Raw genomic sequence first — 72,089 nt, forward strand, 5'->3', positions numbered from 1 at the left:
GAAAGAGAGAAAACCAGTCAAGAAATCAATTCACAAGTGCTCTCTTATGAAATTCGTACGCAATTTCTGGCTCGGTTTAAGTCTATAAAATGGCAATATTTTTATTTCACCCCGGGCTAGTTTTCAAGTTTGATGTTAGTACGACTTGCTACATTCATTCATGATGATAAAAATCATCATCATATATGTCAGAAAAGCGAGATAGAAAATTGGGTCGAAAACAAGGCTGGAAAAAAGGTATCGGGGCGAAATGAACACTTGCATGAAATTTAGTAATTCCAATATATTGACGACTGTCAATTGTTCCGATATATAGAAGGGCTCTTCCTCAATCATAATAGCTAAAAAGAACCTTTCTGGGTTCGCTACTTTGCTCAAAAATAAGATTCTTCCACGACCTTGCTTATATGCCAATTTGAAACTGAGTAAAACTTTAGGTCTAATTTGTGAAGGACAATTGAAGCAAAAAATAAATTTTTATACCGTCTAACATTTCAAATGGAACACAGATTTCATGCAGTGTATTAACTTTTGATGAAGTTTGCATATTCTCAGATATTGAGGGGGTGTCCATTTCGCCCCGTATGTTCATTATGCCCCTAATCCCCCTTTATCTCGTCTTTGGTAAACTTTTTTTTACATTTGAGGTGAAATGTGTGCTCCATAACCTCGACGATGACTGAATCTGACTGTTGAGGATCCATTCAAGATCCCCAACTCTGGAAATCCAAATTGATTCCGATGTGAGGAAACAACAAAATTCGCATCATCGTGTCAAATGGGAAGAAAGCGGACGAAGAGATTCGAGTTTAGGGCTACTAGTTGACACAAATGGAAGCCGAAGGGTTATGACATTTAGAAGAATTACCATTAAATAAGGTCTTAAGATATTTGAACTTTTTTTCAATAACACGACACAGCGTGTTATTGTATCTGTTTTGGTAATTATTCCAGCTCACATAACGGTCTATCGACACCAGTGGCGCGGGGAGTGGGTAGAACAGGTAGGTGTACTACGCATAAAAACACCTGGGTAGCACAGTCAAAGGATTGTCCTACCCACGATTCCACAAGAAAAGCTTAAAAAATAAATTAAACTATTTATCATCTGTTCAATATACATGCAAACTTGATCAAAGTCGTACTTATTCTTATGGAGAATGAACTGCCGTGAATCGCAAGTCAGTCCCATCTGTAAAAAGTAAGCATTGAGAAAATGGGCTGTGAAGTTTCCAAACTCGTTTTCCATACGAATATTCCAAAAATTCCAGAGGATTGGAACATCTGTATTGGTTTAATCTGTATGAAACTTTCACAATCTGGTTATCACTATGATATATTTCCGGGAAAAATATGAAGTTGATCGAAACACGGTTCGTTTTTGTGTTTCACGGTGCGAAAATCTGTAGTGGGACTGATATGCGGTTACTTTTCATTATGGGACAATTGAACTTCCTGTTTTTTTTTTTCCTAATTTTTTCTCATCAGTGCAGCTGAAACAGCATTGGAAAACGTGTTGAAAACTGAACTCAACTCATTTTTGTCGAAAATGCAGATGGGACTGACTTGCGATTCACGGCAGTGAAAGTCACGACAATTTTCAAGGGAATCCCTAGAGAACTCCCAAAGCATACTCTCTAAAAGTTCTTGGCTGATTCAGAATTGCCGTAGAAAGTTGTGGAAGTAGCTTTTAGTAAGTAAACTTATTATGATATTTAGTGCAGATCAGTACAGTTTACTGAAAGATTTCTGTTTTCAAGAATTGTTGAAGGAATTCCACTGATATATTTGATGGAATTTCTGTGCGATGAAACTTTTTTTAAGAATCGAATGTTGGTGTTAGCTGAGTCACTTCTGTGTAAGAAAAAAAAGTACACAAACTCACAGAATTTTTTGTTGTTTATCAATTTATTATTTAGGACATTGGAAAAATCTCACTGGTTGTAAAGACAAGACGTTTGGTCTATTTTTGTCAAAATTGTTAAGTAAAAATTTATTTGAAAGGGGATATTAGTATAAGGGATATTCTTTTTTCATATGATTGATAACACAAGTTGATCCAATGAATGATCCAGGCAACTGGTTGGGAAATGTGCCTTTGCTTTCTAATAAAGACAGGGCTGGTAGCAGGTTTCTTTTAAGAGACTCACTATTTTAATGCATGTCTCTAAAAAGTCTCTATTTTTAATGGGAAACCTCTAAAGCCTCCATTTTAACCAAAATGGTCTCAAAAGTTTCTTTTTTCCTTATTCTGCTTGCATTCAATCCAGATGCAACATTTTACAGGCTCCAGAGAAACCTTCAGAGACTATAACAGGTCCAACAGGCTCTTCAAGAATTTCATATAAGATTTTCAAAGGATGTTTAGAAGGATTTCTACAGAATTTCTGCTCTAGAAAATCCTTGAGAACTTCAAAGCTACTTCCTTCAGTATAACTTTGATTTTTTTGTCCTCCAGATATATTTTCACTAATTTTTCAATGAACTCTCCAGTTGTTACTCTAGATTTTTACAGAGTTTTTCCCGAGGAAATCCACAAAGGTTTATTCCAAAGTTTAAAAAAAAACATAGCAGAGGGATTTTTCATGTGGATTTCTTCAAGAATTCATCCACGATTCCTCCCAGAAATCCAAAATTCCTGGAGGGGTTTTTCGAACACATCTACTTTTTTCTAGGAATTTCTCCAGCATTCCATCCAAGTATTTCAGTTTTCCCAAACATTTTTTTTTGTTTCACGAAAAATTCCCATGCAATATTAAAAAGCATATTTAAGTATTCACACCAGTTCATACCACAATCATGTTTTCAATAATTCCTCCGATCATTCCTACACAAACTTCTATTAAAATTTTGTCCTATGCTTTTCGATAAATTCATTTAGGAGTTATTTCAGAGATCCTTATTCATTGAGAATGACTTCAAAACTTACACAAGTTTTATCAGAGGTTACTTTAGGATTTTCTTTGAAAGAACCTCACGGATTTATTTTTCAGGAATAAATCCTTGGTATTTCCCTGGAGATATTCTAAAAAAAATCTTAAAGAAATTCCCTAGGAAAATTTGTTGAATTCCTTTAGAAAGTTCCGGAGTAAAATCTAATCATTATCTGATGAAATCTCTAGAGAAATTCCTAAAAAACATACAGTTACACGTAATTACAAAAAAGTCTTAGATCTTAGCGAAATGTCTGATCTGATGCTATGAAGAATCATATTCTTATCTTCTGGCTCCTATTAGGCTTCGTTTCGTTCTCTTGGTTCCTGTGTGTTTCATTTTAAGTCCCTTTTTCTAATTTTTAAAGCACTCAGTCGCTAGCAGCTCTGTAAAGACGGAATGCTTTCTTACGGTAACGACTGGCATGAAAATGAGGAGATAAGAAGCAAACGAGTGTCAGTGAATATAACTAGTTTTGAGAATATGTACTGTTTTTCAGCAGTTTTCCATTCTATACAAATTACATGGGAGTCAAAAAGCAACAAGCCGGTCTTTTACGAATTATGTTATTTTTTGTGTTGAACGGAAAAATCACCTGAAAATATCATTAGAACGCTTAGAAATAGTAGAAATTCCTCATCTCAAAACCGACCAAAATTCAACTTTGCGTTTGAGCCCCTCAAATATAGTAACTTTCAATTTCCAGTCTAGGGTTCCCAGTGGTTAAAATTTTTCTTAGCTTCACTGTGCAAAAAAATGACAAAATAATTTGTCCTACCCATGGTTTCGAACGTGGACGCGCCTTCGATCGACACCAAGGTGGGTCCAATTCTCTAAGGTGTCCTATTATGCTCACTTTGTGGAGACAGGGTAGGTGAGGAAGGGCTGGCCGTTTTGTTTACAAACATCTGGGACAGGTAGTCGAGAGATTGACTCCTGATTGGTTGGAGAAACAGTGTTGTCAAGAATTATTCTAATCTGGTCGCCCCTGCTCCTCGTGCGCTCTACTCCTTTCTTTCTTTTTTGACAGTTTCGTCCGCAATGATGGCAGCACAGTTAGTTTCAGTTTCAGCATCATCCAGTAATGTTGTCCCCAGGCAAAATTTGAGCTCAATCGGCCTTTGTTAAGTGGACCGCCAAAAAAAAAAAAACGTCGAGATCTGGTGTTATTTAGTTTTTTTTTTTTTTTTTGAAAAATCGACTTTTTGGGACTATTAGTAAATACAAGAGTAATGAAACATCTCCTATGTCATCGTAGGTCACTGTTAACATATAATATGTGATATTTCATTAGGGCTATTGTCCTCAGTTTTGCATAAGGGTGATCATTTAATTTGTAAATTAAAAAAAATATTCTCAACAGATCTAACAAATCAACTTTGTTTGTATAGTTTTGAATCATGATTCTTTATTGGCATGCAACTCTTCGTTAAGATATTTTCATTAAGGTTTTCTTTTGAACAGTTAAAATAAAACGTTCCAATAACAATAATCAGTGAATTCATTGAAGCCCAGACAACCAGAAATCGCATGAAAGTTCACGTTACAACTCGTTTATTCATACTAATTACATCAAACTCGCTAAACACCGTGGATAAACTCGTCAGATTGATGAGTTTCCTCGCATAAAACACTTCTTTTCTGAGTTCATTTGTACATTTTGTTTCGTCCCGTACACACGTACAGAGTAAGTCGGATCAATCCGTACCAGCTGTCAAATCATCATTTGTTATCATAAGTTAAGTCGCATAATATTGCAGGTTAGTTCGGTAGAATATTTATACACTCGCATTATATGTTATTATTCATCACATAATATATGCACGCATATCGCCTCCACTTTAGTACGTAGAAGGCCGATTCGCAACATCTTATGAGTGAAATTTTGCACATATAGAGCCTCCAGGTGATTTCGTTATACGTACATTTTGGTTGTCTGGGAGCACAACTCTATCTGCCATAATCAAAATACAGATAAAAAAAATGGAAAAGCTTGCAGAAAGAAACTGAAAAGAAAAATGAATTCTCTCATTCATTGCGGAACCTTTTCGACATCGCGAAGAAGTATAAACCAAAAACTAAAGAGGAGAAAAAAGCATCTCAGTATTTGCAAGAACAACGAGAACAATCCACTTTTACAACAACAACTGAGACTGGTCCAACGGAAACTATCTCATGTAGTGATTTTGAGGAGGAAGCTAATTTACAGGTAACAGAAGAGACTAATCCGCCAACTAGTGAGCAGAAAGAAGCAAGTCTACAGCAAAAGATAACATTGACTGGTAGTGATTTTGAGTCCTCATCTCAAATCCAGAGTGAGTCCTTTACTTCGATCGGTACTATCGGCGAAGATTTACAGATACCAGGTAAGTGTGAATTGAATACATTGCAAATATGTTTTAAAATGTTCTTCATGGATTCTAATATTTTTGATTTTTATATTTTTTTCTAGGTCCTCCAAAATCATCTTCAACTCCTAAACCACAATTAAAAAACGTTATTACTGTCGATGTGGCTGCTGCTTTGGACCGCTGCAAAGTGAGTGATCGAAATGCGGTATTTCTAATTTCATCTATAGCGAAATCTTTGGGGCACGACGTTTCAACATTATTGTTGAACAAGGAGTCCATTGGATATTCAAAAAAAAAAATCGTAAGTAAAAGCACCATGAGCTGAAAACAACATTTAAGCCACAGGTTAACTTAACAGTTCACTGGGATTCAAAGCTGCTTCCTAGTATATTGTCGTCTAAAGCCATCCCCAAAACTGAACGATTGGCTATAGTTGTATCTGGTGATGGCATCCGTAAGTTGTTAGCTGTTCCCCCCATCCAAAATTCAACAGGAATAGAACAAGCAGTAGCAGTTTATAATGCAGTTGTCGATTGGGGTCTTGAAGGCAGGTAAGTGTGTTTTAGCTTCAATTTTATTATTTTTTTTTTGTGTATTAACGATACTTTACACCAGGGTGCATTCGTGTCGAACTGAAGTGGTTTTAAATTTACAATTCATAAAACAATTCTTGTTTCATTACAATTTTATTATTGATAATTTCTAAAATATAACGTTCGTTTTTTGGGGTTATGTTTACATCATTTGATACCACTGCATCAAACACTGGTCGAAAGAAAGGAGCGTGTCAACATCTAAACAATATGTTTAAAAGACAGCTTATTGGACTTCCCTGTAGACATCACATACACGAGCTGTTAGTTGGCAAGGCATTCAAGGTACTGCAATTTGAAACAGCACAATCTCCAAATGTTGAGATCTTTAAGCGGTTTCAGATGGAATGGCACCGCATAGAAAAGAGTTCATACCATTCTAGTTTAAATGATGCGTTCGTTAAATCATCAATAACAGACAACGAGAGGGTAATTCTATCAGAATTTTTTGAGTGACAACTAATAGAACATCATCACCACGAAGATTATCGTGAAGTTATTCAGCTTACGATTATATTTTTGGGTGGAAAAATTAATGAAAATTTTAAAATAAGAACTCCTGGTGCTTTCCATTATGCAAGATGGATGGCTAAAATTATTTATTCTTTAAAAATGTTCCTTTACCGATACACTTTTGCGTTACCTAAGGCAACTAAAGATGAATTAGCACGATTTAATGTATTCATTGGGAAAGTATATCTAAGAAACTGGTTTCTTTCTCAATTTGTTAAAATCGCTTAAAATTTACGAGGCTGTTGACAAAGAAGTTGCCGAAGCAGTACATAAAGGGTTCTCGAATCATCTGCAGTATTTGGATAGCAATCTCATCGGATTGTGTTTGTTTGACGAAAAGTTGGATGTAGCAGATAAAAAAAGAATTATGGAAGCCTTACATACATCAGGTAAATACTTCGTTTAATTTGTTGTACCGAGATTATTATTTTTCTAACATTGATTTTCAGATACCCAAAAAATTGTACCTGCTAAATCCATAACCGAATCAAACGACGCTTCAACACTCGAGCTACACTCGTTTGTACAAGGATGTCAAGATACTAAAAAAATGTTCCATGCTCTAGAGATTCCGGAATCCTTGTTGGAAACTGATATTACGCAGTGGAATTGCAAAAAAGAATATGAAGATGCCAAAAGACGTATTCAAAGTTTGGAAGTAGTAAATGACAAAGCGGAACGAGGTATTGCATTAATTAAAACATATAATTCGAAATTGTCAACCGATGAAAATCAGAAACAGTTCATTTTGCAATTAGTCGAAGAACATCGAAAAATGTATAAAAGTCCAAACAAATCAGATGTAATTTAGGAAATATATGCGATGTAATGTACCAAAAACAACCAACATGATATTGTTTTAATATCACAATTCCTTTTCTCTCCCTTTCGTTGCTTACCTCATTGCTACTACAACCATTGCAAAATCTAACAGTTCCCCATCTTAAGGGCCCCGGGGTTACAGTTCAGAGGCTTCTCACCAATCACTCTGATTTTTTTTATCTGAGCTTGCACAGATGGTGCAAAACTGAATTAGAAAGGTCACTGAGGCTCAATGCTTGATCTCTGAGATGAGTGCATCTGAAACCACGAAGTAGCAAGCGGATTTTGTATGAGACGAGGACTCCAAACTGGTTCAGCTTAGTGAAGTGTTGCATTCCGAATGAAAATCACGCAAAACTTTTCAAAAGGACCTTTCTAACAATGAGAGGCTTTCTAGAAAACTCTTTTGTTGTTAACTAAGTTACCTTTACATTTTTCGTCGAACATTACGCAAATATTATGTAGTAGTCCACACCATAATCTTTCGGTCTGAAAATATTAAGGTTGAAATTTTTACAATGACACCATAATTAAGGAAAGTGAACGAGACTTTTGCGAGAAATCATGGTTTCAAACTATACGAAAAATGATGCACCCTAATGGAAAATGAGAGAAACTCCCTAATGAAATATGTAAACAGTGTCCTACGATGATGTCGCATATCAAATGGAACTGGAGGCGCATGAATTCAGAGGATTTCAAAGCCTCTCTAAACAAAAATGAAGACAATGGCCTACGATTATAAAAGAGATATTGCAATTTTAGGGAAAACTTTCCGTTTTACGGTGCAACGAAAAGCTACCGCAGCTGTCACATCACTGATTTGCACTGGTGAATCATCAGTAGGCTTCAATGATACCTTGGATACCTTGATGATCGTTGTTTGTTGCTATTTTTCATAGCGTTTTCTCTTTCAAGCATACTATGATTGAATTGTTTGCTTCAATGATGGAATGATTTCGAAGCCTGCGGTAGAACTTTGACAGCTGCGGTAACACTCTGCGGCTACCGCAAACCGGAAAATTTTCTTAACAACCGTAATATTAAAATACTATTGTGCTAAAAAAAGGATCAAATTCAAAATTTCTTGATTTTTTTTTTTAGTTTTCGGCAAACACCAATGGAAAATAAGTGAGCCACCCAAATGAAATATCACGAATCTAATGAAGGAAATGGCCTGCGATGATGAAAGAGGTGATAAAATACTATTGTTTTTAATATCTTATTAAAATTATGATTTATCGACAGAAAGGCCCACCCTAATGGAAAATAAGTGAACCACCCTAATAAAATACCACATATTAAATGTAGAAAATGGCTTACGATAATGTGAGAGATGTTCCAATACTATTGTCTTCAATATTCAATTAAAATTCTATTTTTTTTATTTTTTAACAAAAAGGACCACCTTAATGGAAAGTAAATGAACCACCCTAATGAAATATCACATATAATATGCTTTCAGTGGCCAACAATTATAAAGGATACGTTTCAATACTATTGTTTTGAATTTCTCAGCAATTGAATTCAAATCGTTCATTTCAAATTCAATTCACTCCCCCAACTCAAAGTCCCAAAAGGTCGATTTTTATTTTTTTTTTTCAAATAACACCAGATCTCGACGCATTTCTAAGACATCTGGCATCAAAAAAAATTTAATTTCGGAAATTTCATGAGATTGACTCCTGATTGGTTGGAGAAACTGTGTTGTCAAGAATTATTCTAATCTGGTCGCCCCTGCTCCATTTGTGCTCTACTGCTTTCTTTCTTTTTTGACAATTTCGTCCGCAATGATGGCAGCACAGTTAGTTTCAGTTTCAGCATCATCCAGGCAAGGCGGTAATGTTGGTAAACAGAACGGCCATCAAGTTAAAGATGGCCTCCTAGCCGCTTTCGCCAAGTGATTACACCTTACTCTGGCTACAGAGTAAAATGCACACACCTTGGGAAAAAAAACGCGGTCTCCCGTGTTACCTTAATTTAAACAATTTCAACCATCGCAATTTTGATTTTCCTTTACGTTCATTCCAGCGAAAAAAAAAACCGATCGGTTGCAGTTTTGATACAAAATCTTACTATCTGACACACCGTAAAATACACGAAAATAAATCATCAAAAATTTGAATTGAAATCTTATACAAAGTCAAGTATTCTCGTATTTCTGACGTGAACTCATGCTTCTTCTTCTTCTTCTTCTTTCTGGCGTTACGTCCCTACTGGGACAGAGCCTGCTTCTCAGCTTAGTGTTCTTATGAGCACTTCCACAGTTAATAACTGAGAGCTTACTATGCCAATGACCATTTTTGCATGTGTATATCGTGTGGCAGGTACGAAGATACTCTATGCCCTGGGAAGTCGAGAAAATTTCCAACCCGAAAAGATCCTCGACCGGTGGGATTCGAACCCACGACCCTCAGCTTGGTCTTGCTGAATAGCTGCGCGTTTACCGCTACGGCTATCTGGGCCCCTTAACTCATGCGTGAACTCATGCGTTTGGTACAAACAATTGAAATAAGGCTTCGGAACCCTACGAAGCAAACTGCTTTCCACCTGCATGGAAAAACAAAGTTTGTCGTACATTCCAAACAGTAATTTGCTTGTATCTGTTAAGTGGGCAATAAAAAAAATCAAAGCTTTGGATTATTAAAATTTGTTTGAGTATTCCATATCAAATGGTTGCATTATGTCAAAATGGACGGAAACGGTTCAATTATATGGGGGTTAAGACTCGTGAGAAACGGTGGAGTTATAAGGCCACCATTTGCCGAATTGTTTGCGCTTCAAATCATTTACACATGTATATTTTACCATATATTATCAATTGAATACAGTGGTCACACTATCATGGATCATTACTATTTGAAATGTGTGTGGAGTGGAGTACAGTGACTAATAATCGTCACAAGGTGACCCATAATAGTGTGAGCAGTGTACTTTACAACAAACCGTTAAGAGCAATGGTATAAATAATGGTACAGTCACCACACGCAGTTGAATCACCCACAATGTATGAATCAGCTGATTTCAAAAGACAAAATTATTATCAAACTTAACACAAAACATCACAGAATCATTTTTACTGATAAGCAACACATAGTGTTCAGCCATTTCAAGGAATTTTATCCCAGTAAAATAGCTCTTGATCGCGGCATGAACCAACAATATTATTAAATTCTTTTTGTAGCTATTTGGGCTGTATTTTTGTCAAACTTTGTAAGCCGTGTGCCTATTGGCGCCTAGCTTGAAAAGACGTTTTAAAGTTTGTTTCAAAGATTTTTTTGTGAGAGAATGAGCCCCAGACAACATTTACAGATTCAATAAACATAGCTATGAGAGATAAATGCGTATTTATACGGATTTGGCATAGATTTTTGAGTAAAATACATGATCAATAAATTGTGGGAAATATACACACCAGTCACAATTTATGAATCAGCGTTCAAACTGTTAGTACTTAGTATTTCAAAAAATAATTCTTAGTTTCAAATAATTTCCAATGTGAAATTTTGTTACGGAAGAGCAAAAGTGGATTGCGACCGTTCATAAACTACGAAAATTTCTTTTTATTGTGGAAAAGGAATCTGAACATACTAATGCATTTCCATAATTTTGGAAATAAAACAAAATCTTACGAAAAAAAATTATTTAGGAAGATTATTAGCTTGTACAGACATAAAAAATTGTGGACGTTGTTTATGTAAGGCCTCAAAGATTATTATGTTGAATAATTTATGGACAAATACAAAATCATAAATTTGTGAGGAACAAAATGAAACAGTATAGATGAAAAAAATGTAAAGAATTTTTTAGTTACACCTGATTGGTTCTTTCTAATTTTGCTATAGAACGGGATATTGCTTCTGCAGAAGGTCCAAGAGCAACTAGTGGGAAAGAAAAGAACTAGTTTGCATCCTCCCTGATTGATATCAATACCAATTGTTTGTCATTTTTATGATTATTTTTTTTTTGCACGTTAGTTTTTTTTAGATTAACTCCCATGCTGAACTGTTGGCTCTTCTATCAGACTCATGAAGAAGTAAAAGATAATCAAACTTTTAAAAAATAAAAAATCAGAGGTCATGGAGATCTAATGATTGTCTAATTACACTACCTTTTATCATCCTCCAAACAAACATGCTCCAGAACAGAGGCGCGTCCACGTTCGCAACCATGGGTAGGACAAGTGTTGGCAAATATTTTTGCACAGTGAAGCAAAGAAAAGTTTTAACCCTGTACTGGAAAATGAAAGTTACTGTATTTGAGGAGCTCAAACGCAAAGAGTGTAAGTGACATTTTAATCGGTTTTGAGTTGAGTCAAGGAAATTTTTCTGTTTTTAAGCGTTCTAACGAAATGTTTAGGTGATTTTTTCGCTCAATAGAAAAAAAGCAACACAATTCATAGAAGACCGTCTGCTTTTTTGAACAAAACCTAATAGGAGCCAGGAGATATGAGTTTGTTTCTTCATAGTATCAGAGTAGGAATATGTCTAAGAATAAATACGTTTTTAAGAACTCCTAGTGACATTACGACAAGTATTACTGTATGTGTTCTCTCATGATTTTCGCTAGAAATTTCCATCAGATATTTATCAAGCTATTTTCCCAAATGTTCAGATATTCCTTCGGAAATGTCTAAAGGAATTAATTTAGTGATTATGTCCCAATGAATTTCTCCACTAATTTCCCTACGGTATTTCTCCAAGAATTTTATTTGGAGGGGGAGCGAACCTCAGAAATGGAAATTCTCCAAAGAATATTTCAGAAATCATCTGAATTCCTCCAAAATTTCTTTGAGACATTTTTCAAGAAAGTCCTAACTCCTCTAAGATTTTATCCATCGATTTTCTTGAGACATCCTCCAATATTCCCGGTCAAAACATCTTTAAAAATTCAATCGATAGCTTCACCATAAATTTTCCTTGAAACTAGTTTTTCAGTATTCATAAAAGATTTCACTTATGGATTTCTCTAAAGATACCTTCAGCAATTGTTCCAGAGAAATTCCTCGCAAAATTATTCGAGATTTTCTCAAGTAAAGTCTGGTTTGCTGATGACAAGAAACGTAATCGCTTATCTGATGACAAGAAAAGTAACCGCAAATCTCGATTTGCTTCTAAATATGTTCAAGAGAATCACATTTCTTTGATCACTGTACGCAGTTTAGAAGAAATTTCATTTCAAATAGGCCTCTCTGTAAGAAATTTCTTGACCCATTCAGTTCTTGGGCAAATCAGCAAAAACTTAGCTTCAGTCTTGAAAGTTTTTTTTTCAGGAATTCTTCGAGGAATGTTCCTAGGGAAATGCCTAAGAATTCCTTCTGGAAAATAAATCCGTGTGCTATTTTTAAAGTTAATCCTAGGGTAACCTCTGTTGAAACAGGGGTAAGTTTAAAAGTAACCCTTGATGAACAAGGTTCTCTGATATAACTTCTGGGCTCTTGAGGAAGTTGAGGAAGATTTCCTTGATAATTTACCAAGATAACTGAAAAACATTGGACAGAATCTCTAATTTGTAAAGGAATAATCGGAGGAAAAATTGGAAAAATTGCTGTAGTATAAACTGGTGGGAAAATTGAAACAAACTTTTGAAGATTGCATTTTTTTGGATTTCTGAGAGAAAACGTGGATGAACTCTTGAAGGAACCTACATGAACAGGTGCAGGAATTCTTGCAGGGTTTCTTGAAAAAAAAAGAACTCTTGAGCTATTGTTTTCAAACACTCTGGACTATCTTTATGAATTTCCTCGAAAGTAATTCTGTAGAAATCTTTTGAAGATCGCTTAGAGTCACAACTCGGTTGAAGAATTAGTGAAAACATAACTTGAGAAAATTATAGAATATTTAAGGAAAAACAACAAAGTAATACCTGAGGAAATAACTAATTAATATGAAGTTATAATGGATTTCCTTGATCGAATTCTAGAGAAATTCTCCTTAGAATCTTTTGAAAAATCTCTGAAAGAATTTCTGGGAGAATCGGTAAAAGCATTTCTGGAGAGATCCCTGTAGGAAACCCTGAAAATATACTGAATAAATTCACTATGATTATTCTTGAAGCTTTTCTTCTGGGAATTTTAGAAGCAATTCTTGAAGAGCCTGTTGAACCAGTTATTGTCTCCAATGGTTTCTTGGAGCAGAATAAGGAAAAAGAGATTTCTTAGACAATTTTAGATAAAATAGTTTCTTTAGAGACGCTTCAATAAAAATAAAGACTTTTTAAAGACTTGCATTAAAACAGAGAACAAGTCTCTAAAAAAAAAACCTTATACTAGTGCTGCCTATGGCATTATTCATTCGATCAACTTTTGTTATCATACATTGAAAAAATATGAATATTCTTTAAATGTATATCCTTTTAAACTTTTAATAACAATTTTATTAAATGAAATAGGGAAAGTGTACCAGTTATGGCCATAGTGGTTCCCTATTTGGCCATATGTGAAATTTTGATAACTTTTCAATTTGAAATCTTTTTGAATGTTTTAATATTAAGATACATCTTAAATCTAACTACTACAACAAACAAAAGTTTTCAAAATTTGAAGACATTAAAGTCATCACGTATGGCGAAATAGGGAACCACTATGTCCATAACTGGTACACCTACCCTAATAAAATAAAAAATAGGCCAAACTGCTTGCTTTTACACACTTAATCTGTTCGGTAAAAATAAACTGGGTTTTGAAACTACCGAAAAAGTCAGTAAACTAAAAATAAATGTCAAAAATCGAAAAACAGAGATTTTTCACTGAAATTTTGCAGAGAGATATCTTTTTATATCATATATCAATAAAAAATAAAACATGGTGAAATTTGCTTTTCAATTACGCGTGACGGCAGTTTTCATTTTACTGGCTTTTTCGGTAGTTCCAAAACCCAGCAAAATTTTACCCGCCCCAGTAATTTAATCTAAGTGTGTACAACCAGTGACGTTTCTAATTTCCTCATATATTCCCAGATAACAAATGGATGAACAGAGAGAAACTGAAAAGGCTTGAAAAATGTTTTATCGCGCAGAAACTCCATCAAATACCTTATTGTATCTTAAGTCGCTGATCGAGTTTTATGTATATTTGACAGATGAGAAATACTTTAAGTTAATGTCAAAAGATACAAACTCTAGTGGAATTAAATGGTATAGTACTAAATTCGGTTTTTCATCTACATAGTTTGAGTTAGTTTACAATCTTTCTTTTGATCTTTTTTTTTTTTTTTTGATGAATCGTGGGTAGGACAATCCTTTAACTGTCCTACCCAAGTTTTTTCGTGCGTAGTACACGTCCTACCTGTCCTACCCACTTCCCGCGCCACTGCTCCAGAAGCATATAAATCCACAAATTCAATGTTCACTATTCATTAGAATGTTATGGTTTAATTTTATGTAAACTGTTTGCCGTACAGTGGATTAGACAAAGAATGTACAATTTATGCAAAGTTTGGCAAACAGCCTTCGAAAAAAAATGTTCGAGATATTCTCCATTTTGATATGGTTACATAAATTAACCGCCTATTCCCACATTGTTATTTGTCCAATTACCATTTCCCAGACTGTTGAAATTGTTTGCGGTACTGTCCGTTTATTGTTACTTTGGATGTTGTGTGGTACTGTTGAGATACTGTCATAAGTGGTTGTGGATAGTTTGGGTTATAGTACCGGCATGGTTCCAGTTTATGCGGGCAAGTTTTACCCCAATTTTTACTGCAATTCGCCTGTTTTACCCCATAAGTGCATTTTGAAGCACTTCGCCTTGATTTTCCGGCATGAAAAGAGTCAGAGCGGGGATCTGATGGACGGCTTGAGATAAAAATGAAAAGAGATACAGTCGACGCGGGGAATATTTTCGTGAATTGCTTCGTTCCGTCATCGTCGTCTCCGGAAACTACCAAAGACATACAAAAAAAAACGAGAAAGAAACGTCGCGTCGCTCTACCCGACAACGACGCCATCGACGCCTGCTTCGATTCGGACAGTGCAGTGCAGTGATGATGAACGACGGCCGTTCACACTGAAAAACCAGCGCGGCAAACTCCACGTGGAGTGCGGTCACCAATCGTACACAAAGTCCGAATCGGTTTCTACCAACGAATAAACACACCTTGGATTAAATGTGCTCACGACGATTCATCCAGAAGTGGCATTGCGTACACGAATATAAACCGTTTCATCTGGCCGTCGGTTTCTATTTCTCAAAGATTGAAATACCGACGGCATTTGCCCACTGTGGTGCTTCTTCATTCGTGCGAAAGAAATTCTATTTGCTCTCAGTCTGGCATCTGAAATTTATTCTGTCCTATTTTCTATCCTCTCGTTACAGGTAATGCGTGCGACGATGACTTTTTGAGTGTTTGCCAAAAGTTCGGGCGAAGCTGGTCTACATTGTAGACGAATCGAAGGTGAGCGCTATCCACCGTGGTCGGTAACAAAAGAAACTTCTTTATCAGTCAGGATGGCCGAGCGGTCTAAGGCGCTACGTTCAGGTCGTAGTCTTCTCTGAAGGCGTGGGTTCGAATCCCACTTCTGACAATAAACTTTTTTTTTGGCAATGAGCAATGAATCAAATAAAGTATTGTACAATTTGTACTTATTTAATTTCGAAGCGCGATCAAATCAAGTGAAGAAAAACATCCCATCTGTATCGGTTCATGATGTCTCGCTAGTTGAAACAAGCTTGATAAATTTGTTCGTAAAGTAAAACCCATTTTCTCGCTTATTTACCAATACCAGATGGGGTAGATCTAATCTAATCAGAGCTGTAGCAGAAGATGATAAACAGGTACTCATGATGTGTTGCGGATCATGATTGTGAGCGGATAGATATATATAAGCGAGAGTTACTCTCAATTGTCTCTCTCCCATGCACGAGCGTTATCTATCTATCTAGAAGTAACATTCGCCACAAAAAGCAATTCGATCCTGCCAGGAGTCGAACCTGGAATCTTCTGATCCGTAGTCAGACGCGTTATCCATTGCGCCACAGGACCTTGATGATTTAAGTTTACAACAGAAATTGTGGTTTAAATCTAATTAACAGAAATGTCGAAAAGTAAAAAAGTCAAACCTTTATATTTTGAGCAACAAAAGTTTTCGAGCGACAAAGATTGATTTCAAATGTCCGAAATTTGCAACACGTGGTTTCTGAAAAACCCCTATTCAAAATTATGTAGGGGTGAGAAACTGTGGAGTTATAAGGCCACCATTTGCCGAATTGTTTGCGCTTCAAATCATTTACACATGTATATTTTACCTTATATTATCAATTGAATACAGTGGTCACACTATCATGGGTCTCCCACTATTATGGGTCATTTCTATTTGAAATGCGTTTGGAGTACAGTGACTAATAATGCGTACACGAATATAAACCGTTTCATCTGGCCGTCGGTTTACATTTCTCAAAGATTGAAATACCGACGGCATTTGCCCACTGTGGTGCTTCTTCATTCGTGCGAAAGAAATTCTATTTACCAATACCAGATGGGGTAGATCTAATCTAATCAGAGCTGTAGCAGAAGATGATAAACAGGTACTCATGATGTGTTGCGGATCATGATTGTGAGCGGATAGATATATATAAGCGAGAGTTACTCTCAATTGTCTCTCTCCCATGCACGAGCGTTATCTATCTATCTAGAAGTAACATTCGCCACAAAAAGCAATTCGATCCTGCCAGGAGTCGAACCTGGAATCTTCTGATCCGTAGTCAGACGCGTTATCCATTGCGCCACAGGACCTTGATGATTTAAGTTTACAACAGAAATTGTGGTTTAAATCTAATTAACAGAAATGTCGAAAAGTAAAAAAGTCAAAACTTTATATTTTGAGCAACAAAAGTTTTCGAGCGACAAAGATTGATTTCAAATGTCCGAAATTTGCAACACGTGGTTTCTGAAAAACCCCTATTCAAAATTATGTAGGGGTGAGAAACTGTGGAGTTATAAGGCCACCATTTGCCGAATTGTTTGCGCTTCAAATCATTTACACATGTATATTTTACCTTATATTATCAATTGAATACAGTGGTCACACTATCATGGGTCTCCCACTATTATGGGTCATTTCTATTTGAAATGCGTTTGGAGTACAGTGACTAATAATGCGTACACGAATATAAACCGTTTCATCTGGCCGTCGGTTTACATTTCTCAAAGATTGAAATACCGACGGCATTTGCCCACTGTGGTGCTTCTTCATTCGTGCGAAAGAAATTCTATTTACCAATACCAGATGGGGTAGATCTAATCTAATCAGAGCTGTAGCAGAAGATGATAAACAGGTACTCATGATGTGTTGCGGATCATGATTGTGAGCGGATAGATATATAAGCGAGAGTTACTCTCAATTGCCTCTCTCCCATGCACGAGCGTTATCTATCTATCTAGAATAGACTGGCCCTAAAACAAAAATGTTGTAAAACTCAACGGGGCACCCCCTATATATGTGCCTTAGGGTAAGAAAATAGCGCTCACAAAATTTCAACTCGATTGGTTGCTCCACCAGCTGGCGCATTCAATTTGAAGTTTGTATGGAATATTCGTTTCGAATATATTGAGAATTGACCCAAAGTCACTGTTTCGTTCCGTATACTAGTTGATCGCGTTCAATTGAGCCCAGAATGACAAATACACTAGTTGATACCCTAATGAACATAATTGCAGAAGGTTGTATCTAGATTTAAGCTCGTTTTTATAACCATTTCAGTTATTGAAAGTTAGGCTTAGATCAGCCTCCCGTACAGTCACATATAGGCATGCGCCTTGTGCAGCAGCTCGCCCAGCGTCATAGGTGGCTATGATGCGCTTAGTGGCTATGTTGAGGAAATACAAAGCAGTATAGCATGAGCTTAGCAAATCTACTTTAAATAGTTAAAACACCAACTTTATCAATTTTAATCATGATACAACCTTCTACAATATTGTTTGCTATGGTATAAAGTAGTGTTTTTGACATTCTGGGTGCAATTGAACGCGATCAACGATTTTCCTGAACCAAACATAGATGATGCGCTAAATCCCATATGTTTGAGCTGAAAATCCCATATTAACTTCAATTCAAATGCGCCAGCTCATAGAACGACCATCTGAGCTGAAACTTTCAGGAAGTCTTCTTCTAACTCTAAGGAATAATTCTGGAGGGTGCCCCGTGGAATTATACAACTTTAATTTTCTTTCATACTAAGCTGGGCCAGTTTAATCTAGAAGTAACATTCGCCACAAAAAGCAATTCGATCCTGCCAGGAGTCGAACCTGGAATCTTCTGATCCGTAGTCAGACGCGTTATCCATTGCGCCACAGGACCTTTATGATTTAAGTTTACAACAGAAATTGTGGTTTAAATCTATAACAGAAATGTCGAAAAGTAAAAAAGTCAAAACTTTATATTTTGAGCAACAAAAGTTTTCGAGCGACAAAGATTGATTTCAAATGTCCGAAATTTGCAACACGTGGTTTCTGAAAAACCCCTATTCAAAATTTTCTATGAACAAAGTTGTTATTTGGGGAGTAACTTCATTCTCAATAATGCGTCTTAATGATTTATGTACATTGATAATTAATTAAGTATTAAAAGCATTCAAAAATCTCCATACGTAATTCTGATTGACGACATGAAGTAAATACATAATTAAGCAGGGATTGAATCTTGAGAAAATTGAGAGAATCTCTCGTGTTTCGCTCTCTGTAACTATCACAATATGCTGCACATTATAAGAGACTGTTCATCGTATACTGATACAACTTTGATCAGATTGAGGGGATAGTAGTGCATGATAAAATCCCTCTAAACATGCTCCAAACCTGGGGTACGCTATTGCTATTGGAAGTACGTGGATTGTTTATCATGCCAGTAAAGAAAAACCCCTCCCCAACGGTAAACAAGCGAGAAAAATGGATTTTCATCATCGCTCTCTCTTTGGGGCTCTTGTTCGCTGCTTCCATTTATCCGACTTGTTAAAACTTTGATCGTACTTCATACTCAAATGAGAGCGAATTCTGCAATGCCTGTAAATAAGTAATTAATGGACCTCAGGAATATTCGATTGTTTAAGAAGAAGATGAATCGAAGTCAAACCTCAAAATTTCAAGAGCACAAATCTGGAGAACCAAATATTCGTTTAACTTAAAACTTAATCGATCACAAGCTGGTGGTGACCAATCGATTAAGTTCACCCTAAACGGGGTTGTTCGGTTCTCCAGATTCGTGCTCTTGAAAATTTGAAAATTGGCTTCGATTCATATTCACCTTAATATTAAAAATATTCCCATACCGGGAATCGAACCCGGGCCTTCTGGGTGAAAGCCAGATATCCTAGCCACTAGACCATATGGGAAGGTGCTATAACTGATCATTTTCCTCTGTCATAATTTTAAACTGTTACATTTTACTACTCTTATATGTACTTTTGTTCTATACATTTTTATTCTGGATGTCTAAACTTTGTACTTGTTTCTTTGTTTTTGTATACCTATTGTTGTGTATCTGTATTTCTGTACTTCTATTCATTTTTTCTATATATTTGTTTATCTTAATGTCTGTACATCTGTACTTCTGTTTTTTTTTTTAATTTTTTTCTCAGCAATTCTGGTTTTTTGTGCTTACTTATGCATTTCTGTACTTCAGTACATCTGTTTTTTGTGTATTTCTTTATTTCTGTACTAATGTGCTTTTATACTTTTGCACTGCCGTACTTCTTTATTGCTGTACTTACATACGCGCTGTTCTACTTTGGTACTTCTGTATTTCTGAACTTCTATATTTCTATAATTCTGCAGTTCTGCACGTCTGTAAGTATGTATGCCACATATTTTGGTGAAATACGTTTATCTCTATAATCGTTGACAAGCCTCTAGATTGATTATTTAATCGCTACTGATGAATATGACATTGTGACATTTATGAAATCAGAAGAAATATTTATAGGAATTCGTAAAAGGAGTGCTTTGAGGAAGTTGTCTTCAGAAACTTTGCAATCCGTTTACGTTCGTAATGATCGAAATTTTTAAGGCAGGTACAATAAGTTTTCTGCAATAACGCAAAGATAGCAACGATGAAGAGGCATTGATGAATGCAGATAAGCCCTTATGAAAAAACAACACAAATTTACTCTTCTTCCTAAATCTTTCTTTCTCCTGGTTTACTTCTTGTCTGTATCTTTGGATTCTTCTCTGAGTTCGATGCAGTTTCAATTCCAAATAGCGATGGGCGATTTTGAATAGATGTTCCGAAAATCGATTTTTTCGTTCCAATCAATCGATTTTTAAATCGATTTTAGAAGCATTCAGAATCGAGTGAATCGATTTTCTTCATTCGGTGTTTTGTTTCGATTCAAAAGAATGAACTTGATTAGAATTTTCTAATGAGTTGATGAACTATAAACCTTAGTTTGAATTGTTTAATATATATTTTTTAATCTCCAACGTAATTTAATTGAAGGAATTTAAAACCATGTAAAATAGCTTTTGGTCTTATTTTGAGACTATGTTTTTGTAAATTTTCATATTCGCTTGCAAATTGAATCTATTAAATCGGTGAATCGATTCGACATATTCAATTTAAATCGATTCAGTAACATCGATGTTCAGGTCAAATTTGCCTAACGCTAAATTCCAAAACTAGTTTGCCGTTAGGCCGAATGGCCAATAGCTTTCAAAGTTCGTCAGGCCGAAAGTGTCGGGTCGAATGACGAAAGAAATAGTATCCATCAAATAATGGCAGTCAGAAATGATTCTTTACATTGATCTTTTCAGGGTGGAGTGTATTAGGGACGTTCCGATATTGTGAAGTATCGATATTTGATTCGATACGATTATCGAATCAAAGTATCGATACCATCGATATATTGATTCAAAATATCGATATATCGGAATATCATATGATAGATTTGAATGGAGAAAGAATCCTATATCGCTTAGTGACCTGCATTTAGTTTCCCAAGAGTCAATAAAAATCTTCGGATATTCAAGATTATTGGTATTTTAACCGATATGCAGGCTTGATAATTCTCCTCAACATCATTAGAGTTCGGTGAAATACTCTAGAGCAGCGTGCTGCCTTTGCCTCTTTACGAGGGAGCGAAAAAATGCCAAGCAGAGAGGCGACAAAAAATGAGCGAGGAAGATGCAGCACAAAACACAACAGAGTAAAATTCCATCAAAAAAGAATGCTCTGACAACTCCCCGAGGACTGCCTTGTTCGGACGGCAGACTGAAGAGTTCGTTTGAAGTGTGAGTAAAGGTGAGCATCGCAACAAGAGATAGAGAGTACCTGGAAAAATCCTCGCATTTTTTTGACACTCTCACTTGAATCGCTAGAGGATCTGTGTTTAAAATTTTGAGTTTAATTTTCACTCCTCAGAAAAACGGCAAAATCGCCTCCTCTTTGCATCGCAGAGGAGTTTCTATCAAGTCTGCCGATATATGTCCATATCCATACATCCTCTGTTGAGGTACATTATAGTACAAAACGAACGGTACCAACTATTTGAAATACAAAAAATAAAATATGTATGGAGAAAACTTTACAATTGATTTCTTTATATTAATGTACGATATATAGGAAGGAAATATCGATATCACCGATATATTGAATAGGAAATATCGATACCAAAATATCCAATATCGAAAGCAAAATATCGATATTCCGATATATCGGAAGTATCGGAACGTCCCTAGTGTGTATTGGATTTCCGAGGGTGAAACATGAAACCAAAGTTTCTCGAAATAATAATCTTTGATAGTGTTTTGGAAGAAAGTCTGATTATTTCAGCGTTCTGTCATAAAGATTTGTATTTTATTTTTTAACACAAATACTGATTTAGTTATATATTGCGCAATTAATAGATTGCATAACAATTTTATTTGAATGTACTTATAATTTCTCTTTCAATAAAGGTTCGACTTCCGGTTTTGGGGTAACTTTGCCACGTAAAGACATGAAAATCTAAAACCAAACTTCTTTTTGGCAGATCATTTGAATGTTTTAACATCAAGAAATGTTGTTTCAAATAAAATATTGCAAAAGTTGTATTGGTTTACTAAATTTGTATAGAAGCATCGGTGGTTCAGTGGTAGAATGCTCGCCTGCCACGCGGGCGGCCCGGGTTCGATTCCCGGCCGATGCACACAGTTTTTTCATAGACAAAACTGGGTTTTGATAAGGGTATTCAATTATTGTAGCAATTGCTTGTGCAAAATAATTTAGTATGGAGCCGTATCCTGATTTTTTTTTCGTACCAAAATTTTGTGCTGTAGGATGGAGAATCACTATATCACGCGTGTACTAGAATAAGGGCGTAAGTCGCATGATCGATTTCTCTTCGTCAACCTCTCTTCGCTAGGCAGCGATGCAATCTTGCGTCCTGAGGTGAAAAAGTGCAAACAAACCCGCATCTTGTTCACCTTTATTAACAGAAGAGAGGATCGATGAAGAGGAATCGATCATGCGACTTACGCCCTTATTCTAGTACATGCTTGATATCTTGCTTCATTAACAAGAAATACTACAAATTTATCTAATTTAGCGAAGTTTTTAGCGAAATAGAGAGATCGATGAAGAGAAATCGGCGCATGTCAGAGAGGCATGGACCGATACACAAGTTATTTGACGTTTGAGCGGTACCGTGTTATTTACAATTGGTCCTTTTGAAGTACAGTCAAACCTCCATGAGTCGATATTGAAGGGACCATCGACTCATGGAAATATCGAGTCACGGAACAGGCATTCTTTGGAAAGCTGTTTGAAGGGACCATGTAACCATGATTTTATGTTTTTGATATGGTTCCATGTGTCGATATCGAGTAATGGAACATCGACTAATGGAGGGTTGACTGTAACAGCACAGAAATTAGAATTTGCATATAAAATATTTCCCATACCGGGAATCGAACCCGGGCCTTCTGGGTGAAAGCCAGATATCCTAGCCACTAGACCATATGGGATGGATAAGAAATAAAGATGCAATGTAGTTTAGGTATAATTACAACATCACAGCAATTTTAGTCCGATTGGAAGATTTATTAAGGTGAAACAGTTTGGAATCAATTTCTAAGATTTCACTGAAACATCAAATGCACAAATCACGCGAAGAAAGCATCAAACAACAGTGAACTTTTTTATTTTGGCTTTGTGCACTACCAGAAAGCTTAAAATAAGAAGATCAGAACCGTTTTTGAACTATTTCTCCAGTTTAGTGCCTTTGAAAACTTGAGTAGGGGCACAGTCGGCCATTTTGACGGTTATCTTTGGATTCCGAGATGTTTGACCTTAAAACAAGGATTGGAGATTAGCATATCGAATATGTTTTGAAATATTTTTACTGAACAATAAACCATAAATTTTATATTGCAGCGAACCGCTAATATTGAACATTTTCGACCCCCTCCATCCATCTAGAATGAAAAAATTACGGCCTCACGCTTTTTAACCCTACTAACATATTACCCATCCCTGTATCCTCACTTTAAAAAATTTAATTGCATCGGCCGGGAATCGAACCCGGGCCGCCCGCGTGGCAGGCGAGCATTCTACCACTGAACCACCGATGCTTCTATGGATTCCCCTAAAATATTTTAAAACAAAATATTTGATACAAATCATTACATGTTAAGTGTTACAAAACATGATTATAAATGTTCCCCTTTTTACGCAAAAGAAATTTATTATTTCGAAACAATTTCTCGTAGAAAAAAAAAATTCATATTAAATCCTCGGGGATCCACCTTCGAAACACACCTTCAGTAACGGAATGGAATCGATGCTCCAACCCTCCAACATTTGAAACATCCCCGCCCTTAGTTATTCCCCACGGTTCAAATCCCAACTCTATTTGCCATCACAAAAGATTTATGAGCTTCTCTAGCCCAACTGAAGGCATTCTCAAACAGGTCAGAAATCAGATAAGATTCCAACCGAACTTGTGCCAGACAAGACAACCCCTAGCGATTCGTTCGCTCTCTCTATGAAATAAAATATTCGATTTCAATTCAATTTTAAATTTTAATTCCAACGAACGACACGAAACCAGAAGATAAGAGCAGTTCGCTTGGGTGGAGGCTAGCGTAACGAACACGGAACAAGCCCCATATTGATGACGACGTTCACTCACTATCCACTATGGGCCAGACATCGAAATTTCAAATCAAAAACAACCTAAGAAATCAAGCAAGCCGAATGAGTTGTTTCCAAGAAACCTGAAAATTAAATACCTAGTATTTGATGTTTTTTTTTTTAGAATTTCCAGATTTTCATACGACCAAAGTAGTACCAGAAATATTAGTTTTCACCACTGAAAAACGTTTAAGTAAATTTATCAACAGTATTCACTTAAAATCTAGTGCAATCTTTTTAATCTAAGATCTACATATATTCAAAACCTACATGCTAATTGGCCACATATCGCAATAAATTCACCAAATTCTGTCTTCAAATTCGCTCAGCAAATCATCGCTCGTCTCTTACACGAATACCTACGACGCGTGGATGACTGGTTGTTTTTAACTGCCGCAAAGCATTGGCGACCCCACCATCCTCTCGCTGCTATGCAATCAAAACGCGAAAAACGAATAAATTTAACACGTACAACGCGACGCGAAATAATACTCTTTTCACTTAATCTGGGTGGCGTATTTCCAACAGAATCATGATAAACGAGTATGAAAAAAAACACCTGTCAAAATGACACTCGCGAGTGTCCGGCCGAACCACCAGCGGAATCACATAACTTTAAACTTTGCGAAAGAAAACACACTTTTATCACTTTATAACACATTTGTCCGTAGAAAATTTTCATTTGGCATACCACCATCAGCCGATTCTATTATTCGTCAGCCAAATTAAAAAAAAAACGGAACCGAAGTAAATGTGACAGAAAATTCTAAACACAGCCGCTCGAGCGCACGGCTTGCTGCGATCTCCATGTAAACTAATGCATATTGCGATATGAAAAACAGCCTATTACTATAAGGAATTGCAAAACACATTTTTTGCACATATTAGGAGTTCATTTTTCGCGGCTACAAAGCCAAGTCATGCTGAAGGTGTCTGGGTTCGATTCTCGGTCGGCTCAGAATCTTTTTTGTAACGGAATTTTCCATTACTTCCCCGGGCATAGAGTGTCATCGTATCTGCCACACGATATACGAATGCGAAAACTTTGGCAAAGAAAGCTCTCATTTAATAATTGTGGACGTACTCATAAGAACACTAAGCTGAGAAGCAAGCTCTGTGGAGACGTAATACCAAGAAGAAGAAGAAGAAGTAGGGTATGAACATTTAACATTGTTGTGAATACTTTTCAAAAATGTCATATAAGTCAATATTCAAATTTCACTAATTTTTATGTTTAAAGTAGTTGGAAAATTGAAAAATATGCGTTTTTTGTCTGGATGGTCTCTTCGATATCGATTTAGGGAGAGCTGACCGTATAGTTTAAAATCACGACTTCATCATCAATTTTTCATCCATTTTAGGGTTTTGAGAAAGTTTATACTGTATCTACGATTGAAAGTTAACTTTCAAGCGTTTGTTTGAAGCGAAAAACATTTACTTTTATGAAAGTCATAAACCCCTTTTCAATTAGAAATGCATCAGAATCACTGCAAACACAATTTTTCCTATATTCTAGTTTGAATTACACTGGTCCCACAATATTGAAAATTTTCACTAATTTGCACGTCGTCTAAAACCACATTTTATGAATCGGCAAAAAACCTGTCCACAAATGTGAATCAATATGACCACAATTTATGAATCTGCTGATTATTTCCATTTATTTTACAATAGATGATGAATAGTCCATATGCGTATGAGAACACTGACTCGGACATCATAAGGGATTTGCAGCGGAAGACCGGAAGCAGCTCCGAGAACTCAGGAAATGAATGATGATGACTTGATTTGAAATTGTACCATTTGGCAATTAAAATTCAATTTTGCTTATCTTAGTCTTATCCTAGAGATCTTATTTTTCGTCTTTGATCAAGCTGGTCAGCATTTCAAGCGATTTTTGTTTTTAATTTTTAATTATGCTGCTGAGCAGTCACAGTGAACATATATTTCTAGAATAGTATACTCCTTAAGTCCGGTTATTTAGCCGTGAGCCAACAGTGTAGTCTGGATGGTTTTAATCCATATACACGTAGGGTGATTAGGGGCAGAATGGACACATTAACAAATGCATATTTTAAGACCATAAGATTGCAATATTCAGTTACCCTAAGCTGGTTACCAAGTTCGTAATTAGTACGATGTGTTGCAAAAATGGTGAAAAATATCACATCTTATGTCAGACAAATTACATAGAAAATTGTGTTAAAAGCAAGGTTGGTAAAAACTAAAAAGGTATCGGGTCAAAATGAACACTTTCGTGGAGTTTAGAGAAAAATATATCATAAATTAGTGGCAAACGCTATGATATGCAGAAGAGCTCTCTTTCATATTAGCAATAAAAAATGTTCTAGATTAGTTACTTTTCTCAAAAATAGATTACAACCACCTTGCTTGTAAACCAATTTGAAGCTGAGGACAAAAATCAAATGGGAAAGAACAAATGAAGTAGAACATAATGTTTTATACCGTTAAATAGTTCATATACAATACAGATTCCAAAAATTGCATGAAAATTTGAGAAATTATGCATATTTTTTGGAGAATATGGGGGTGTCAATTTCGACCCGTGTTTTCATTATGCCCTTAATCACCTTACGTGCAACAAATGCGATCGCAAAAAGTTACAAGGGAAAACATTCTGTAGTTAAAACCAGAGAATATGATTATACTAGAGAAATGCGGAGAGGATTTTGACTTTGTTTATAAACAACATTTGCAATTACTATCAATAATTGAGGTCATTCAAACAATATTTTAGTGTGCATGTCATCTTGTCAGTCGCCATAAGAAACCAAGCTTATCAATGACGTCACTCACGTATCGCTTTTCACTAACACAACTTCATCGTTTCTTTTGCATAACATCTTTTTGAGTCTCATTGATTTTGCTCGATTGGAACCACGTTTGACGGTTCAATTGGAACCTTCGGTTTCACAATTCGTGCTTCTCTATATAAACAAATTCTCTGGCTAAAACTACTATTTTAGCTGACTATGCTCATTCTTAAAATTGCCGTGGAATTTGCCAGAGTACCTCTCACCACAATACTGGTACATTTGACAGAAATTATATTCATCAATCTGATTTCGACTACAGACATGATAAAATCACGCGCATTTCTGGTATGCTGAAAATTGCAGGTGCGAGCGCTTAAGGTGACCCCCTAAGATAAGAGTTTTTACCGCAAATTTTTTTACGTGTATGACATACATCTGATATCAATACGAATCAGGAGGGATGTAGACCGGCGCTTATTTAACTGAATAGTTATGGTCCTTCTGCCGAAGCAAACAAGATCAGGAAGCACCTTTTATTTCTTGGCATTTACGTGCTCAATGGGAGAAAGCTTGCTTCTCAGCGTAGTGTTTTTATGAGCTGGAAGGGCTATTAACTGAGAGCTTTCTTTGCCAAAGTTGCCATTTTCGCATTCGTATATCGTGTGGAAGGTACGATGATACACTATGTCCAGGGAAGTCAAGGAAATTTTATTTATGAAAGATCTTGCCGACCGGGATTCGAGCCCAGACACCTTCAGCATGGTTTTGCTTTGTAGCCGCGGACTCCAACCACTCGGCTGAGGAAGGCTCCTCAACATCTGGAAACACCTGGAAGAGCCCAAAAGCCGTAACAATTCATTATGACCATACTGAGGCTCGTGTGTTTGAAGTCAGCCGGTGTAAGATGTTTTCGAGTTGAAAAAAAAAAGACAATTTTTAATCAATGATCAATTAGAAAATAATGCTGTCAGTTAATAACTTTGGAAGAACTTAGTTGTAAATCATTAGAAAAGCAGGCTATTTGCCAGTTGGGACGTAACGCCAGAAAAAATATGAAAAAGGAGGCGCATATCAAGTACGCCATAAATTCTTCAGAAATCCTTTCCAATGACACTGTTTCTGTTTCGTTCCTTCCAGACTTGACTACAACAATTTATTCACCTTTACGGAATTGTATTGCGGCGCTCATTTTAAATCCACATCCAGCGGCGGTGGTAACGCGCAGAAGATATGCGCGCAATTCAATCGCAACGTCAAAATTCAAGTAGGCTTGGATTTTTTTATTCTTCAAAGACGCAAATGTTCCAAATTTACTAAATCTGAAACATTTGGTGATTTACATTATCACTGCGACGGTATATCGATATTTTCAGATAATCGTATTACGTGGATTTATCTTGCAGAGCACAATACTACTTTGTCAGATATCCGTGTCTTGTGAATGGCCCCAAAGCCATGTCATACACTTTTCGACCTATTTTTCACAACTGGTAAATACTACGGCTGTAAAACAAGACGCGAGTATGTGTCGATAATTTTCGCGGGATAAACTTCTTTAAAAGTGATGTTACATCGCACATATAACCGGTAGAAATATCCCATCGCGAGTTGTAAGGTCCGTTTTAGTATTTAACGCGTTATCCAGCCGGTTCGTTAATTATTTCGGTACAGATAGTGCATCAAAACTTTCGCTTCGTGCTACAACCCGGCTGTAATTTCTCCATTGCTATTGTGTTGCCATCATCAATAAACTCTTTGCTTGCCGCACACAGGCACAGCAGACTGTTATTTTCCGTCTGCCCATACATTCCATACTCACACGATGTCGAGTCTGCAACGTACTCCTCCAGCTGTTAGTGGAGTAAATAACAACACACCATCAACGAACAAGCGACTGCGAACCAGTGATCAGAGCTGGGAGAATGCATCTTCACCGGTGATGCAATTTCAAATTCGTTATCCCTGGAATGCGTGATGAGGACGATGATGCAGCAGTTCACGGAGACCCGAGAGTTGATAGCCACTGTCCGAAGCGAAATCCACGATGTAAACATCAAAATTGATACTGTCAAGACAGAGCTTCAATGCGATATTGAAGCAGTGAGAGATGAATGTGCTGCAAAATTCTCGCAACACGATACTACGTTGACATCGTTAAATGAACGAGTGGATATTGTGACCCAGAAAATCGGTGCTCTAGGTAACCGCAACGAACTAATCATAAGTGGTATTCCATACAGAACCGGAGAGAATCTTGATACAATGCTCAAAGCTATCGGTAGGCATCTTCAAGTCAAAGAAACGTCCACTCTGATGGCAGAATCCAGGCGGATGATTTCTGGTAGAAACTCGGATACCACTGGTCTTATTGTCGTCGAATTTGCGATCAGGGCTACACGAGACGAATTCTACAGTGCTTATTTGCGGAAGCGGGATCTCAAGCTGAGACACATTGGACTGGATTCCGATCATCGTATCTATATTAATGAAAGCCTTACCATCGACGCGTGCAAACTGAAGTCTAAGGCACTACACCTGAAGAAAGAAGGTCGACTGACATCGGTGTACACCAAACAAGGCGTTCTTTATGTAAAGCTCGCAACCAATGAGTCATCGGTCGTCATTCAGTCAGAGCGAGACTTGAATGAAAATACATAGCGATATTTTTTTTTTCTTTTTGTTTTCCCGTCACATTTGAAGTTAAGTTTATATAATTGTTCCAAATTTGTTGTATTGTGAGTTGAAGATTGTATGATTGTGATTAATGTATTATGTACCTCTGTGATAATGCAGCCCTCTGAGAATTGCTTCCCATATTACACTTGATGTTACCACCACATAACCACACCTCCACGAACATTCCAGGAGCGGTATTGAATGCAGCTCTATTTCCTGATCAGCTAAATATCTGCCACGGAAATGCTCAAAGTCTTTGTGCACGTAACTCTAACAAACTTGACGAAGTTCGAAATCTCTTATCCAACTCCAAAATCGAGATAGCATGTTTCACTGAATCATGGTTATCCTCTAAAAACAGCGACCGTAGTAGCATCAGTATTCCGGGGTACTCTGTTGTTAGAAACGATAGAGTTTTCAAGCGAGGTGGAGGGATCGTTGTTTACTATAAAAAACACTTATCTTGCTACAAAATCTTCGGCACTGTTCTCACTTCGGAATCGCTGGATAAAACCGAGTGTTTGGCATTGGAGTTTCGTGTAGGAGGTCAAAAATTTATGTTGATAACGGTTCACAACCCTCCAGGAAATGACTGTTCATCTTCCTTAGCAGATAAACTGATTTGTCTGTTCGCTATGACAGCATTTTCCTGGTAGGCGACTTCAACATCGATCTGCTTCGTCCGAGCAGCAAACGTGAGCAATTGGAAGCGATTCTCTGTGCTTACTCATTGACATATATCAGAAGTGAGCCGACATTTTTCCACAATGGCGGATGCTCCCAACTCGATCTGTTTCTTACCAACCGCACGGATAAGGTTTTGAGGTTTGGCCAGGTCAGCTTTCCTGGACTGTCGCATCATGATCTTATTTTTGCATCGATGGATTTTGCCATCTCTCGTCCCACCGGCCGGTACACCTACCGTGATTACACGAGTCAAAGACTCCCATGCTTTGGAAAACGCTGTTCTATCTATTCCCTGGAACCGTTTTTATCAAATGGATGACCCAAACGAAGCAATAGAATTTTTCTACGATCATATGAAAACAGTTCATGATTCCTGCATTCCTCTCCGTACTGGTACCAGACGCCATCAACATAATCCGTGGTTTTCTGATGCCGTACGCCAAGTGTTACTCGAGCGGGACCTGACATACAAGGACTGGTTACAAGCCCCATTATATGTGAAGAATGCTAAACGACAAAGATACAAGATCCTAAGAAACCGTGCCAACACGAAAATTACCCAAGCTAAACAGCAGTACTTGAACCAGTTCTTGAACATCAATGTCCCGTCCAAGACCCTCTGGAAGCGCTTGAAGAACCTTGGGGTAGGCAAAGATACAACATCTAAACCGTGTGAATTTGATGCGGAGACTGTAAATCGTACATTTTTGGCTAACTACATAAAAAGTAATCACCGGGCGTCTAGACCTTTAAGAACAACACCACCTTCACCGTACAATTTTTCCTTCCGATCTGTTCAATACTGGGAAGTTGTCAACGCAATCTGGGACATACACTCCAATGCGGTTGGGACGGACGATTTGCCGATTAAGTTTATTAAAATCGCTCTGTCATTGATTGTCCATCACATAACGCATTTATTCAACGTATTCATCAGAACTTCTACGTTTCCTGAGTGCTGGAAGCACGCAAAGATTATCCCACTGAGAAAGAAAGCTCACATGAATGATATCAACAATCTGCGACCTATTAGTATACTTTGTGCATTATCGAAAGCATTCGAGAAGCTGCAAATGACATCGTACAGCGAGGATAACAACTTGTTGTCTGACTGTCAGGCTGGATTTCGTAGAGGCCAAAGTATTAAAAGCGCAGTTCTGCGAGTATACGATGACCTAGGTGCTACCGTGGATAAGAAGGGTGCTTGAATACTTCTTCTTCTGGATTTTTCCAAAGCCTTCGATACTATCCTTCATAGCAAACTTCTTAGCAAACTGGAGGCACAGTTCAACTTTTCTTCTCCTGCCATAAGACTGATAGAGTCATATTTGCGAGGGAGAAAGCAGACAGTTTTTTTGTGGCGATAATCATTCAAGCAGTGCAGAGGTCTCATCGGGTGTTCCTCAAGGATCAGTTCTAGGCCCTCTTCTTTTCTACTGTCCCATTAATGACCTACCAACTGTATTGAAGTACTGTTCTATTCAGATTTATGCAGATGATGTTCAGCTTTACGTCAGACGATATGGACCTTCCACGAGAGAACTAGTTAGGATGATAAATTCAGATCTTCAAGCGGTGGAGGATTGGTCACGACGAAACAGCCTTTACTTGAATCCTGCGAAGAGTAAAGCGATATACGTCACAGGGAACCAACGGAGAGCTTCAAGTTTTCCTGTATCGCCAGTTGTTATGAATGGTCAGTTCATCGAATTGTCGGAGAGTGCAAGTAACCTAGGGTTTATTTCTCAAAGCAATTTGCAATGGGATGCCCTAGTTGCTCATCAGTGTGGGAAAATCTATGCTAGCCTGCGTACGCTTTATAATTGTACTTTGGCGGCGCCGACCGCAACTAAACTGAAGCTGTTTAAATCGTTGATTCTTCCACATTTCCTATTCGGTGATGTTCTACACGTTCATCCAAGTGCAAATTCCTTTGAAAGACTCCGTGTGGCGCTAAACTGTTGCGTACGGTACGTGTTTGGATTACACCGTCTTGACCCTGTAAGTCACTTACAACAGAACCTAATTGGTTCTACTCTACGAGGTTTCCTGGCTTATCGATCTTGCATTTTCTTGCGAAACCTGCTAACATCACAGTCTCCAGTTACACTGTATCAGAGGATCATTCAAACCCGAGGTCGCCGTTTAAATAACTTAATAATTACAGCAAACAACACCACATGTTATGCTAGATCATTGTTCGTTCGAGGTGTGGTAAACTGGAACAAATTACCACCCGAAATAAACCGTTCATCGTCGGGGGCAATTTTCAAAAGAGTCTGCATCAACTTTTGGAACCGCAATAGTTAGAGTTAAAAAATAGTTTATTTATTTAAATAAGAACTGCAATAGCATAATAGTTATTTCTTTGCTAAACCGGAGGTAGCAATTTTAAAAGATTTATATCTTACGCTGCTGGACAATAAAAACAAACAAACAAACCTTCCATCACAATATCTGATTTTGAAAATTGATTATAAATGGGTATAACATTTAAAATTCATCAAATTCTAGCAGTTCAACGTTCAATTCAAAAATTTGTGACAGACGTGGTTATTTCCCACATTTTATGAATCAAGGGGCCCAGATAGCCATAGCGGTAAACGCGCAGCTATTCAGCTAGACCAAGCTGAGGGTCGTGGGTTCGAATCCCACCGGTCGAGGGGTCCCACCCGAAAAGATGGGTTGGAAATTTTCTCGACTTCCCAGGGCATAAAGTATCATCGTACATGCCACACGATATACGCATGCAAAAATGGTCATTGGCATAGTAACCTCTCAGTTAATAACTGTTTAAGTGCTCACAAGAACACTAAGCTGAGAAGCAGGCTCTGTCCCAGTGGGGACGTAACGCCAGAAAGAAGAAGATGAATCAAGTATTTAACTAAAAATCTCAGGCAAATCCCTCATATTTCATATTTTTATCGTATAACCATATTTATTTAATTTGTAAATGTTGTATGTGACTCATTCTCCCACAAATATCTTTGTATTACCCTTTTGAACGCCATTTCTAAATAGCCGTCTACAGACGTGCTTCTTACGAAATTGACCAAAAATACATCCTCATTGACAACAAACATAATTCATTGATTTTTTTTGTTTACACCGAAATCAGGAGACTTTTTACCGCGATTGAACGCATTGTAATGGTTAGACGAATTGTGTAGCTTACCATCGAAAATGTTTCTGTGATGTTTTGTTATAAATTTCATAAAAAAAATTGTCTTCTAAAATCAGCTTTTCAAATTCATAAATTGTGGGTGATTCAACTGTGTGGGTTGACTGTACGTTTAAGTTTTTAATTTTTCATTATGAAAGCGCATGGAAATTTGTCACGAAATTTCGATTCCTGGCCCATAGTGAGATCTTTGGCAATGGACTTCCCGCGCGCTGAAGCTGTGAAGCACGCAAGGCCCGGCAGCCAACAGGCAGCACGAGTCGAGTCGAGAGGTTATAGGATTTGTTCTGCTCCATCGGTGTATAGATTCGGCTCGGGCAGAGCGAGCTCTCGGAATTCCGCGTCGGGTAACGAGACTACACAGCAGAGAGCGAGTTGCGAGAAAGAATGGAAAGGTACCTAACAACTGAGATGACCAACAAAGCGGCAGAACAGAAACAGTCTTCGCATGCTTCCTTCATACACTAGTAGGTGGGGAGTATTTGGGGCCAACCGGCGAACTTGAGCGCCGGAATTCGAAGAGAAAAACGATGTTTCATTTCATGCAAATTGTTCCCCCCATGCTGTAGAGTGTGCTTGCTGGATGGGTTTGATACTGGGGTCCCCAGTCTGGGGACCTGTGCATCGTGGATGTGATCTTTGTGCGATTCACTGAAAAGCTATGAAGCTGGAAGCGTTTTGAGGGAGCCTTCTAATTATTTGAGATGGGAATAAGTATTGAGTCTTTATTGAGTTAGGTATGCTATAAAACCGACAAAAAAATAAACTCTCCCCAACGGGGAATTGAACCCCGGTCTCTCGCGTGACAGGCGGGGATACTGACCACTATACTATCGAGGATCACATGTATAGTCAAACTAAAATTATCGATCAGTTTGATTTTTAAACATTACTTTGATTCTTATCAATGTCCAGAACATCTACAAACCTGGTAAGATTTGACAGATACGCGTATTTCAACCACAACTGTAAGGCCGTTTTCAGTGTCATGTACTAGACTCGAAGTTAAAGTTCCATCCTATTTTGAAATTTCAGCGTTGTACATGATTTCGGTAGCATCAGTCTCTTACTATATCTCTAAACTTCACCTAATCCAAATTCCGTGTAGTCCTGTAATTGACACGATATCAAGATTTATTCTCATGAATGTTTATGACAGTTAACCCGCTCAGAATTCCCTGCAGCGAAAGGCATGTTCTAGCGACAGCGGATAGGAACTCCAATCTGTGCAATCTTTTCCGAATTTAGCGGTTATACCTACAACGGCGAATGGCTTTATCGCCAAAATACTGTCCTGGTTCTTCATCGTCAACGCGCTGTAGTCGTCCCAGCCGTAAATGTGAAGCACACTGTTTAGATTTTGATGACACCAGGAAATTGGGCGCTTCAAAAATCCCGCCGGGGGAAAGTGTAGAGCATTTTCTAGTAAAATTCGCTACCGGTTAGACGGAACGAGGACATTTTCTATTCTGTAACAAAACCAGAACATTGTACTATGGCAGGGTTTCCCAACCGGTGCACTGCGGGTAAAAAAGGATTCAAAACTGTAAGCTTTATTTCCACCATTCAAATTTTATTGTAGATTGAGAATAGGCTACATAGTTACTGTACAGTGTCCGTTCGATTATAGCAACACGCTCAAAACCTTTTATATTTCCAAAATCGAACCGTGCCAAAATTGAACGGTATTCTCATGGTGCATTTTTCTAACACAATTTATTCGTCATCAAACGTCAACATTCCACCGCCAAATCGCTAGTGTTTGGAGGGGATTTTAACCTCCAAATTGCCAAATAACCTCCAAATCATCACCTCCAAGTTAGTTCAACTAATAGCCTCCGTTATATGAAATATGGTGGCGCGTCGATCGTCGCAAGTTTATCGTTAAACAGTCAATTGAGAATTGAACTGCAAATTACTCTTACGTCCCATCAATATGTGGTTTTCGGCAAAGTTGTAGCTGGGAAGATTTCACATTAGAATGGTTTGTTCGCTTTTCTATAGATTATTATGACGAACAGTTAGAGAACAGAACACAAATTGTTCGCCTTTTCCTTAGTAATTTCCATATAATCTACAAATGGCATGTGCACACTCAAATTTCGCCCAAATCATTTCAAACGTTGGAAAAATTATTTCCTGATTATGAGATTCTTTTGAGGACTCCTTATTTATTTTTCATATATCAAGCTTTGTTCTGCTTTTTCCTGTTTGCCAAATACCTAGGAATATTAAAGATAATTTGATTTTGTTAATACTATCACTCTATCGCTATCAGTATGAAAGAGATCTCTGAAACACCGATAACTAGTTTTAGCACAAATGGTAGCAATCATGGGATCATAAAAATGTTTCATGTCATCGTTCAATATGTTAATGCATCGCAAGGAGGAATTTCTACATCAGAATGCCATATTTTTGGAACTCAATCAACTGTCAAATAAGAGTGCTTGTATGCTTGCTGTTTTCATTGAAGATGCTAATAAAAGGCGCAATTGGCAATTACAGTGCAGATAAGAAAAGAAACTACTTTATTAGACTTTACCTACGGGTACATGAACGCCGGACATCTCGCACTCTATATCATAGATCAGTTTTCCAAGAATTTCTGGAGAGATCCTTAATAATAAGATCTTTGCCAGATTTCTCGCAAAAAAATTGATTAATTTTAGCAGGACCCTAATAGATTTCTTTCGAAATTCATAGCGAACTCTCACGGGTTCTTAACAGGAGCTTCTTTATGAAATTCTTAAAAAGATCCGTAGCACAATCTCGGCCGAATCTCGGCTAATTTCAACCGAGATCCGCGCAGCCAAGTAGTCGGCCAACAAATTTCCTGGGAAATAAAAGCCAAATATCATTAAATCGTGCTTCGTTGCTAAGCAACCAGACAATTTGTTAGCTGTTAAAGTTGGGAAACTGAGATTCGAACAGCCGTGCTCGTGAAAAAAAATCACAAAGAATCTGCACTTCGTGAAACAATGATTATAAAAAACATTGCGGTATTTTGCTTGCATCTTTAATTAATCTCCGAAAAGTGGCTTTGAATAAGTTTTTTAGATTCTATGAAATTGTTTTGTTATACAGTCAAACCTCCATCAGTCGATGTTCCATTACTCGATTTCAACTAATGGTCCCTCCAAGCTGTTCATGGAAAATCTGTTCCATGACTCGATATTTCCTTGAGTCGATATCGACTCATGCAAATTTTGAAATTTTTGCTCCCCTATGCTTAAACGGTGTCAATTATGATGAAAATCATTCTCCCAAAATTTGAAGTGATTTGGAAGAGATTTGGTTGTGCACAGGCCATTTGAAGTTTCTATGGAAATTACTATGGAAAAGACAAATCTTTTGTGTTCAGTCCTCTAACTGCTCGTGCTCATAATTTATGGAAACGTGAAAAAACTTTACTCATGTGAAATCTTCCCAGCTACAACTTTATCAAAGACCACATTTTGATGGGACGTAAGGATAATTTGTTATTAGTGATAACAAAGTCTACTTCATGCTGAGATGATCATTCAATTAATTTCAGAGCAACACTGCTGTTTTGCTGTAGATCATAGTAGCCTGGATTACTTTGATCTATTCTACCCGCCAAGAGCACCACTGTTGCCTGCCGAGCAGTTTGTTAAGCATGCAGAATTCAAACCCAGATTTTGATTAAGAATAGCAATTTATCCTTAAGTCCTATTAAAATGTCCCAAGTAACACAGCAAACATCTTTTTTGCCAATTGTTTTCAAATGATGTTATATACAGGTCATAAAGATGAAATTCAATACATATATTGTGTTAAAACTGTAATGGCAATGTTTTCGTAAAACATATCTACGTCACAAATGAAGAAATCGTATTCAAGTTATATTTATGGTAGATTAACGTATGTTTCACTTTACCGAATCATTCCACCCCACCAGAACTCAGGCGATGTAAATTATGTTATAAAGATACACTCGAAAACATGATGTTTGGATCTAACGAATATAAAACATATTTCGTACATTCGCGTTTTAGATCATTGTGGCGAAAGATGTTATAATTACGTATCAGAATACATCATGTTCTTCATTTTACTATTAAAGCATATTTAGCAATAATCTCTTTGACAACTCAGTTCAACTTCGAAGATGGATGCAGAGATAAATAATTCCAAGGCGGATCAAAATCTGTGGAAAAAAATCAAACGCAATGGACATTTTCGCAAGCGAAAACGGGAGATGATTGAAAACATACGCAATATTGCACCCGAAAAAAACCCACCAGCTGCCGTAAATGTTACAAGCACCAGTGGAGATTTTGTGCCAACAACAACATTTGTGCAAAATAGTGTCCATACATTCTTAAGTGAAAAGGAAATCTTCCAAGATGATAATAGTGATTACGAATTTGAAGACTTTTCGAAAACTTCATCAGATCCACAAGAGTTCTGCAACGACATAAGAAAATGGGCGATTGATTTCCAGATCAAGCATACCGCAATCAACGCACTTTTATCAATACTGAAGTGCCACGTACCAGAAAATGTTTTACCTAAGTGTGCCAGAACGCTGGTGCAAACACCTCGTTCTACTGTAATTTCCACGGACGAAAATTTAGGTGGAAAATACTGGCATTATGGCCTAAGGAAAGCGCTTGTAGACAGCTTGTCTAATATTGAAAATCTGCCGGAATGTCTACAATTAAACGTTAATATCGACGGACTACCGGCTTTTAAAAGCTCATTAACTTCATTCTGGCCGATCCTAGTTAATATACATGAACTAAAAGCGACTCAATCACCGTTGATTGTTGGTATTTTTTGTGGCGGAAGTATGAATTAAGATATATTTAAACGAAGGCAGAAGCTTCTAAAAATATAGTATTATTTCAGGTAAACCTAAAGATGTAAATGTTTTCCTCAAACCGTTCGTGAACGAGCTTAACGACGTTTTGCGAGAAGGAATAATGGTTGCGAACGAAAGCATTCGCATTACACTCCGCTGTTTCATATGTGACACACCAGCGAGATCAATGCTGAGAGGTAATTTATGAAGTGTTCTCCAAACATACTATAGTGAAACCTCCATGAGTCGGATCAGTGAATGTTCCATGACTCGATATCGACTCATGGAACCATACTAAAAACAACATCTCAAAGTTACTGTGATGGTCCTCTAAAACCGCTTTCCAAAGTATTTCTCTTCCATGGGTTAATAATTCCTTCAGATGGAGGTTTGACTGTATTTTGATCAGATCTGGTAATGCTTGGGCAGTTAAAAAAGTGAAGTATATGGTAGATACATCATGTATATTGATTCAAAAAAGCAAAAAACGGTCCTACTTGCGATGTTATACAAATATTCTAGAACACTTTTTTGATTGTACATCAAGGACTTTATACAGTGAAACCTCCATGAGTCGATATTGAAGGGACCATCGACTCATGGAAATATCGAGTCATGGAACAGCAATCCTTTGGAAAGCTGCTTCTAGGGACCATCATAGTAACCATGAAATTTTGTTTTTAGTATGGTTCCATGAGTCGATATCGAGTCATGGAACATCGACTCATGGAGGTATCACTGTAGACCCAACCTTTCCACCATAAAGTCAAAAACAAGAACATGTTTATCCTATTTGTAGGACATCAATATATCATCTAGCCCGGTCTGCCTAAACACTGAGCATATCTTAGTCAAAACTGTATGCTTGTGGTTTAATCCTGTGCGAATAGTAGATTGTCAGCATCAGAAGCCTTCAACTTAAATCGGAAATTTCATCATTTGGTCCTGTACCTTCTCTTAATCAAATTCAGCACTCATCCCTTGCTGCAGAAAATACCTGTTAACTTGTACTCCTAGCTGTTCAATGTACGGCGCTGTATCTCTGTTTTCTCACAGGTAACCAATTCCTATACTAAGTAAAGTCTTTTAAATTGTTCCTATGGTAAGAAACTCAGTAATATTTCAAACACTATGCGGCTAAGCTTACACTCAGCTTCAACAGCGATTTCAAGACGAGGTTCCCGTTTTCACAAATTTTTCGGAAACTGTTTTTTTGGCACTTTACCGCACTGCTCCGAAACTGGCTTTTTACCTGTACATATCCTATCCGACCATTCCGCTTGCCTCGTTCCTGATTTTCACAAAAAATATTCCTTAAACTGTTGAAATAAAAGCAGCTTATCATCAATGTAATTCACGAATCGTATAGGATATCAACAACAAAGTAAACAGTGTGTTGTCAGAGTAGCCCTTTCACGACGTTTAAGAATGATTGCTTGTCAGGCGAACACCCTCTACGGCCGTTTTCGAGAAAAGTCTAATCAGAAATTATTAAGATAGGAATGAAAAAGATAACTTTCGAATGCTTTCAAACAAACCATTTGTAATTAAAAACAAATATTTTGAAAGGCAGTACATTGACCAATTACTATGACCATATATTATTAATCTGTCAGTTTTGAGAGCATTTAAGAATTAATACTCCATCTTTTCCCGTGTTTATTTTTCGTGATTTTACTTTTTCTCTTATATGGCCGGAGAGGGCTAACTTCACACGCTTCACTATGGGAATTCTCATGTAGGCAGACGGTCAAAATGATTTCAGTACATTTTGGAACCATTTTCATGTTATTTTTTGTTCTGGGAAACCATAAAAACTATTGTGTTCTTATACATTTGTGATTAAAAATTTTATCCATAGCATATTTTCTCTCAATCGTTATTCTAGGTGTAATTGGACACAACGGATATAACTCATGCCTTAAATGCACAACAGAAGGAGAATACTCACATCTATTCCGAACAATGATTTTTCCAGATTGTGGAGCACCCTTGCGGAACGACCAAGAGTTCAGATCTCGTGTTTATGAGGGACATCATAAGCAAGATACAATACTAGAGACTATAGAAGGTTTGGATATGGTGAAAGACTTCCCAATTGGTGATGCGTTGCATTTGATCGATCTGGGTATAACAAAACGGTTTTTAAACGGTTGGAAATCAGGTTCTCTAAACAATCATAATGCAAAATGGTCTGCCCAAGAAATTGATGCAGTTTCAAAATTTCTACAAAGCTGCAAACTTCCACGCGAATTTCAAAGACCAGTTCGAGGTTTGGAGCATCTGGCACGGTGGAAAGGAACCGAGTTCCGAACTTTCTTGTTATACCTCTGTCCCATAGTCACTCAAAAGTTTTTTGAACATCAAGAAATATCTGAACACTTTTTAAACTTTTTTTGTGCAATTCAAATTTGCTCCCGACATGATCAAGGTTCTGAAAACTACAATGTGGCCAGAAATCTTATCAAAGATTTCTTGGAAGGAACAAAATGCTTGTATGGACCACAAATGTTTTGCAGCAATATGCATAACCTAACTCATCTCATAGACGACGTGGAAAGGTTTGGGCCGTTGGACACTTTTGATGCGTATCCATTTGAATCACGTTTGTATGGCTTGAAACGTTTAATCAGAAGTGGACATATTCCATTAGCGCAAGTTTCAAGGCGTATTTGCGAAATCCAGTCTAATCTTGTAAGAAATAAAAGCCACATAAAAATGATAACAAGCCGCTTCTCAAAAAGAAACAGATAGCTGTCCAAAATATTCATGTACGAAGTGGAATTGATGTTTATTCATTTGTCGATTTTGGCCATTTTTGTATAGATACTGACTCGGAAGTAGACAGATGGATTCTTACTGATAAATGTGAAATTGTTGCAATCAAACATATTTTTAACAATGTTGCGACTAACACGATTGAACTGTATGGAAATGCTTTAACAAGTATCTTCGATTTTTTCCTCAAACCAGTAGCATCTTCATTTCTTTACATTTTTGCTTCAAATTTAGAAGTAAATGAGACTCATTCTTTCACACCGGAAGAAATACTCTGCAAAATGGTCAAAATCGATTGCAGAGATAGTAGATTACCCAAGTCAGTGTTCTTGCCTCTTATTCATTCGATAGTTTAAGTATATGTAATCGGGATAAGACGTGAAATAAAAATATGTGAGTATATTTGAGTTGTTTTTTTATTGATGCATTCCAAAAAAAACCAAAAAAAAATTAAAATTCTCTTCAAAACAATGCAATGTTTTCAAACATAACAATTTATTTCCATTGATATGAAAATCAATACGCTGGTCATCACTCTTCTCACATATCTTCTACACCATCATTCTCCTCATTTTCCTCATGCTGTTCTTCCTGAGGCTTCGCTTTCCGCTTTCGCGAGCTGACGACTCTGTTGCCCTGACCTTCCAGAAACCGAGTTACTTCAACCTTTTTTTGCCTCAAAAATTGGCTGAAGCACTGATCGCTTTGCTCAGCAGTGTGCAGCATATCTGCAGCAGAGGCGATGCGTTGTACAAACTCTACGAACTCCGGGAACGTATCCTTAAAACTTCTGTTAGGAGTGAAGGGTGTTTCGGTATACAGAAATAAAACACGCGTGCTCTGTTACGCTAGAAATCTTCAACTAACTTTATTCAAGGGGTCCAATAATAACGCTTTGCTTACATGTAGTTAAGGGGCTTACCGAAGTAAAATTACATCGATTACAAGATTACAACATCTTCCCTTTTTCAAACAAAGAAAAGTAATTAACTCATAACGTAATCTTTGAACTTAGTAGGCATTTTAACTTCTCTCTTTGGTTTGTTCATCCTCTCGGGTTGTGGTGTCATTTTCGTGACAGGTGTCCCTAAATGTTTTCGGTTCGGTGAATGAACGGCAATTGCTGGTGCTTGCTTGGAACTTTGGTCGACTGATTGTGTCTCTAGCAAGGCTGTGTTCCTCCAAGCATCGCCAGGTGTTTCTGCGGAGGGTAATGAAGATGATAATTGCAGAGAAACATTTGGTGTTGGTTCTTCATGCGGATTCGATTCAGCGATAGGAAAACTAGAACCCCCAACATTCCTCGGTTTTACGTGTACCACATCCCTCCTATACGTCGTCCCGTTTCTTTCTACCAAATACGAGCGTTCACTGAGCTTATTCTTAATTTCAGCTGGCACCCAAGTTTTAGAGACATCCGGATTTAGTTGAACGAATACAGGATCACCAACCTCAAGAGAAGGGAGTCGGCGAGTTGACTTGTCGTACTGGTACTTCACCTTCCTTTTATTATCCTGGATAGCTTCTGGTACATTCGGAACGATTCTTGGCATAAGGTTCGTGGCAGACATGGGAACCTCACACCTCGTGCTCCGAGAGAATAACCTGCATACCGGGCTGGATCCAAGCTTGTTCGGTGTGTTTCTCCAGTTCAGCAGCATCAGCCATAAGTCCTGCTTCGAATCTTCAGCCTTCTTAATAAGCTTTTTTGCTATCTTTACAGAAGATTCGGCCTTCCCGTTCGCTTGTTGGTGGTACGGCGAGGATGTCACATGCTCAATGTCCCATTCTTTGGTAAATCGTGCCATCTCACTGTTGACGAAATTGCTCCCATTATCGGTCAAAATCCGTTGTGGTTTTCCATGCCGCGAAAAATTCTTCTTGCAAACATCCACCATTGTGTGCATCGTAAGATCTGGTAGCAAATCCAGTTCAAAAAAATCGGAAAAGTGATCTACCGTTACAAGAAAATATCTTGCCTTGCCCTTGTATGGAACCGTCAATACATCCATTGATATAAACTGGAATGGATGCACAGGGACAGGGTGCGTTTGCATAGGTGGCTTGCATTGGGATGCAGAAAATTTGGCACAAGTGGCACAAAGCGAGATGGTGTGCTTGATGTGATTCGACATTCCAGGCCAAAATATGTTTGCTCGTGCCAACTTGAGCGTTCCTTCTACACCAGAATGAGCGATGTGAACTCGGCCAATCATGGAACGCCACAATATTGGAGGAATAACTATCTTTTCATTTCGGAATACCAACCCGTCTTGGGTCGCCAACTCATCTCTATACTTGAAATACATTTTAGCATGACAAGACACCCCATCAATGGATTTCGGCCATCCTCTGCGAATATACTCGGTCACACACTGAAGTCCTTCATCGTTAGCAGTATGGCGGATAATTTCAGAAATTCGTTCGCTGGAGATGTTAAGGCAATTTTGCAGTTGTACTTCTTCAACCCCAGCAAGAATTTTGTACACATGCTGCTTTGCCATGATACCATTGCTGTCAGAGTCGCTAGGTGCTCTTGATATGGCATCGGCCACTACATTGTCCTTGCCTTTGACAAATTGCAGAACCAAATTATACCGCTGCAAGGCCAGCAGCATGTGTTGCAAGCGCTTTGGTGCGGTGAGCAGAGGTTTTTCAAAAATGTTCAATAGTGGTTTGTGATCAGTTTTGATAATGACCTTGGGGTTACCAACGATCAACTGATCAAAGCGTGTACAGGCAAATACTATCGCCAGCAATTCTTTCTCTATTTGAGCGTAACCCTTTTCAGTTTTGGTGAGCGTTCGAGAAGCATATCCGACGACGCCCTTTTGCTGGTATACGGCTACACCCAACCCTTGGCAGCTGGCATCGCATTCTATTAACAACGGTTCGGTACGGTTATAATATTGCAATGCAGTGTGCTCGGAAATAGACTGTCTTACGTTATCGAACTCGGTCTTCTCCTCAGAAGTCCAGCGCCAAGTTGCATTTTCAGGAATGAGCTTCCTCAGAGAAACAAGTTTACTGCTCAAATTAGGAATATACCTCGCAAGGTAATTAGCCATGCCCACAAATCTGTGAACTTCTTTAGGTGACGTTGGCGCAGGGTAGTTTTGTATGGCTTCAATTTTCCGCATATCAGGTTTCAGTCCTTCGGAGGTAAGGACATGACCAAAGAAGTTGACGGACGTTTGGCACAAATTAAGTTTTGTAATGTTGAGTTTCACACCATTACTTCGAAGACGTATCAACAGATTTTCCAATCTTTGGTTGTGACATGCCAAGGCTTCTTCAAAGTTATCCCCTGTTCCGATTATTAAAATATCGTCCGCCAAACATTCAATACCTTCAAGTCCCTGTAGCGCTTCTTGCAATTTTGTCTGGAATATTTCCGGCGCTGAGGAAATACCAAAAGGCATTCTGAGCCACCGGTAGCGCCCGAATGGGGTCCAAAAAGTAGTAAGCTTACTACTGGCTTCATCTAATACTACCTGCCAGAAGCCCTTTCTGGTGTCAACCGTTGAAAATATCATTGCTTTTCCGAGTTCTGGTAATATTTCATCCAATGTTGTAAACTGAAGGTTTGGACGCTTCAGGGCTTTATTTAGAGGAATGGGATCCAGACACACGCGAAGAGAATCCGACCCAGGGGTATTTTTCTTCACTATAACTAAGTTACTCACCCAGTCGGTGTGTTGGGACTCCTTCTGAATGATTCCGTCCTGAACCAGCTGATCTAACTTTCGTCGGAGATCCTCTCTGAAGGCAATTGGAATGCGACGGGGTGTCTGAATCACTGGCTTCACGGTTTTGTCAATTTCCAACCTGACGGTGCCTTCCATTTTCCCATATCCTTCAAATACATCCTGATAGTTTCGCACGATGTTTCTGGCTTCTTCTTGGTACTTGTCTAGCACTTGATACGCAGCTGAATCACGACGAACGGTGTTGCAAAATTTGACCAGGCCAAGGGTGGTACAAACTGCCACTGATAGCAGCGGTGGATGATTTATGTTCACCACCTGGAATACCATCGTGTATCGCCGGCCCTTATGCTGACACTGCACTTCAATTTTTCCCAGGACTTCGATCGAGGTGCCGTTGAAGGCTCGCAAACGGCACTTGGAAGCTTTCAACTCTGGATCAACTTCTCCCGACATTTTTTTCAGCCAGTCAATTCCGATTATACTAGCGCGGGCACCAGTATCCAGCTCACAGCAAACATTTTTCCACACGTTTCCAAACTTCAGTGAGAGTTCAGCCAAAACCGCACCTCCTGTGGCAGAATTATCCATAATTTTCCCAATCACAGTTTCTTCTTCTTCTTGGATCCAGATCTCTCGTTCTTCATCGTCATCAGCAGCCCGGATAGACCTCGCTTCCGATGTTGTTACCGCTTTCACTCTTCTACCTTGCTTCGGCCTTCCAAATGATCCACTCGATTTACAGACCTTTTGGAAATGATTCCTGCCACCACACTTATCACAACGTTTTCCAAAGGCCGGGCACGATCCTCGTTGGAAAGGATGTCTGCCACCACAAAACTTGCAAACTTGATCGGTAACCTTGTTGACTTCCACCGGCGGTTCCAAAGACAGCTGCTTTGAATGTCGTGCTGTAATTTCTTCCATCCTGCAAAGGTCGATGGCTTTCGTCAGGTTCACATCTGGCATGGTCAACATTTTCGCTTTCAAACTAGACCACTTGTTCGACGTCACTATTTTAAACACCATCATATCCTGCTCCAATGGACCAAATCGACACGGTTTTCCCAGCACCTTCAAACGACTCACGTATTCGTCGATTGTTTCTGTCGGAATCTGGATCGCAGAGAAAAACTCCAGCCGGTCAACAATAATATTTCGAACTGGCACTACCTTGTTCCTGATTACTTCTAATACAGCTTCCGGAGACGATTTCTGCTGCTCACTTAACTCGAAATTGAAGTAACGCTTCAGTGCATCCGTTCCAACGACTGACAACAAAAAACTGACTTTCTTCTTATTTTCGGTTTCAGGCCAGTCGTTCATGCCGACAGCGACTGCATAATTTTTCCAATTGGATTCGAAGAAAGTAAAGTTCAACTCCATATCTCCTTCCAAGCAAAGTGGTGGTGGTAACGGCACTGATTGGGAAGTCATATGTGCTGGTGACGCTGGATTCGGGATGGTTATCTGGAAATTTCCCATTCGTTCCGCCCAATAGGCGAAAATCTGATTTTGCTGCTTTAGCAGCTGCGCAATTTCTTCCGCCATTTTGATGAGGCTTGCAATGCTTTCGACCGCGATATTTATATACGTATTTCGCGCCGCAACTACGAAAAACTCGAACAACCGACGATTTATCGATTATATTGATCGCAAATCTGCTCAATTAACTTTTATTAGGCAGATTTCTCCACTTCTGACACCATGTTTCGGTATACAGAAATAAAACACGCGTGCTCTGTTACGCTAGAAATCTTCAACTAACTTTATTCAAGGGGTCCAATAATAACGCTTTGCTTACATGTAGTTAAGGGGCTTACCGAAGTAAAATTACATCGATTACAAGATTACAACAAAGGGCACAGCGTCTGTGGTTCTTCTGGAGTTTCCTTTCCAGGAGAATGGAAGCAAAATTGTCGGTGCCACAATCCTGCGAAGTATGGTTTTCATGAACGCTCTTCCGTCACGTTTGCCGTTAAGGTTGTATTCCGACTCGAAGAACCGGAAGAACTTGTCCGCGAATGGCTTGTTTTTCAAATTGTGCTCAACCATTTGAAGTTGATCTTCACTTAAAATGGGGCACAATTTTTTAAACTCGCCGAAGTCTTCCGGCTCGCGCTTCTGTTCTTTGGAAGCTGACGCTGCAGACCTGGTTGTGATAAATTTCTCAATATTGGCCATGAATACCAGCAACTGATCCAACCGTGCTTCGACTGCTTCAACCCTTGAAGTCAGAGTTTTCAACTGGCTGACGATATCACTATTTTCCATGCCGTCGTCGTAGGAATCATCATCACATTTCTCAGGTTTGAGATTAGTAGGGTCCAGTGAGCTATATCTCGGTTCATTACCAATCAAAGTTTCATCTGCATTCGTTTCTGGAAGAATAACTTCCATGTAGCAGCCGTTCCCCAATGAAAAGTATTGTTTTCCGTCACTTCCGGACAGAATGTGACTTTGTGAAGACATGTTACTGTTCTGTAAGTACAAAAAAAAGACAATTAATACACATTGAAACCGGTGTTCGGTAAATTTTAATCATACTTTAAAAAGTTTTAATATATGAACAATATCTGATTCAAATAATCACTCGAGCAGTGGTTAATCAAATTAGGGGAAGATTTCGAATATGAGCGTATTTGCTGACGTTTTATTGAATAAATATTAATATATTGAGCCGTAATATTAATAAAAACCCATTCTACAAAACGACAGCTCTTTTAGTTTTTAATTAATTTTATGCATTACCACATTGCATCCTGTTTATTTTTTCATTCACAACACGTGCACACAATCTTTTTAAATGAACCATTAGTACAAATCAATAAAATACGCCCTTATTTCAAACTACGCTTGTTTACTGTAATAATGATTTCTCGTAAACTCATTCAAACAGGCTCAAGTCAAAAAAGTATACAAACTTACTTTATCGATTCTACGTGTTTCGCAGACGAAATTCTACACATTTTGCTCTTAACTAACTCGATATTTCACGTTTAGAACGTTTACTTTCCGGATTTACAAAACGACGAAAGTAAGATTTTCAATTTTCGCTACCTAACCACTACTTTCGTCGCTCCTATGTATGGAGAGACAAAGTGACTTAACCACGAATAAAAACAAAACACTACTTGAGTCGATTTTACACTGGTACAAAAACGTCGAAAGTAACTGAATAAATCGGCTTATCATTTTGTAATAAAAAAAATTGTGGAAAATAACACAATTTAAGCAATGTACACGGCCAAAAAATGTCAAAAAAGTGATTCATTTTAAAACAGTTTTATAAGACAGATTGTGATTCTTCTGAATTAATTTTCTCAAAACCGCATGGTAGTTACTTACGTCGATTTGAAAAAGTAATCGAGATTTCATTCGAGTCGGCTGTCACTTTTGGCATGAGCGAAGAAAAAGAGCAATTTTACACGCTCGTTCAAATCTACTCGAAAGAGAGTAACTTTGATTCAACAAATTTAATGTTGTTTTCGTTTTTAGGAACAGGGTCGGTGATCAACACATAAACCAACTAACGTCAAACAAATTGTAGTACTGTCGAAACTGAATCGGGTTGGGGTTGAAACTGTGATTCAGAACGGTTCCATTCTAGGTTCAAAAACGAATTCGACATAAGTTTTTCGAATGGGTAAACTTTTGATACGGGAAAAGTTTGTGAGTTGCCAATAGAAAATGCAAGCAACAGTTTCAATAGTACACTCTGTTGAATTGTGTACATTTTGTCAGTTTCGCTGAATTCACGATTTGCTCTGGAATTATTTTCAAAGTGAAAGTGAAAATCAAGCATGTGCTAGAATAAGGGTGTAAGTCACATGATTGACTTCTCTTCATCGATCCTCTCTTCTGTTAATAAAGCCGACAAGACGAAAGTTTGTCAGCATTATTTCCCCTCATTAGGCAAGATTGCATTGCTATCTGGCGTCCTGAAGTGAAAAAATGCTAACAAATTGGCATCTTGTCACCTTTATTCACAGAAGAGAGGATCCATCAAGAAAAATCGATTATGCCACTCACGCCCTTATTCTAGCACATGCTTGCGATTGTTCTTTCTTTGTCGTGAAAAGGGATAGAAATGTTTGTTTGGAAAAACAAGTGCAAGTGTTTATCATATCTGAATAAAAGCAGAACGATTTTTTATCCTATCCGAGTTGGTATTCAATCAGTGGATATTCGGTTGAAAGTGAAAATACTAGATTATAGTGAATTATAACTGATGCTGAACTCGTAAAAAATTACCTCGGAATTTCCAATTCCCGATGGATGGCCTGGACCAGCGATAGAAGGCTTCGGAAAGACGAGCTCCTGTGGTGATGGGATGGATTTTGGCAGCAATGCTTGCTGCTGTGGCTGAGTTGGATGTGTTTCGAGGCGATAGACGGATTCCAGGAGATTTCGTGGAGGATTCGTGTCTTCCAATGCAAACGGTTGAGGAGTGAATGTTGGATCAGGAGCACTTAGCTTTTCCCGGTAAGATTTTCCAGGGATTTCAACAAGATTGGTAGGGGATGTTGGTGATACTTGCGGGTTGCTTATCGTCGCAGACACAGTCTCTTGAAATGTGCTTTCAATGGTTGGTGGAGTAGATTTCACCTGAAATTATGTTTGCAGCTTTAGATTAGAGTACAGATAGACAAATATTTTTAGGTTAGGTACCATAACTCTCTTGATCAGCGGCGGTGCCAAATTGTAAGATTTGGCCTCAAATTTCGTTTTCTTTCTGGCAGGTTTTCCACGGGTTCCCTGCGTCATATCCTGGGCATCCTCGGAATCCGTGACCATTTCTAGTCTGTTGACTATATCTTCAGCTTCACTGTATGTTTTGGATCTTCCAACGGTTTTACACGGCTGTTGAGTCCAGCTTTCATCCGGAGTACTGTTTTCATCCATCGAAAGCGATATAAAATTCTTTTGCGGCCAAAACACGACCCCATTTTCTACCCATTTGGATGGCACAATTGTAAGACAAGGCTTACTTTTTTTTATTTTTTCTCGTTTGAACTACAGAGAAAGCCATTTTTTATGAAAAAAAAAATCGGTTGGTATTTTTCACGCGACAGTCACCTTCAAGATTCTACAGCATACTGAACGTGATGCTAGTATTGTGAGTTAAAAAGCAACTGCATTAATGTTATTTTTATGTCATAACAACGTTATTGAAGCACAGTTACACCATACTTTCTTCATTTGTCATTTTTTTGCGTCGAATACGTATCTAATACGTATTTATAACATCATTCAAAAGCAAAGTTCAATTCATCACAATGTTTTCTTCTTTTCCTCCCCATTTAACAGCATATTACACTACCGATCAACAAATTCAGTACATGTATTATTATTAGAACAAGCAACTTAAAAATGCAATATAATTACAATTTACTATACAGTCAACTCTCCATAACTCGATAATTAGGGCACCAATTTGGGGAGGTATCGAGTTAGAGAACACAAAATTAGTGCAAACGTGATCCAAGGGACCACCGAGGTAGCCAGGAAAACTATTTTTTCTACGGTTTTCTAACTCGATATCCGGATACCGGATATCGAGAATGGGAGAGTTAACTGTAACAAAAATTACATATTACTTCAAAATGTACAATAGAGCTGGGAAATCCAGAAAACAGCGAAGAAAACATTTTCGATGCTTGTTTTTATTTATAATTACCGGAATACCTTTTTGGCACACGTGAGTTTTGATAATAATGTTACTGAAAAAGTAAACTTATGTTATAGGTGGTGTATGCTGCTTAAAGTTTCTAAAATATTGAGGCTAAAATATCCATTCCACCGCATATTTCTGGTTTAGAAAAGTGAAAATTCATTATGATTTTGAATTGGTTGAATCAAATTTATATATGCGCCAATTAGAAAAGCATTTATTTTTTTTTCACTAATTTTTGCTTTTATGAGTTTAAAGGAATTCACAGTTTAACTAAAGTGATATTTTGACAAATTGTAAGTTGTTCATTTAAGAGGAAAATAACCATTATCATTTTTAAAATTTTTAAAACCATTTTTTTTGCTCAAAACAGAAGAAATGTTCATGAAAATCTATCATTGCTTTGCACTTGCTATCTATGATGCGATATTAGATTTTCTTGGAATTTGAACAACAAAAAATATGTTTAATTTTTGATGATTGCTGATGACTGAATGATGGATTCTTGAGCCTTAAACGAGACCTATAAGTTTGTTGGAGACACTTTTTTGTAGGCCTTTAACATTTCGATGAAAATCTTTCTTGTCAAGCCCTTTTGTAAGAGAGTTGTAAACTCGCCGAGGAGACCGAAAAGCTACTTGATTAGAGGTAAATAATAATGAGAATATTTTTTTTAATTTTTAATGGCACAATGGTCGGAAAATACGATGTTTGGCCAAAACTAGTTTTATCGCCTTAATCGATGGAATATGTAATCGGAATGCTTCCTTAGCCGAGTGGTTACAAAGCAAAGCCATGCTGGAGGTGTCTGGGTTCGATTCCCGGTCGGTCCAGGATCTTTTCGTAATGGAAATTTCCTCGACTTCTCTGGGCATAGAGTACCTATCATCGTACCTGCCACACGATATACGAATACGAAAATGGCAACTTTGGCAAAGAAAGCTCTCAGTTAATAACTGTGGAAGTGCTCATAAGAACACTAAGTTGAGAAGCAGGCTCTGTCCCAGTGAGGACGTTAATGCCAAGAAGAAGAATGTAATCTGAATATTTTATTTGGCGTTTTTATTGTTTAAGAAGGGGTTTTTCACATATTACGTAACTTTCACATATTACGAGTTTTATTTTTACTAGAAAAGCAATCAAATTTGGCTGAATGCGCAAATATTGTTTGTATTTTACGGAGTTTGATCAAAATATGTATGAAAAGTGGTTAAATATATTTTTAAATTACTTTGTATGGAAAATATTGTCAAAATGTATGAAAATATTGAATTATTCAAATGGCTCTAACTTGAAAATAAGCAAATTTCTGCACAAATATTCACATGTTATGAGGATGCTTTTTGATGTGCAATATTCGAAATGGCGACGACATGACGCGACAAGAGTTGTTTTTCATGTTCAAAATCATTTAAATTACTACAGTGTAATATTGAACAGTATTAAAACTTCAACAAAATATGTTTTTCCATCCCCATGCTCGATTAAAGTGTTCAACCAAACGCTTTCAGATAGTGCATAACTTTGGGGAAATATTGCATTCCTTGAATATGAATGTTGTACTTTAATTTGATGTTACATTTTTCAATTTTTTGACTTCAGCCAATTTTACGTTATAAAAGTCAAAGAAATTCAAATTTTAGTTCTATTTCAATTAAGAATCATAATAATATAATACATGAGGTATATTTTAAAATGATAAAAACCATATAAATCTCAAAAAAAGTGTTTGGTAGTTTTGACCGCCCTTTATGTGGAACTCGACCATTGTGCATGGGACAATTGGACAAAAAAGGCAGTGTACCGTGCTGCATCGAATTGCCGGATCCTTCGAAAGCCGGACATTAATTTTCCCCGGTGTTTTCGGTTCAAATTCCGGATATTTTTTTTTCGACTAGAATTCATAATCAGTTGTTAATTATTTTTTTTTTTTTGTGATTTAAGGCCGGTATCCAGGATTTGAAGCATCCGAACACTTCTAATCAACACGGTAGTTCTAATTTTGTTCTGAAGTTCATTTTGTGATCAAGGGGATACAAATGGTCTTTGGAATAATCGCATACAAATCGCAAGACCATGTTTGGGTTCGAATCCCTCCGGTCGAAAATCTTTGTAACTGTAACTGTAACTGTAATGGAGATTTTTGTAACTGCCCAAGCCGTAAAGCTGGTAGGCCAAAGTTCTTCTAATGCCCAATTTTGAATATTGAAAACATATAATTCCTTTTCTATTCATTTTCAACTAAAAAAAAAGTTTATTTTGATTGTTAAACAAATCGATAGAAAAAAATTGAAAAATATATATGTTGTACATTATATTCTGTTTTATAAGTAAACCAGTTATTTAACTCATAGAGATAAAAATACTGACTCTTTTGTTGGTGTAAAAAATTAGTGTAGTCTGCTTGCCCCAAAAATTCCGTTACGTCTGTTTGCCTGTGGAACTATTCTAAATTGATCTTCGAGTCGTGTGAAATTTATTCGATTTAATTTCATGCTTCTAACTTTATGTTGCACAGCAATTTTTCAAAATAAATACAATGAAAGGGTATATTATAAAAAAAAACAACTATTCCAAAAATTATTACCTGTGCTGTATGCTTCATGTACAACCCACCATGTTTCTTTTATTTTCGTTCAGATGAAAATTCAACAAAAATGGATTGGATTCACGAAGCATCAGCAAACATTACACACTATTTCAATGGCGCATGATTTGTCATTGAGTAAAACCCTTAATTACACCATAAATCTGACCTTGCACAAATCAAGTACACGTATTGAAATAAACTCACTATATATTCTAATTTATTACAAGACTGAAAGATTGATTCAGATAATAGATATAAATTGTTCTGCTCAATTTGATATTTTTGGTCATGGTGTTGTCGATTGAACAACAAGATGAATCGTTTTATTTTTGTTTTTATCTGTTTTCAATTGTACTGAGTAATGTCAGATCGAACAATTCACGCAAAACACAATGTGTACTTGTATTTTTACGTGCCATTGTACATTTAGATAACTTGATTATAACTAACTAGTGTTTATGATGTATTTGAAAACTTCGATATTACCAATCAATTTGTCTGGAGAATTTATTAGTTGTATTTGAAAACTTTTCAATACATTTTTAAAACATAATTCTTAGTACTAAATAAGTATTGTCGAACATCCAGTAAAACTAGGAAGTTGTTTTAAAAGCCTTCTGCCTTGCGCTTTTTCGGTCATAAATGTGTAAAAAAAATAGTATTGCGCATTCGAACCAAAACAGCGGAAAAGTATGAAATGTGTATTTTGAACTTATTTATGACCAACTGTGTTACTTGGGGTGGTATTCAGCAAAGTTGTAACTGAAAGGATTTCACATGAGCAGAGGTTGTTCACTTTTCCATAAAATATTATGTCGAAGAGATAGAGGCCTGAACACAAAAAGTTGGCGTTTTCCATAGTAATCTTCGTATAAACTTCAAATGGCTTGTACACAGTCAAATTTCTTCCGAATCATTTCAAACTTTGGGAGGATGCAATTTACCATAATATAAATCGTTTAAACATAGGGGAGCCAACATTTCAAAATTTGCATCACTCAAATGTACATACATATGGTTCTTTTCTTACATTCTTAGTCATTTATTTGCGAGATCTTGATCCGACTTCCAGCAGCTTTGTTCAAAAATGCTGGTTCCGAGAGGTTTTTCATTTTGTGGTTTTCTGGAGATATGATTAATGAAATCGTATACGCCAGTTTAGCAAACAAAATTCCAACTGTAGTTTTTAGCATTACTTTCTTTATTTATTTGGCCAACGTTGTACCAGAAACATAACTGCTCCACGGTGCTCCGACAGACCATTATTATGCAAAAAAATTGTTCATCAAATCTGAGCACAGGGCTCGATTCCTGATCATTCTGCACCTCTGGACCATTTTTTAAAAAAAATCCCTAGGAGGAATCTCGAGAAATCTTGATTTGTAGTTTTTGACTAAAAATTTCAATATAATCCTTAATAAAATTTTGCAATAGCACTGAAAAAATCTACAAAAACGCTCGAAAAGTTGGCCAGACTGTTCTCTATTAGTATAAATAATAACCGTTGTTACAATTAGAAAATTACAACTGACTTAACTAACCGGAGTGACTAAAATATGTTTTTTTTTTCATAGTTCACTGGCTTTAATTTAATTTATTGTTGTTTTCTATGCTGAACCGATTGAAAGATCAATCAAATAAATTAACAATTAACAATGTTGTTATTTCGAAAAATAAGGATCTGAGAATAAATGTAGCACAAAAACATGTAGATGATAAGCCATGTGAATTCTTTTAAAGTCGATTAGAGCTAGTATCAACTGTTTGTTTCAAATCTAGAATGATTTGGTTGCTCACGTCAATATCAGAATGAACATACGCGGATGTCTTCCACGGGGCCGCTGACCTCCACCTGAATGATGCAACTTTTTGTTACGGCATTCGTACTAAATGACCAGCTCACTGAAGTTTGCCTATTTTATTCGCTCAATAGTTTTCACTCCTGTTTTCAAATACATGTGCTTAAAGCCAAAAATAAGCGTTTTATACAGGGCAAATTGACAATGATGTTTCATTTAGGCATGCTTTCATTCATTGTTGTTCTCTTTGCATTATTATTGAAAACTGATCTAGTTTTCGAAACACTTTTCACTGTTGTACGCAGGGATTGAATCCTGAGAAAATTGAGAGAATCTCTCACGTATCGCTCTCTGTAACTATCATAACATGCATGCTGCACATTATGAGAGACTGTTTATCGTATACTGCTACAACTTTGATCAGATTGGGGGGATAGTAGGGCATGATAAAACCCCTCTAAACATGCGCTAAGCCTGGGGGACACTATTACTATTGGAAGTTTGTGGATTGTTTATCGTGCCAGTATAGAAAAACACCTATCCCCAACGGTAAACAAGTGAGAAAAATGGATTTTATCATCGCTCTCTCTTTGGGGCTCTCGCTCGTTGCTTCCATTTATCAGACTTGTTACAACTTACGATACATTGACGATCGTGAACCGCAACAGATGGGATGTTTTTCTTGGTTTGCTTTGATCGTGCTTCATACTCAAATGCGAGCGAATTCTGCAATGACTGGTTGTACGATAAAAGATCGCGAGGTGTTTTGTCGAAGTTGTTAACGAAATAACCCAGGTGATATTGCCAGCTTTAAAGAGGATGTATAAACCGCATTTTGGCTTAGTAAGCTTTCATTTAGCTATCATTGGGAATGGATCTATGAAGTCAGATAAACCTTTTTCAAGCATTAGTGCAGAAATGTTGTTTTCCTTTGCAAGTTGCGGGTCGCTAACTGGTAACGTAATTCGTAAAAGGAGATATTCACAACCAGTACACGTGTTTTTACTACACGGGAAAGATTATGAAGGGCGTTCAAATAGAGGTTCGATAACATGTGTCTCATTAATTATGAGTCTCTAGTAGATTTGGAGTCGCTAAATCTAATGTCATTCTCAGATATATTCCAGCACGTAACAATTTTTAACTACAGGTCTTAAAAGTTGTATAAAACACTGGTTTCATTGATGTTTACATGAGATTTAAGGTTTTATTTATCAAACTTTTTTGTGTTCTAATCCACCAATTATGCAAAATAGGACTTAAAATTTCAATTTAGATATAATTTAGTTGAAATTGCGCGATTAAATTTAGATAAAATCGATGTTTTCAACATGCTTGCAGACACCATACAAAATTCTTCGTTTCACTTATATGGCAAAATACAATACTTTTCTAAATCACTAAAATATAACTTTTTACCATCGAAAATATTACAAACTTTGTTGATAAGCATTGTTTAACACATGAAGCATAAATTCTGTAACAAATTAAGCACATAAATTGCCATTCAAGCTGGCAAACTTGCATGCAAGTTGGCTGAAATCTTGCATTTTCAACAGTCAATATCTGAAAAACTAGACGTGCCATGATATTTTTGAAAAAGGAAATGGATTCAGCAACCCTTAATTGAGTGAATAGTGGTATTTTTAAGTTTGAGACAAAAAAGTGTTCCGCAGTGTAATGGCACCATAAAGTAACGCTGCTGCTCTGGATGCAGCCGCAAAAAGGTTGGGAACCACTGTTCTATTGGAGTTGAAACAGTCGAAACTACAGTTACCAGTGGGAACCGAATAACCTGTCGTTGTCGTTGAAGGTAAAAGTACAAAGGTAGAACTTTTCCATTCCGAATGATTGTCGTTGTCGGGTTATTTGTCACGGCGGCTCCACCTCCATTAGGGCGAGAAGTAACAGCCGGGAAGTACACTACCGTGCAAAAGCTTGTGGTCACCCCTCAGAAAACATTCAAAAGTCAAAATCCCTGTTAATTAACGTCCAATTGAAGCTTTCTATGGCTCATTCGAAATATATTGATTTAATCTTACTGCGTAGATACTCTGACCATTTCTTTTCAAATTTAGTTCACAAAATTTCAAGCCGTAATATTTTTTAAAACTTACATTAAGAACATGGTTAGAATTCTCAGCATTAGCAATCTTTTGTTATTTTAAGTACGTTTTCTAGTGATCCTAAACTGTTCCACGATGACTTGAATTTCTGTTTTATTAATTTTGTATTTTTTGAAAACAAAATTAAAAAAAAACACCAGTCAAAATACTTACAATGCAAGATCAACTCATTGTCTTTCAAATGAATCATAAAATGTTTTGATTGAACGTTGATTCACAGAGATATGGACAAAACACTTTCGTATATTTTTACGGGGTGACCTCATACTTTTGCACGAGAGTGTATAGGGACGATACGCGTGAAGCGTTGATAATACTTTTATGCTCACGGGTAACAACCGGGAACAGTCCAAAAGTGCCGATCCGCTCGCGTGTAATCCCCCGGGGTATAATTTCCATTTTTCATTTTCTAAATTTAAAATAAAAAGCTCGCACACCGGATGATGAAATGGATCGGGCGGCTAGTTGCGGGTGCTGCTGTTGATGGCGCGAAGGAGGAAATTTGCGAAAAAGGGGAAGACGACGGTGCTGTTTGATTACGAAAGGGGTCTCAGCCTTGGACGATGAAGCCGGTGTGATGTTAAAGTTATACATAAATCATGCTCATGATAATTTGTAAGAGATGCTCATAATTATGGAATAGCTGAAATCCTTGGGATTTGCACCTTAATAACGAATTCGGGGACTATAAATCACATAATGAGAGCATTTGTTATAAAATAGAAGGTAGGTATGCTTATTCTCTCTATTTCTCATTCATCCATAAAATACAAATTTTTTCATGTATTTTTTTAATACCTTTTTAGTATGACTTAAAACATGACATTCATTTCATATATCTAGGTATTCAGTGTTAGGCAACACTATCGTACTAATTTGGTAAAACTATTATTATTATTATTCTTATTCTAACGCATTCGGTTTATCGCATTTGAGAGAGAAATATGTCCTATTAATACTCGAATTGATAATATCACGCAACCGACATTAGCACCACCCACTCAAATCCGGATCTGACAGCAACCATTAATCCCAGGGGTAATTTCCCCGATGGAGAAAAAATTCAATAAAAATGCTTTATTTTTTGTCCATCACTGGGATCTTACGAAACATTTTTCTACCTTCTCCGGTGGCCAGTGGATTTCCCAATCGTGGGGCGATATTGATGAGGAAATATATTTCTGACCACCACACCCCTCTTGGTTCGACCAATAAACGGTCCATTCACCCACACGCACACACGACTTGATTTAATGTGCTGAGTCATGGCAGTAATAAGGATTAGAGAGCGAAACGCAGGAAAACCGCACACAAGTGACAAGCACCGATGAACCAAAAAAAAACGAGCAGGAAAAAAGAACGAGAAAGATTGTTCCACCGCCATATCGCCACAATCGCCTTTTGGAACGATCTCCTGGGACCAGTTTCCAGTCCATTCCTTCGCCGGCCAGACTCAGTGAGGGATATTTAATCTGTCAATATTAATTTGTCTTGACTAATAGAAACGATTGGTGATGTATAACAGCCTCGAGGTGTGCTTGCGGTCGCATCATCCAGTCGCACACCATATTCCGAGAAAGAGGGACGACGACGTTATTTGCTCAGGTGCCCTTCCGGGCTGTCTAAATATCCCAGGAACACAACGGTGGAAATTGACTTCTACTGGGGCTGGGGCTCTTGTTCTGATCGTTACTGCTAGCGATGCTGATGCAGAAGCCCATCCCAGACGCCATCGGGGGATATTCAATTTTCCGGTAACAATGAGTTATGTAATGTCGAAAGTGCATTAAAATCATATTACTGACCACGCGGCGAGCCTCCCAACGAAGGTTCGAACTTACATGCGAATGACATCGGAAGCAATTGAGCTACGTGTGAGATTATGAATCCGTTTCCTGCCAACAGGACGACGATGACGGAATCGATGGCGACGCGGTGCAAATGGCGATGCTTCTACGTAAAGGATCATCGTGTATCATACAGCTTGTCTTCTCCACGAAAACGACACTCCGACGACGCAGTGCATAGTGGGAATCACCGAAATAGCGGATCCAAAATCGCAACTTATAGAAACTGATCACTCCACACAGAGGAAACACCCTCAATTAATAATGAACCAATTCCAAAAAATAAAATTACACTGGGCCCACAGTTATGAATCATTTAAGCCTCAGCTTAAATTTGATTGATTATAGAAAGCAAAATAAACAATATTTTTTATGAAATCAATGCCAAACGGTAAAGTGGGGTATAAACCTGCAGCTCATGCACAATGTTGTAATTTAATTTGTTGAAAACATTTGAAATTTTCACTTATTTGAACATTGTCTTAAGTTGACCACAAATATGAATTAATGTGAACACGATTTATGAATCAGTTGTTTACTTTCAATTATTTTGCAATTAAATGCTATATAATGCATATGTTTATTAGAACACTGCCTCGGACAACATTAATTATATCCGGAGGTGAACCGGAACCAAGTATTTCAAGAATCTGCATGACATTGTATGATTTTTAATGTTGCTACTGAATTTGTGGATTTATATGCTTCTGGAGCATGTTTATTTGGAGGATGATGGCAGGTAGTGTAATTAGACAATCATTAGATCTAGATTGCAGAACTCGTAAATGCTTGAACTTTCGACTACCTTTACTGCTGTGATAAAAATTCACACGTTCGATGTGTTAATTTAAAATTATGGATCGATTCATGAACGTCCAACGAATTGCTGTGATTTTCTTGCAGACATCGTGTGTGTTACACATTAAATTCCTTTGTTTTGGTTCATGGATTGATTCATCAACCGATTACAGGGATTCCAATTTTTTTCCACATAAGTTCCCGAAGCTTTCCCTTCAGATTTGTATGCGTCAACCTATGGACGCATAGATCATCACCCAACACGGATTCAGTGTGTTTTGCTTATGGTTAGCTTGTGTCATGATCATTATGTTCAAGTTGGTCAATTAATCGATTTTGCGCGATGAGTTTGTTATGTTGAAATCGATGAGCTTTGCTATCGATTTCCATGTGCAAAATTTGTGCAAAATTGTTTGTGATCAACCCATAGCGAACTAAACTTCGGTTGGACCTCATGTCGAACAAGAGTCATCATCATTCTTCCAAAGAGAAGAAGCAAATTTTGCAGCTGAATGTATTATATGAAAATTTGGGAATTCGATTTTTCTCTTATTAGTAAAGTTGTCCGATGTTTTTATTTTTTTAAAGTGTGAATATCTTTTACTTCTTCATATGTCTGATAAAAGAGCCAACAGTTTAGCCTGGGAGTTAATTTAAAAAAAAAAAAACTTACGTGCAACAAAAGTGATCATAAAATGACAAACAATTGGTATTGATATCAATCAGAGAGGATGCAAACCAGTTCTTTTCTTTTCCAAACGTTGTTTTTGGTCCTTCTGCAGAAGCAATACCCCGTTTCTATAGCGAAAATATGGCGAACCTATCAGGGGTCATTAAAAAAATTCTTTACATTTTTTGCGTCTATACTGTTTGTTTTTGTTCCTCACACATTTAAGATTTTTTATTTATCCAAAATATATTCAACATAATAATCTTTGAGGCCTCACATAAAAAACGTCCACAATTTTTATGGCCATATAAGACTATTAACCCCCAAAATAACTTTTTCCATAAGAATTCGTTTTTTTTTTTCAAAATCATGAAAATTCTTTTGTATGTTCAGATTCCTTTCCCACAAAAAATTTCCGTAGTTTATGAACGGTCCCAATCCACTTATGCTCTCCCGTAACAAAATTATACATTGGAAATTACTTGAAACTAAGAATCAGTTTTAAAAACACTAAGCACTAGTAGTTTGAACGCTGATTCATAAACTGTGAATGGTGTGTATATTTCCCACAATTTATTGATCAAGTATTTTACTCAAAAATCTTAGCCAAATGCGTTTAAATACGCATTTATCTCTCAAAGCTGTGTTTATTGAATCTGTAAAAGTTGTCTGGGGCTTAACCTCTCACAAAAAATCTTTGAAACAAACTTTCAAACGTCGTTTCAAGTTATGCGTCAATATAGCCACACGGCTTACAAAGTTGGCAAAAAATACAGCCCAAATAGCTACAAAAATATTTTAGTAATATTGTTGGTTCATACCACGATCAACAGCTTTTTAACTGAGATAAAAAGGCTTGAAATGGCTGAACACTATGTGTTGCTTATCAGTAAAAATGATTCTGTGATGTTTTGTGATAAGTTTGATAATAATTTTGTCTTCTTAAATCAGCTGATTCATAAATTGTGGGTGATTCAACTGCGTGGAGTTACTGTACAACAGAGTTGATTGTGAAACATCACAAAATATTTTTTGTTGACAAGTTACACAATGTGTTGAATCGTTTTATTGCTTTTATAGTACTTAATAACAACTCTGTTGATCTCAATATCTGCCAAATAATTGTTTTGGTTCTATTACCCTACAATTATGAATCATTTAGTGTCGAGTCCAACATAGTATATTAAATGAAACAAATCAAAAAACATCTTTTTAATGTTTTCGAACCCTCTGAGAAGAATCTCAATAAAGAATCAAGAATGTAGATTTGAGGACCACAGATACGAGTAATTGACACTGAAGAAGGGTACAAGTGGTAGTCGAAATACGCGCATCTGTCAAAGAAAAGCAATTAGGGCGGAATTAAAAGGTACAAGGTACTCAAATCTACATTAGAAAACATAAAATGTAAAAGCGTGAATCGTACCGTTTCAAATCGTATCTTCGATTGGGAAACTATTTTGTTTGTAATATTCACTAAGGATTGCAAGAAATAAAAAAATCTATCATTCAAAATTCAGTTTTTCATTTATATGCATTTTGTACCTAACAATACTTGTAATGATTATTCGAAAATGTTTGAATTGAAAGAGCAAAATAATTTGACAAGACATTTGACAACTTATATGAACGAACATGCGTCCAGTGTTTGTTCGGATAGTTAAGCGAATTCTACCCCATTAAGGTAAAGATGCATTAGCAGCATAGCATAGTATAGACTGACTGTACATGTCAATGGTTGCTACTCCGTGATTGATCGGAACTGGTAAGAATTGCACTACGATCCAAATGAATAAGGGATGGGAGTTTCCGCTTACTCTCGAAGTGCAATTTTAGCAGATCTAATATTATTGATCAATAACGGCGCCGGCCAAGTCCTTACAGTCAGTTGGGATGGGGAAGGAATGTTAGGGTGTAATGATTGTTGCTTCTAGAGACCGAGAATACCTCTGCATCTCCACAATCCCCACGGGAAGGGTGTTTATTAGTGAGGGAGGAAAAGATCTGGGAGTCACCTCTGGTCGGTGATGCGATTCATGGACAAGGGGGAAATATACGACTTATGTTTAAAGCTAGTTTTGTATTTTTGTCTCGAGAAGTTTTTGGTAGAAGCTTCAAAAAATAGGTCAACATCTATAATGTCGAACAATTCAAAAGACGTTTTCATTAATGTCGAAAACTGAAAATTACACGTATATATTTTAAATTATATGAAACAGGAATAATACCGACACTTGTAGTGACGAACTATACATAGTTTGTTTGAAAATTACATATGAGTATTACTGTGCATTTTGTCTCGATATGGTAGAAGTTTTAAAAAATACGTCAACATTCACAATGTCGAACAATTCAAAAGATAATTTTTAATAATGTCAAAAAGAGAAAAATATATGTATATTGAAATTGTATAAGAAAATAGCATAATGCCGACACTTATAGTGATGAACCATACAAAGTTTGTTTTAATATTACATAATAGTTACGCTTTCAAGAAAAAATGTGTTATCATAAGCATGAAACGAACTCACCAGTTGGTAATCCATTCTCGACTGAACACAAAACTGACACTGACAGCAAAACTTCTTGGCGTTCCGAAAACAAACCGTCTTGCTTGGGCCTTCCCAAATACCTACCCAGCAATACGTTCCAAAACAGGGAAAAAATTCTCCGGCGCCGAAAACACGCGCGGAACCGTGAGCAAAATCTATCGGACGACGCAAAACCGAACTGTCCTGCTTGGGCCTCACGAAGCACTACCCAGCAAGACGCTCCAAAACAGGAAAAAAAATTCTCCGGCGACGAAAAACGCGCGAAATCGTGAGCAAAATCGATCGGGCGACGCAAACCCCTCTACCCCATTAAGGTGAAGATGCATTGAAGCCAAACCTCAAATTTTTAAGAACACAAATCTAGAGAACTAAACATCCGTTCAAACTTAATCGATTGGTTACCACTAGCGTGTGACCAATCAATTAGGTTTTCAGCTCGAACCGCTGCGCTGTCTGTCTGATTTGTGCTCTTGAAAATTTGATGTTTGGCTTCCATGCATATTCACCTTAACCCGAATACATAGCTCCGATTTCTCAAATACCATGTATGACATTACCCCTTACCAGTCAGGCTAAGGCTTGGGTGGCCTCTGCTGTACGTAGCAGACGTCTCCATTCGTGTCAGTTCATGGCTATTTGTCGCTAGTCACGCATTCTGCGATGGGTCCGCATATCGTCCTCAGTTTGATCGACCCATCTTGCCCGCATCACGTGCCGGTAGCATTGTTTTCGAGGACCATTTTCACCGGATTGTTATCCGGCCCAACGCAACCTTCCAATTTTTGCGAGGTGGACGATTGTTGGTTCTCCCAGCAGCTGGTGCAATTCATGGTCCATTCGCCTTCTCCACGTTCCGTCTTCCATCTGCACTCCGCCGTAGTTTTGCGAGTCAGAGAACCATAGTAAATGTTAGTTTTCATGGCTACGTCGATGGTATCTAGGATCAATAGAAATATAAATCGCTGCTGTAGGCAAAAAGCCTTGATAGCAAAACACCCGTTTTGCCCAAAATTACTGTAGAAAAATGTTCTATTTCCCGCTGCATTTCCCGCATTGAGAACAGCCATCAATGACACTAATGATTCAGAAAATTCAAGCACCCGACAGAGTCTGTAGACATGTTGCGTCCACTAGTGCAGCGAGCTCGATTTTGCGCACGGGTGCATTTACACACGATACTTTCAGGGCCGATCGCGGACCATTTTGGGTGCATGTTCGGACTTCAAATTTTTATCTTATTTTTTTCTTAGCAAAACGAGCACTTTACAATAATAAACTTGTAAATAACATTTCTCATTTTCGGGGCGGCCTACTGACCAGGTAAGGGGCCGTCCATTAAATACGTAAGGGTTTATGGGGGGAGGGTGATTTGAGATTCCTTACGCGCCATACAAATTAATTTTTATTTTTATACAAAAAATCTTATCATGGAGAGAGGGACGGTTGAAAAATCCCCAAAATTGCCTTACGTAATAAATGGACCACCCCTAAGACGCTGAATACAATTTTCCCAAATTATTGTTTTGTATTAAATTGCCTGCATGAACCGCCGCACAGAACTCCTGGCTTTTTCGAAAGTAATCCATTATAGTCAACTAGCACCTGACTCTATATCGGACCTTCAAACGGATGTAGAACCAGAACGTAGTTGACTAAGTTATTTAGAGATTCAAAGCAATGCGATAAATCTCGATTACTTTTTCAAATCAGCGTAAGTAACTTTCATACGATTTGGAGAAAATTAATTAAGAAGAATCACAACTTGTTTTCTGAAACTGTATTAAAATGAATCAACTCTTAACTTTTTTTCGCCGCGTACATCGCTTAAATTTTGCATACAATCAGCACACTTAAAAAAAACTAGGTGGTTTCTATTATTTCCCATAAAAATTGTATGACAAAGCCGTTTCATTCAGTTACTTTCGACGTTTTAGTACCAGTTTAGAATCGACTCAAGTATTGTTTTGTTTTGATTCGTGGTTAAGTCAATTTGTCTTTTCATACAATAGAGCGGTGAAAGTAGCGGTTAGGTTGCGAAAGTTGAAAATCTTGCCGTTTTGTAAATTCTGTAATTAAACGTTCAGAAGTAAAAAATTGAGTTGGTTTAAAGCGGAACGTTTGGAATTCCGTATGCAAAACACTTAGGATAGATATAGTAAGTTTAAGAGAAGAACTTTAACACTTCACTTTTTGAAATAATCCGAAATCCGAAAAATAAATGGCGGCGAAATTCCACATAATTTTCGAAGATTTGTATTTTTGCAGATGAAGCTCCATTGTTTTCTCCTTCGAAAACCATGTTATTGTGAAGGGGTTTTTTTGTGGAATTGCTAAGTTGTGGCAGTTTGAGTGAACCATGAATCGTCAACAATCGAGGGGCCCTCAAAAACTGTTTTAGTTATGACTACCGAGGAGTCCATCAATTTGATCAACTGAATGCAGTTTCTTTACTAATTCAATCGTGCAATTTAAACCATATTATGTTTTAAATAAATGTTAAAGTCCTATTTGGCATTCTTGGTGAATAAGATTACTAGAAAGTTTGATAAATCGTGCCTAATATTTCATGTAAATACTAATACAGGTCGGACTAGATTATCCGGAGTATCGATTTTTTTTCACTCCGGATAATCGAATCCTCCGGATAATCGAATCACTAAGAAAAAAGAATATATCTTTGATAAAAGAACTTAAATACTATCTTTTTTCGTTATTTTATTTATATGATGTGGTGGCGTAGCCAGTTTTTTTTTTTCTAGGAACAGTAGGGGTCTTTACAAGTTTTTTTTTTGACCTGCATACACAAAAAACAACACTATTTTAAACCCACTTCTCTTAAATACGTTCTAAACTGCAAAACCATTCATATTGTATATTGCAATACAAAATTATCTCAGATTTATGCATAAAAATTTAAAAACAAGAATATCAAAAACCATACTCCGGATAATCGAGTCTAAAATTCCGGATAATTGAATCCCGGATAATCGAGTCCGACCTGTACAACCAGTGATTTATACAATTTTGGCGACATTTAGCTCAAAATTGTTACGTGCTGAAACATTTCTGAGAACGGCATCAAACATCAACCTCAAATCTACTGGAAACACATAACTTGATCCTTGAGATTCGCAAAAATGTCATTTTTGTTACGCTGTGAAATCAAGAAGTGGAAACGAAAAACACCGATCAGCATTCAAAACAAGATGCGTAAAATGCGCCGTCGTGGATAAGATAAACGGTCATTTAAGGGTATTTAATCAAATTTGATCTTTTCATACGATTTCTCTAACAATTTTATCGCTTCTTATGGAAAAACAGGTTTGACAACCTTAAGAGTGAATGACGTGGGGCAAATTGCGCCATACCTAATGGTTGCTCAGAAATCATCGGTAGAATTCAATTTATACCACAAAAACCCTCACTCAAACGAGACATAGAACAGCATAGTAGGTATCTGCTGCAGAAATAGTAATTTTGTAAAATGCTGGATTTGAACATGATTGACCGCCCGCAGTTGCTACTCCGTTATTGCAAGAACAGCTGTACTTACACAGGGAACCAACAGATTCTACTCAGGATCAGTAGAATCTTCAATGTATAAGTACTAGTTCTCTCATTATTAAAACAAACAATACCGACGCCGGCTGCGTCCGAATGCAGGTCAATTTGGGGATGGGAGGAAAATGTTGACGTGTTACTTGTTTTATGGAAGCCGAGGAGTCCTCTGCACTTCCACAAGAAAACACTGGGAGTTTGGATATGGGAAAGGATTCGTTTTGGTAAGCGATAAAGATATAATTCGATATGAATACGTCATCATACACACGGATGGTCGATACCGATAGTGCGGTTACTATGCGAACCGGACACGATCGCCTACAAAGGAGCATGCAACAGATTCAACGGATCAAAAACTACTTTAATTTCGTAAATTGCTAAATATTGCCACAAAAAAATCGTATGAAATTTCTTTTAAATTTAATTCCCTTGATATTATTTCCTCAATCCATTCACCGTTTTAAGAAATTGTGAGTTTATTTAAAGGACATCCCTGTTACCCCAATTAGAATATCGTTTACAGTTAAATTGAGTTTTTTCTAAGGGGCGCATACTTACACTGCCTTCCCTTACACGTTTCACATGTTTTGAAAACCCAATATAACTTTTTCCATCAACGATTTTAAAATTTATAACGGTACATTTGATTAAAATGGTATCTTCGAAGAAGTTTCAGTAAAATACAAATTCATTTAGAAAAAAATACACTGAGAGAAAATATTGTCTGTTTCATGGCCAACAAAACGCGCCGCCAACTTTCAAACAGATCGACAAAATCGTCACCAGCCAACGAATCAAAGGAGGTGATTCGCCGTTATGTTGGTAAGACTGGTGAAACGTCAAATTTATAGCAGTTGGTTGGCTGGCGACGATTTTGGCGACAGTTTCATCGGTGACGATTACAAATCGTCGCGTTCGATAAGGTGCGAAATTTACTATAATTATAGTGAATTTATGACAGATTATACATAATGTCGATTTTTTCATTTTTTATATTGTTTTCTTAAGAAAGCTAAAGTCTAGCCTTAAATATGACCATATAGCATAGGTGAAATGGTGAAATGCTTAAAATATTTTTTTATTTTTGATTTGCAAAATACAAAAATAGTTATTTGTTGTTATGCTCAGAGCTGGGAATGGTAATAGTAGTAGGCTTGAGTTTTTGCAAAAATCACGTGGTTCTTCTAATACAGTAGTTCAAAATTGTGAATCTCATCAAGTAGCCTATGTTGGGTACATGAATTTTCTAAATCAGTAGTGTCATTGAAGGCTGTTAATTCGGGAAATGCAGCGGGAAATAGAACATTTTTCTACAGTAGTTTTGGGTTACCCATAGCAACGGGTGTTTTGCTATTTTCAAGGCATTTTGCCTACAGCAGCGATACGCGTGAGTGTCACTGGCTCCGCTGACTTGATTTGCTACGCTTGCCTACTGTAGTGTGAATTTCAGAACTTTTCCCAGCTCTGGTTATGCTAGATTATTATTATTAGCTTCATTTACGAGACTTCCAGCCCGAGCTGGTTCGTCTTGAAACCTCATTCTACGTAAAAATGTCTTTCAACTTGATGACAATATTGTTTTTTATATTTCTAACCGTTCTCAAATTTTGCCGACATTAAGAATGAAATGTACATGTTTCAATAATTTTGCTCATTTTTAATGTTATTCAAAGTGTGCAAGTGTGTATTGTGCATAATTTTGTTTAAGACGCTATTTAATCATCCAAGGCTGTATATCCTCTTCCGATGTTATTGATCACCCTAGTGGTCTATCCAAATATTGCCAGTGTGTATGTACTTGCACGGGTTTACTAATTTGAAGTTTGGGCGGTGCTTAATTCACTGGTTTCCATGGTAACGCAAATAGCACAGCACCGCACAAACGTCAACAAGTGAACTCGTGCTAGTACATACACACTGCACGGTGCTCCAATTACCGTTATTATCAAATAAAATATACCATTCAAACGGAAGTCTCTGGGCCTCTGGGCCGATTTTTGAAAAAATCCTTAGTAAGAATTTTGAGTTACGCCCTTTTGAAGTTTATATGATAGAAATCACCCGAAATATGCCACTTTAACTTGTATAAACAAAGAGATTATAATAAAATTTTGTAGTTTTCATTTTTATATGGTTTAAGATATTGAAAAATACATGTTTCTAAAATTTTTCTCGACCGACATTTGAAAAGGGCCAATGCTATGTTTAGTTACTACTTATAAGCCAATACACGAAAAATGATATCTACCAAATTGACGCCTGTTAGTGATTTTAGGAAATTGTCCAAAGCATTCAAATTTTTATGAAATTTCAATTCTTGGACAGGATATGCAGATACGCCCTTTTGAAATGTATGGAAAGAATATGGAATATGGGATATGGTGGATTCTGCTCCATCTGTAATCAACGGTTAGCTAGGTGCATACATAATCATTACACTTTTGCGGTTGTTCTTATTTCATTCAATTTAGCAAGTTGCATAGAAGGAATGATTCAAATAGTATTCAAATGTAACGCAGAATTTTCCAATTTGAGACCCCCTTTCCTCCTCCACGTTACAGCTTTTGTATGGAAAATGTATGAACCGTAACACTAGCGAACCTCCTCGTTACGTAATATTTGAACGCTTCCAAATTTACATGTACACATGTTGTCTATACTGACATTGAAAAAGGACCAAAGTATAATTGAAATATACATATTTCAATATAGCTGAACAATGACTGTATCAAAGTTGACCGAAACACTCGAACATCACTTATCTTTATCTATATGATATATTCATACATACATAGGGAGACTTACGGCTTCGGCACCATTCGACTATTATCGGCAACCAAATTTTAAACGCCAAATATACAGTATTTTTCTATCAAAACGCATCAGTGGAAACATTCATATGATTCTTTGTTCTGCTTGCTTCCCACTGGCGAGATTTCCGAGACTAAACAAACGATATCGCCGGAGATGTCATGAATTCAAATGAGCACGCCTCAAAATGCGACTGATTTGGAGCTGCCGAAGAGATTCACCAGCAGTTGTTATGGGAAAATTGCCGAAGAGATTGAGGCTGCCGACAATAGTCACACTGACAAGGGATGTTCGCAGCGTTGTTAAAACGTTTCCAAAAGTATTTTTGACAAGTCTGTCGGTGTTAATCGATAGCGGATTGAGCAACGCATAAATGTAAATAGACAAACACGGAATTTGTCTGCTGATGTCCGAGAAAATTACAAAAGAAGCACGGCATCGGCTTAAGCTGCCGAGAATACGTAAGTTCCCCTACTTCTATTCTAATCTGTTCTATTCTATTCAATTATACTCTACTTAAATTTATTCTACTCTGATCAACCCTACTTGTTCTTATACATATTTTTACAAATGGACACTGTAAAAATTAACAATTGCGCGCAAAAGATTTTAACGGTACTCTTTCGATATTTGAACGGCTTTTCAGCGCTCCCAGCTCTGTAAAAAATTTCTATGCACAGATTCTGACTCGTAATGCGTGCTTCTCATATGATCCATAAAAATTAAGATTTAAATTATTATTTCACAGTAAATCCAAATAAGGGTTCAATGATAGTTTTTATTTATTTTAAGGAACTTAAGCATTTTGTATTAAATGCTTTTCATTTGAGCTGGATCCTCGTTTTAAAGGTAATTTGAACAAGTTTGTCGAGAACTGGGAAGAGCAGAGCCTGACAAAATCTTCGAAATATCATATCACCATGTTTAATGTAAAAGACTTCTGCAATGCAACTGGTCGAGGACTAGGCTGACATAATGAGCTGGCATCGGAGTCTGTGCATAGCGCTGTTTCACAGACCTGTCAGCGCTATAAAGTGGAACAAACATTGAAAGTGTATCATTCAATTCTTTTGCGCGCAGTTGTTGATTACATCATTGGCATTTGTAAAAATATGTATAAGAACAAGTAGGGTGGATCAGAATAGAATAATTTTAAGTAGAGTAGAATTGAATAGAATAGAGCAGATTAGAATAAAAAAGAATTATATAGAATTGAATAGAATATAGAATTATGTAGATACAGATATGTTATGTTCGAATTTTGCGATCAACTTTGATGTTCAGCTATATTGATGTGTATATATTTCAATTATACTTCGGCCCTTTTATAATGTCAATCTAGACAATATGTGTACGCGTAAATTTTGTGCGACTTTCTAAATTGAATGAAATACGAACAACCGCAGAGGTGTAATGATGATGTATGCACCTAACCGTTGATTATAGATGAAACGGAATTCACCATGCAATATTCTTTCCATACATTTCAAAAGGGTGTATCTGCTTATCCTGTCCAAGAATTATTCATTCATATTTGAATGCTTTGGACAATTTCCTAAAATCACTATCAGGCGTTAGATTGTTAAATATAATTGTTCGTGTATTGGTTGATAAGTAATAACTAAACATAGAATTGACCCTTTTCAAATGCTTGTCTAGAATTTTTTTATGAAAATGTTTTTCAATATCTAAAACCATATAAAAAATCAAAACTACATTTTTTTGTATAATCTCTTTGTTTAAACAAGTAAAAATGGCATATTTGAGGTGATTTCTATCATATAAACTTCAAAAGGGCGTAACTCAAAATTCTGACTAAGGATTTTTTTCAAAATCGGCCCAGGTGCAGAACAACGTTAGGAATCAACTGCTGACTGCCGTTTGAATGGTATATTTTATTTGATAATAACGGTAATTGGAGCACCGTGCACTGGCAATATATGGTCCAAGATAACTGCTCTTTTCCTTATTTTATAGAATAGAATGTTATCTTTGACCATAGATAAGCGTCAACAGTGTTGATATGTTTTTTGATCTAATTATGTACGTAAAATAAGTGAAATATTGCAAAATGGGGCAAACAGAGCATGTCTCAAAGTCTGCTAAGACGACACTATCACCAAACGATTCCTCGTGATATTTTACCTGGAAATAGGTAGGGACGTTCCGATATTGCGAAGTACCGTAAAACGGGGTAACTTTGATAGTTTTTTCGAAGAAAACTTCAATATTTATGCATGCTGCTTCAAAGAATTGCAATTCATATTTTTAAAACAAGTACCGTAATCCGGGGTATCATTGATCAGCGGGGTAACATTGATCGGAAAGACTCATCTCGTAATAAGTTGGTATCATCATTTATTGATGAAACATTTACAAAGCATGAATGTTTCTTCTATTTCTTATATTTAAGTGCTATTGAAAATAAAGACGTTTGCAAAAAATGCATTAACTTAATGCGTAAATTTGTCAAGTTTTCGTAACAATGATTTCAATGGTTAAGGATGACACTGCCGAAGATTCATGTCTCACATAAGTTCTGCAAGCGATATGAGCAAGGAAAATGCGGTTTTCACTAAAAATGGCATCGCCAAAAACGATTCCGCTGTCAAAACTTTTATAAGTATGTTCAATTAGGCAACATTAACGAATTACTGTTAAGAATGTAGAAGTAGTTTTTTGTAGTTTTTTAAATTTTAAAATAGCTCAAAAAG

At 37.1% G+C, this 72,089-nt stretch overlaps 1 protein-coding gene and 9 non-coding genes across 10 annotated transcripts; 2 read left to right on the plus strand and 8 right to left on the minus strand.

Moving 5' to 3' along the window:
* Nucleotides 1-15,653: 15,653 nt before the first annotated feature.
* Nucleotides 15,654-15,736, plus strand: Trnal-cag. The gene has a single exon. It is a non-coding gene; the product is annotated as a tRNA-Leu (tRNA).
* A 385-nt stretch (nt 15,737-16,121) lies between these two features.
* On the minus strand, nt 16,122-16,194 carry Trnar-acg. Its single transcript has one exon. It is a non-coding gene; the product is annotated as a tRNA-Arg (tRNA).
* A 677-nt stretch (nt 16,195-16,871) lies between these two features.
* Trnar-acg lies at nt 16,872-16,944 on the minus strand. The gene has a single exon. It is a non-coding gene; the product is annotated as a tRNA-Arg (tRNA).
* Nucleotides 16,945-18,435: 1,491 nt separating this feature from the next.
* On the minus strand, nt 18,436-18,508 carry Trnar-acg. Its single transcript has one exon. It is a non-coding gene; the product is annotated as a tRNA-Arg (tRNA).
* Nucleotides 18,509-19,466: 958 nt separating this feature from the next.
* On the minus strand, nt 19,467-19,538 carry Trnae-uuc. Its single transcript has one exon. It is a non-coding gene; the product is annotated as a tRNA-Glu (tRNA).
* A 2,719-nt stretch (nt 19,539-22,257) lies between these two features.
* Nucleotides 22,258-22,328, plus strand: Trnag-gcc. The gene has a single exon. It is a non-coding gene; the product is annotated as a tRNA-Gly (tRNA).
* A 745-nt stretch (nt 22,329-23,073) lies between these two features.
* Nucleotides 23,074-23,145, minus strand: Trnae-uuc. Its single transcript has one exon. It is a non-coding gene; the product is annotated as a tRNA-Glu (tRNA).
* Nucleotides 23,146-23,680: 535 nt separating this feature from the next.
* On the minus strand, nt 23,681-23,751 carry Trnag-gcc. The gene has a single exon. It is a non-coding gene; the product is annotated as a tRNA-Gly (tRNA).
* Nucleotides 23,752-34,402: 10,651 nt separating this feature from the next.
* Nucleotides 34,403-34,474, minus strand: Trnad-guc. Its single transcript has one exon. It is a non-coding gene; the product is annotated as a tRNA-Asp (tRNA).
* Nucleotides 34,475-46,789: 12,315 nt separating this feature from the next.
* LOC110678100 lies at nt 46,790-50,351 on the minus strand. The gene is made up of 3 exons (XM_021850694.1): nt 49,619-50,351; nt 49,202-49,555; nt 46,790-47,428 (listed from the first exon to the last, which is right to left on the minus strand). Exons 1-3 carry the CDS (start codon nt 49,850-49,852, stop codon nt 46,790-46,792), a joined length of 1,227 nt encoding a protein of 408 aa, XP_021706386.1. The 5' UTR covers nt 49,853-50,351.
* Nucleotides 50,352-72,089: the final 21,738 nt, after the last annotated feature.

The sequence above is a fragment of the Aedes aegypti genome, chromosome 3, assembly GCF_002204515.2.
Source record: "Aedes aegypti strain LVP_AGWG chromosome 3, AaegL5.0 Primary Assembly, whole genome shotgun sequence".
In the NCBI taxonomy this organism is placed as follows: Eukaryota; Metazoa; Arthropoda; class Insecta; order Diptera; family Culicidae; genus Aedes; species Aedes aegypti.

Excerpts from the sequence above, each read along its gene's own strand:
- LOC110678100 (XM_021850694.1), bottom strand. The coding sequence starts at position 49,852 with ATGGATGAAAACAGTACTCCGGATGAAAGCTGGACTCAACAGCCGTGT. Across the intron at positions 49,556-49,618 it reads CGCTGATCAAGAGAGTTATG|GTGAAATCTACTCCACCAAC; the intron begins GTACCTAACCTA and ends ACATAATTTCAG. Across the intron at positions 47,429-49,201 it reads CGGGAATTGGAAATTCCGAG|AACAGTAACATGTCTTCACA; the intron begins GTAATTTTTTAC and ends TTGTACTTACAG.